At 40.6% G+C, this 58,153-nt stretch overlaps 1 protein-coding gene across 1 annotated transcript; it reads right to left on the minus strand.

Annotated features, from left to right (window-relative positions):
- Nucleotides 1-5,194: 5,194 nt before the first annotated feature.
- Cd48 (CD48 molecule) lies at nucleotides 5,195-39,883 on the minus strand. The gene is made up of 4 exons (XM_057770957.1): nucleotides 39,737-39,883; nucleotides 12,512-12,811; nucleotides 9,296-9,562; nucleotides 5,195-8,162 (listed from the first exon to the last, which is right to left on the minus strand). Exons 1-4 carry the CDS (start codon nucleotides 39,810-39,812, stop codon nucleotides 8,083-8,085), a joined length of 723 nt encoding a protein of 240 aa, XP_057626940.1. The 5' UTR covers nucleotides 39,813-39,883; the 3' UTR covers nucleotides 5,195-8,082.
- Between the last annotated feature and the right edge of the window lie 18,270 nt (nucleotides 39,884-58,153).

The raw sequence follows: 58,153 nt of genomic DNA on the forward strand, positions 1-58,153 counted from the left end.
CAATATCATCACCCAAGGATTTAATAACTTTTTGCTTCCACTATGGATGATATCCTGCAAGGCTTATCTGGTGTAACAAGATACTGCTACCTAGCAGAATGAGTGCAAAACAGGATTCATCCTTCTACTTACTGTATCCAAGAAATATACCTTAATATCAAGGGTAGACATAAGATTAGAGTAAAGGGTTGTAAAAAGATATTTCAAGCAAATGGACCTAAGAAGCAAGTTGGTATAGCTATTTTTATATCTAACAAAATAGATTTCAAACCAAAATTTATGAGAAGAGCTAGGGAAGAACGGTACATACTCATCAAAGAAAAAAATCCACCAAGAGGACATTGCAGTTTTTAACATCTATGCCCCAAACATAAGGGTACCCAAGTTCATAAAATAAACACTACTACATCACAGATTGACTCTCACAGACTTATAATTGGAGACTTCAATACCATACTCTCAACAATAGACAAATCATCTAGACAAAAACTAAACAGAGTAGTGTTGGTGCTAACTGATGTGTAAACCAAATGTATCTAACAGATATTTACAGAACATTTCAACAAAGCACAAAATATATCTTCTTCTTTGTACCTAATAGAACTTTCTTCAAAATTGGCTACATACTCAGTCACAAAGCAAGTCCCTAAAGACAGAAGAAATTTGAAATAACTCCTTGAATCCCCTTTACTATGGGATTAAAGCTAGATAGCAACAAAAACAGAAACAATAGGAAGCTTACAAACTCATGAAAACTGAACAATTCATAACTGAATGGAAAAACAGACCAAGACAAATGTTAAGAAAGACATTAAAGACTTTCTATAATTGGATGAAAAAGAATATACATCCAATATTACAGAATGCAATGAAAGTCATTCTCAGAGGCAAGTTCCTAGTATTAAGTGTCTACATGAAGAAATTGGAGTGATCGCACAGTAGTAACTTAACAGCACATTGCAAAGCTCTGGACTCAAAAGAAGAAATCATACCCAAAAGGAGTAGATGGCAAGAAATAATTAAACTCAGGACAAAATTCAATAAAATACAAACAAAGAGAATGGTACAAAAAAAATCAGTGAAAGAAAGAGTTGGTTCTTTGGGAAGATCAACAAGATTGACAAACCCTTATCCAAACTAACTAAAAGACAGGAGAGAATATCCAAAGTAGCAAAATCAGAAATGAAAAGGGGAGCCTGGTATTGGCATAAAAACAGTCAGGAGGACCAATGGAAACAAATTGAAGACCCAGATATTAATCCACACACCTTTGAACACCTGATTTTTGACAAAGAAGCAAAAAAATCAAATGGAAAAAAGAAAGCATATTTAACAAATGGTGCTGGTATAACTGGATATCAACATGTAGAAGAATGAAAATAAGCCCTTATCTATCACCATGCACAAAACTCAAGTCCAAATGGATCAAAGATCTCAACATAAAGACAGCCACACTGAACCACTTGTTTGTCCCAGCCGCCCAGCCCTGAAATAATCACACAGAAACTATATTCATTAATTCACTGCTTGGCCCATTAGCTCTAACTTCTTATTGGCTAACCCACACATCTTAATTTAACCAATTTCTATTAATCTGTATATCAACAAAAGGTGGTGGACTACCAGCAAAGTTCTAGTACATCTATCTCTAGCAGCAGATCCGTGGTGTCTCTCTGATTCCACCCTTCTTCATTCCAGCATACAGCCTTGCTTTCCCTGCTTAGTTCTGTTATTCCCTGCCTTAGGCTCAGAGCAGTTCTTCATTAACCAATGAAAGCAACACATAGACAGAAGGACCCCCTACACCACTTCCCCTTTTCTGTTTAAACAAAAAGGAAGGCTTTAACTTTAACATAGTAAAATTACATATAACAAAACAGTTATCAAGCAAGAATTGCAGTTACAATATTTTATTTACTTTATCTTTTTTTCATAACTTAGGAAAACTATAACTATAACTATCTATTCTTCAACTCCATCAAAGACTCAAGAAGGATATAATATTACCTAAGTCAACAGGAAGTGCACTGTAAACAACTTCCAAAACTCTAGAAATGACAGAGGCATCTCACTGCCTGGACAGTCACCCAAAGTTCTTCCGTACGATTGGTGCATCCATCTACAGCCTACAGGCCCATAGTATCTGGCAGACTTTTCCATGAAGCAGAAACTTTCAAAGACAGTTCAGTCACTTTCTTTTATATCCTGCAGAATGTCTCACAGACTCTGTCATGAAGCAGGAACCCCGAAGGATTATCTCACCTTTAGGCAAGTTCAACAGTCTTTTCTCTGTGGATACTGCGTGTCCAGTTCTTCTAATAAACTCCACAAGGGGCCTCTTTGATGCCCATCTTTTTCTTGAAGTAGATTGGTGCTGCCCAGAGCAGATGTGCTTCACTGTCATGAAAAGTTCTAAATTTTTAAAACATTTAAATGCCATATTCTGAAGTTCTCTGAAAGATTTGAAGAATACCTAACTAACTGAAATATATCTCTATATATCTAGAAAATTTAACTAACATGACTACAAGCTTGACTATTGTAGATGACTATCTATTAACCTATATTTCTTAATTATACATTATATTTTTAAATGAACTATACAAACAAAATACCTTATGAAGGGCAGAAATATACATATACAGTATAATAAAATTCACCTTAAATTTGTATCAATAAACCAAGATCCATACCAATGCAAATTATTCATATCTATATCATACACCCTCTTAAATGTAAAGAAACACTTATAAACAATATTTGGGAATATGGGAGTAGTTTTTCTCTCCAAACTGCTTCCTGCTGTTTTTTGAGCAAAGTATTTTCTTTGTGGGGGTGTTTACAACAACCTTTCAGGGGGTCTTGTTCCATGAAATCATATTGGTCTGGAAGCAATCCATAGGTCTCATCTTCTGTGGAAACAAGAGGAGAACTTTTTAAAGCAACATATCCTTAGACCTAAATATCAAAGTAGTGATACCTTTATAATATACATGCTGGTTTAGCTTAGCAGCCCATACAATGAAGTCTCTCTGTACTTAGCTCCTTCACAGTCAAAAAATTGAAAGATAAGACAATAATATACATAATCCAGACTCTCTGTGAATTTTCCATCTTTATGTGGCTTATTTTTAGTCTATTGCTTTTTAATATTTATTTTATTATGTTTACTCCTTTAATTTATGACTGTCTGTCTTTTCAATTCTCTATACTCTTTTTTTCTCTTTCCCAAGCCTACATACATTTATCCAACACTGTGGCCCATTTATAGGTTTTTTTTTTTTAAATCTGGATTTGTCCTTATTGCATGTCTGTAATTATTTTCTGACCAGAAGTGCTTCTTAAAATGCTAAATGCTTAAGAATATAAGCTGCAACATTCCTAGGTCAAATATGGTATTGCTTGCTAGTCCCGCCCAGTCCAGCATGGTGGAGCTGCTAGCCCTGTGAGAGTCAAGCATACTGCCCCCCTTCCAGGCACACAACCATCCGTGTTGCTATTAAGCAAGCTGCAGCAGTCTGCTCACAAACCCCAGTCAAATGCTCTATAGCTAGACCTCCTGCCTGAAGGAGTCAGAGTTTGTGCTGACAGGGCCCAGAAAGCCAGCATTTAAAAATAACCATAACATTTTTCCTGCTATGGCTGAATCAGGAAAATCCTTCTTAAAGGAGCCATGCCTCTGCTTGCTTTTAGCAAACAGAGCCCATCCAAGAAAATGCCGCTAGCAAACCATGCTTAACTCTGTTCTTTTGTGTCCAGAATTACTTTTAAAGCTTTCTCAGGTTTTTATGTGGATGTAGTTACCCATGTTTGGTGCCAGATGATGATAAAGGAAGTTTAAAAGAAATTCCACACTAGCTCAGAATTGAGAAAAATAGACATTTATTTAGGGGTAGACTCACAAGTCAGAATCCTCTGCTGGAATGGAGAACAGAAACTGAATCCTACAGCTGGAAAAGAGGCCAGATGCATGCTGTACATTGGCATAAATAGTATGAGGCCACGCCCCAATGGGTGGGTAATCACTGGCTGTAAGACTTCCTACAGAAGACATGTGTTCAACTATGTTCATAGCAGCATTGTTTGTCATAGCCAGAACCTGGAAACAACCTAAATTCCCCTCAACTGAAGAATGGACAAGGAAAATGTGGTACATTTACACAAAGGAGTACTACACAGCAGAAAAAAAGACATCTTGAATTTCGCAGGCAAATTGATGGAGCTAGAAAACATCATTTTGAGTGAGGTAACCCAGACCCAGAAAGATAATTATCACATGTACTCGCTATAAGTGGTTTTTAAACATAAAACAAAGAAAACCAGCCCACAAATCACAATCCCAGAGAATCTAGACACCAATGAGTACCCTAAGAAAGACATACATAGATGTCATCTACATGGGTAGTAGAAAAATACAAGATCTCCTGAGTAAATCACGAGGACCTTGGGAGAGGGTTGAAGGGGAGGAGAGAGGCAAGAAGGGGAACAGAGAAAAATGTAGAGCTCAACAAAAATCAATAAAAAAAAGAAATGAAAAGGGGACATAACAACAGATACTGAGGAAATCATAAGGATATATATGAAAAACCTATATTTTCCCAAATTGGAAAACCTAAAAGAAATGTATAGTTTTTCTTTTAATTTTTTTCCTTTTGTTGAAAATAGATTCTTTTCTTTTCTCATACAATATATCCTGATTATAGCTTTCTTTCCCTCTACTCCTTCAAGTTTTTCTCCATTTCTTCTCCTCTCCAGGTCTATCTGTCTTAATTCTAACCAAGCAAGTGAAAGACTTGTATAATAATAAAAAAAAAACCCCTTCAGGTCATTGAAGAAAGAAATTGGATTAGTAGGATTAATATAATAAAAATGACCATCTTGTCAGATACCATCTACAGAGTCAATGCAATCCTCATCGAAATTCCAACACAATTTTTTAAAAACCTTGAAATGTCAATTTTCAGCTTCATATGAGAATACACACAAAAATCAAGCAGGATTTCTAAAACAATCCTGAATAATAAAAGCACTATGGGAGCATTCACCAACCCCAATTTCAAGTTGTACCGTAAAGCTAAAAACCACATAATATTGGCACAAAAACAAACATGAATAAATGAAATCAAACTGAAGACCCAGACATTGACACACCTATGGACATTTGGTTTTGATTAAAGCAGTCAGAAACACACACTGGGAAAAAAAACACAACTTCTTTAATAAATGGTTCTGATCAAACTGGATGTTTGCATGCAGAAGAATACAAGAGACCCAGACTTATCATCCTGCACAAAACTCAACTCCAAAATGATCAAGGACCTCAACATAAAACTAGATATACTGAATGGTAGAAGATAAAGTGGGAAATAGAATTGAACTCATTGGCCAAGAAAAGAGTTTCAACTGAATGCTGATAGCACAGGCACTATGATCAACAATTAATAAATGGGATTTCATGAAACTGAAGACCTTCTGTAAGGCAAGGGACACTGTCTTTTGGAAAAAGTAGCAGCCTACAGAATGAGAAAAAAATTTCATCAATTCCAAATCTGATAACAGACTAATACTCAAAATATATAAAGAACTCAAGAAACTAGACACCAAAACCACAAATAGTTCAATTAAAAATAGGGTGCAGATCTAAACAGAAATTTTTTTAATATAGGTAACTCCAATGTCTGAGAATCACTTAAATAATTGTTCAACACCCTTAGTCATCAGGGAAATGCAAATCAAAACTACTTTGAGATTCCATCTCATAACTATCAGAATGGCTAAAATCAATAACACAAGTCAGCTCATGCTGGCAAGAATGTGGAGTAAGGGAAACACTTGTCCAATGCTGTTGGAAGTGCAAACTGTGTAGCCACTATGGAAATCATTGTGACAGTTCCTCATGAAGATAGGAACCGATCTGCCTCAAGATCCAGCTATACCATTCTTGGTCATATCCAAAGTTCACTTCTTCCTATCACAAGGACACTTGCTCAAAACCATGTTCATTGTTATTCTATTCACAATATCCAAAAATTGGAAGCAAACTAAATGTCCCTCAACTTAAGAATGGATAAAGAAAATGTGGTACATTTACATGATGGAATATTACTCATCTGTTAAAAATGACAAGTCTAATGATATCACTAAATTTGCAGGCAAATGGATGGAACTAGAAAAAAATCAGTCTGAGTAAGGTAACCCAGACCAAGAAAGATAAATATGGCATGTATTCACTTATATGTAGATATTAGTCCTTAAAAAAATGAGAACCAAACTACAGTCCAAAGACTTGGAGAAGTTAGGTATAGAGGAAGGACTTGAGGAGGACACACATAGATTTCCCTGGGAGGGAGAAATAGAATAAATTTTATGGGTAGACTGGGGGATGGAGGACAGGAACAGGAGGATCATGCAGGGAGGTGTAGCGGAAATAGGATTGAGAGAAAGAATGTAGGGAGAATCAGGTGGAATTAAGGTGTATTTGAGGAGCGGTATAAAAAGCTGGTGCACTGGAATCTTCTTAAGCTATATGGATATAATCCTAATGAAGTCTCCAAATTATGAGCAAGATAGAATCCCAGTTGGCCATCTCTTGTCTTCAAATGAAGCTTCCAGTACTTGAACTGGATTACATCCAATTGAGTTGTTGGCCAAAAAGGTCACATGGAAATAACCAAACAACCCAGGCTTTTACCAAGCAATTAGGTTGATCCCCACAAACCAACCAGTAAGGTTCTAGTGCTGAAGACAACACTCGCACAACACATTGAACATGGAGTTGTCAAACAGGTACCTATGTTGAAACTTCACCCCCATCATTTTAGAGTCTTTGGTAGAAGAAGGCACTCTGCAGGTTACCCAAAGAGAAATGTAAACCCCAACCCAGCTACAAAACCTTTGACCTACAATCTGCCCTGCCTGTAAAATATGCTATGGCAATGGTAGGCACAAAGATTGCAGGAATAGCCAACCAATGTCTGATTTGACTTAAAGCTCACTCCATGAGATGAACCTGACTCTGCTTGGGTGACCTATGGTAAAACCAAATACTACTGATCTAAACAAAAAGAAAAAAGTAACAATAAAATACTTATTGGTATTCTGCTACACTCATAGATCAGTGCCTTATTCAGCCATCAGAGAGACTTCCTGCTGCAGTAGATGGGAACAAATACATAATCCCACAGCCAGACATTATGGAGGGGGGGTGGAGGGAGGGAGGGATGGAGACAGAGAGAGAGAGAGAGAGAGTAATATATAGCTCTGAATGAGATGTCTCCATCAAATCCCTCCCCCAGGGCTAAGGGTACCCTGTGGAAGTGGAGGTGGAAAGACTAAAAGCCAGATAGGATGGAGGACACCAGGAGAACAAGTCTCTCTAAATTAACTGAGCAAGGTCATTATGAACTTAGAGAGACTGAAGCAGCAAGTACAGGGCCCACACAGCTCTGTATCAGGTCCTTTGCATATACATTATGGCTTTAGTTTAACATTTTTATGGGACTTCTGGGTGTGTGAATGAGTGGATCTCTGATTCTTATGTGTGATCTTGGGCACTTTTCATTTTTTTGAATTGCCTTGTCCAACTTTGATGTGATGGTTTTCGTTTTAGCTTATTATATTTTATTTTGTTATGTTTTGTTGTTACCTATTAGAAGTCGTGACAAACTGGGAGAATTAAAGGGAGAGGAAACTAATTAAGATATATTGTTTGAGAAAAGAATCAATTTTAAAAAAGAAAAACCATTAGCATAATGTAGTTACGTATTTTGGTGAAAATAACGCATTTATCTTTAATGAATGTTGGAAAACAAACAGGGTATATAAAATTAGATATTAACCACTACTTTTAAAAGGTTACTATAAAATATTTGTAAAGGGATTGGCACATAGGTCAGTGGCTCAGCATTTTTGGAGCATGTAGAAGGCCCTGTACTTAACTCTAGGATGGTAAGAAAATGCAAACCATCACAAATGTTCAACAACACAATTTCTTCTGTCCCACAGAGTCAAAGCTGTCTTCCAGATGATAAAGACAGGATCCAATGGCCTCGAAGTTTCATTCTCAAGTGAGAAGAGTTCATCTCAGGTCAACAGGAAGGTATGAATGATGGGTGCCACGACCACCAGCAAAGTTGCAATCCAACGTACTCCAGAGGATCTGGCTGAAAGAACAAAACCCCAAACACTTAGACCTTGATCACTGTGTTGAGAAGGAAGAGGAGAACTGGGCATAAAGATGACTGGCACTCTTAAAACAGGAGAACGGCTACCTCCCTAAACCTAATGCCAGCTGCCTAGGGAAATCCTCCTCTTACAAAAATTCATCCTCTTCAGATGTAAAGACCTTGGAAGTTCCTTAAATGTCATTAGCTTGGTTGAATCCTGTGATGGACGCTTACCTTGACTTATCTGTAGGACCAGAAAAGAACAAACCCCATACCCTGGAGAGTGTCTGTTAAGAGTGTTTCTAGAGATATTTATCTGTGGAGGGAAGATCTGCACTAAATGTGAGTAGCATCCTTCTACAAGCTGGGGAATGAAAGGTGGGAAGGGAGGAAGCCTACTGAGTACCAGTTTTCATCTCTCTGCTTCCTGATTGTGGACACGGCAGGAACTGCTATCTTACATTTCCATTGCCATGCCTTCCCTGTCGTGATGGGTTGAATTCTTACCCTTCCTCCTTTAAGTTGTTTTTGTAAGGCATTTATCATATCAACAGTAAAAATAACTGATACAGAGACTATATCAGGAGTAACCTGAGGTGTGACTAACTCTAAAATACAGGACTTCAGTGGTACCTCTGTAGGTCTGAATTAAGGGGGGGGGGTGACATTGTATGAAAGGATGCTTCTAGGCAATGCAGAGAAATCTGAAACATGAAGCCTAGAGTTTGCCTTCCTACCTTTACCAAGGAGAATAATACCTATGCAGTCTCTTCCTGAGAACGGGAACCTTGCTTCTATTCACTAACCTCTTAATAATAAGTTTTCTTAATAAGTTTTCCTTATTTCCTTGCCTGGACTACTCTCCCACTTTTCCTACTTTCCCCAGTTGTTCTGGTATCTCAGGCTGCCCTACAGTTACTCAGGACTCAGCTTTAAGGAAAGATAAGGTGAGCTAGCTGGTAGGTGGCTGTAGAGCCAGGTAGAAGCCAGGTCTCAAACTACAATGACACTTTTGAGTTTTCCCACCACATTCTCTGCCAGGGGGCTGAGCAGGAACCCCATATCTTCCTTCATTCAAAAGAAACCAGTCATCATGTGCCCACCTCAGCTCTCTGGAAGGTAATTCTTACCCAGAGTACAAGGCGGAGTGAAGTACACGGTGTCATTTTTCCTGCTTATAGGGTTGCTGACTTGGCAGGTGTAAAATGTAGACTTGTTCTGTGCAGTGATGATTCTTTCCAGCACATCTCTTTCCTTGTTTTGGGGAAGAAGCCCCGAGTCATCAAACCAAGTGTATGTAACATTCTGTTGCTCTCCCTTGCAGGATAGTATCAGGTGACAAGAGTCAGGCAAATTTTCAGTCTTCTCAATTTTTATGGTAGGCTGGGACACAGGATCTGAAAAAGGCTTGTTATGAGACAATGGGCTTATACATTTTTGTGGTGTTTATGAAGCAAGGATTTGACGGACAGACTACAAAGGGAACCAGGGAGGGGCCTTGATTGCTTTTCAAGGTGGGTATGGATAAGAGACTCCTATAGATGGAGCCAAGGAGCAACTTTGTTTTCAAGAGGCTACTTTTGGGTGATGATGCTAAGGTAGATCCAGGAGGGGGAGCCAGAGTTCATTACATGCCATTAGGAACAAAGTGGGGTGATGGTCATCTGTGAGCTAAGTGTTAGGGGGGAGACCAGCTGACTTCTGACTGTGTTTTCTAACTATCTGGGATACTCAGGGCCTGTCCTTTAACAAAAGCCCACAGCAAGCACCAGCGGGGGCCATTCTGTCCCTCAAGAATTCTGGCATAAAGATTCAGGGAGAATCCTAAAGGGCCTCAACCTGTACACAGCAAAACCCCTTCACACTGTCATTATAGGATGCTTAGGTCTATAAATCTTTGTCTCTGTTGTGCATCAGAAGCTCATAAAGAAAAATAGAGGGGCTGGAGAGATGGCTCAGAGGTTAAGAGCATTGCCTACTCTTCCAAAGGTCCTGAGTTTGGTTCCCAGCAACCACATGGTGGCTCACAACCATCTGTAATGGGGTCTGGTGCCCTCTTCCTGACTGTAGGCATCCACATACTGAATATTGTATACATAATAAATAAATATTAAAAAAAAGAAAAATAGATTAGTTTGCCCAGATGATGTAATGTCTTTATTTCTATATGACTCCCTGTCTAAGTACTTAATAAACTCAATAAGTTTGCTTCATTCTGGCTCACCATAAATTCTTTTCCATGGGGTAGTTAAGAATCCAAAAAGAAGGCGAACTCCTTAGGCCACTGGTGGCTGTTTAGTTATCTCCCACCCCCAAAACACCCTGTGCCTGTGGCCATCTTACAGATTAGAACAAGCTGTGAGACAGTGGCTAGAACACTTAAATTTAATTGCAAAACAGTCCTTTCCTGAGGAAAATGGAACCTGGATCTTGGGTTGTTTCTGAAACCATTTTTTACTTAATTCTGACCAAGGAAATGTTTTGAGCCCACCAATTTTGAAAGAGAAAAGATGTAGGGTTCTATACATTCTTGGCCTCATAGATTTCTTTGTTTGTAGCTCTGCTAGCATATCAGGGAGACACACCACAACATAGTCACCCATGGCCAAAGGAGTTTCCTGTTCCTTTGGGGATCCCCATTTGGATAAAGATGGATCTTGATGACCCACAAAAAAGAATTCAATAATCAAACAGAATGAAGCAAAGTTAGTGCATTTATTAAGTATTTAGACAGAAGATCACATAGCAAAAGACAAATAATCTAGGCAAACCATAAATAAATGCGTTTTTCTTTATGAGGTTCTGATTTGGCACAAAACTAAGCATTGAGAGTTAAGTCGTGTTAATATGCCTATGCCTGGATCTGTAGATTCCTGAGACTCAGGATTGAACTGGCCCTGTTCTCAGCCTTCCATCCCTCAGGCCTTCATATTGCTTCTATATTCCCTTGAATTGTTCTACTGAGCTCCACTGGAACATATCTCCTTTTTTGGTAAATGTACAAAGAGTTGGCTTTAGTCAATTCCCTCCAAAGAACCTTACTTAATATGGACAAAGAGATATTAATATCATACACCATGGTGCCATGGCTACTAGGGAACTGACCAGAGGGATTTTAAAGTGTTGATGGATACATAATAACTGTACATATTTATGGGGGTACTATGTGATAATTAAATGTACAGTATAAGAATTACTTCAGAAAATTGAGATTTGCCTCTTCAAATATTTATAATTTTTATGTGTTGGGATCTTTGGGATGTTCTTTTCCAGCTACTTTGAAATAGTGTGCTATGGAATCCCAGAGATGACCCCTTCTATTTAACTTTATGATGGTTTCCATTATCCAACTTCACTCTAGTGACTATGAAGTCATCTTTCTTGGCTTCCACAAATTAGTGAGAACATGGGGGTGTTTGTCTTTCCATACACAGTTATTTTATTAAATTGACACTTTGAACCTAAATCTGTCTGACTCCAAGGATAATGCCCTACTCTTATTTCCATAGGAACTGGTTAGGCTGAAGCTGCAAGTGGAAATTTTTGTCATATTAAATCTGATAGAACTCTCCCAGAGAACTATCTCAATTTATTTTTAATATCTCTTTTTCTATAAGTCTGATGAAATCTGAGTTCAGACAGAATTAAATATGTTCAAAACTAATTTGGGTTGCTCACACGACGGAATGAGGGTACTACAGAAGAAATAGTCTTTACTGTTTTCAGTCTTACCATGATTTGTTTCTTCCTCTATGCTGCTACTCAAAAGGGCCTCACATGGAAGGTTTGGTCACTAGTAGGCAATATTTGTGCAAGTGATTGGTTCAAAAGTCTCTGATACCATCAATTAATTGATTTTTTGATGGATTAATAATTGAATGGACTACTGGAAAATGTTAGAAACTGGAAGGAGGGACCCAACTGAGAAAGTGGTCAATAAGAACATATCTTTGCAAGGTATATCCTGTTCTTGGTCCTTCATTCTAGTACCTTCTTCCCAGCCTGGGGTGAGCATCTCTGCTTCATTTCCCCCCTCTGCCATGATGCTGTGCCTCCCACAGGTCCATTAGTGATAGAGCCAATTAACCAAGGACCATACAACCTCTGAAGCCATGAGCCCAAATAAACTTTACCCTGTCTGAATTCTTTATCTGAGGCGTTTGTCTTAGTAATGAAAAACTAACACAATTTGATATCCTGGGTCAGGCTCACTCACAAGTAGATGTGTCTCGGGAGAAATGTAGTAAGTGTGTCGTGATGTTCTTCTCTTCTCCTTTTCCAGTCAGCACCCCCAACTCCCAGTAAACTCCCTGAATAGGCATTTTTCCTTTGACTCTAAAACTTACCAAATACATTCAAGATTTTCTTGTATTCTTCCTCAGTTTCTTTCAACACTCTCATGTAGTAGTCACCTGTGTCTTCTTTCCGGATATTGTAGATTTGAAGTGCACCAGTTATATTGTCAAGGTTGACCCTGCCCCGATAACCAGAATAGGTTATCTTTGAACCCTTATATTCACATTCTAAAATCTTCTGTTTGGTAGTATAAAGCCAGGTGATGTGTGTGTAGGTTCCAAGTGGTTCCTTGAAGAATTGCAGGGTTATGTTGCTGCCGGTTTTAGCATTTATCTCTAGTTCTGAACGATCTGTCAATAAAATTCAGAGTGTGAGACTCATCCTGGAGAAAGCAGTGCTGTCCAATGGCCCAGCGTTAGCTTGAGCTGGTAGAGGAGGAAAAAGTTAGAGTCTGAGAAACAGGGGTGAGACAGGGTGGGACAGAACATATTGATTATAATCCCAAATTTCTGCTCTCATCCAAAAAGACAAAGGGCACTAAGCTGATACTGGCATTTTCTTGTTCATAGCCCCCATCCCTCATAGAGTTTCAAATAAATTGATTCCAAGTCATTTCCCTCTATGGATTTGTTTCCTGTTTGTTCAGCTTTATTCAACAAGCACACTAGTCATAGACATCATTATTACATAATTATACTCTACAGATTTAATACATAAGTGTGAACTGAACAGAATAGCAAATCAACCTGGGTGGGGGTATAGCTTACTTGGTAGAGTACTTTTATGTAATCCTAGCCATCAGGAGATAAAGGCAGGAGAATCACAAGGACAAGGTCCTCAATGTCTACACAGTAAGTTTGAGACCAGCTTGGGCTAAATGAGACTGTCTAAAAAAAAAAAACAGTATAATATCTTGTTAGTATAGTAAAGACAAGGACAAGGTAGTGTGGGGCTAAGCCACACAGGATGGTGGATAGAGGAAAGCTGGGAGGAGCTCTTTGGAGTGATAGCCACTAATATGAGTTAGAAGATGTTTAAAAAATAATACTTGTTGAGAACCATGTGTCATGTGCTATATGAGGAGGTGGGAATATGTTAGTGAGTTAAACATAAGAGGCCCTTGAGCTAACAGTAAGAAATAAATATTCCTGCCAGGGAAGCAGGTAGGCTGACTGAAGAGCTTCACCTCTCCTTCTGCTCCTCTGGATTTAAATCCCCAACCTCATCTCCAGATCTGCAGCAGAGCACCTATTGAAGGCTCCCTTTCCCCCCATCTCCAATGGATCACACAGATATCCCCATCCAAACATCCTTGCCTCCACCCATTGTTTTGTCCCAGTCTCCACCTCCAGCAGGCCTTCCCCGGGAGCCCACAGGCCACTCTGTCCAGAGAAGAAGTGGACTAGCTGCAGAGCTTTACCCTGTCTCCATTCCTCCAAGTTCAATCCCCCAGTCATATTCCAAGCTCTGTAGCCGACCTTCTGCTGTGTCCTCTCCTCATACACTGCACCCCTTTCCAGGGAACTAAGCATATCCCAATGAAATACCTTTTTCCCTCCATTCTGTGAACACCCCCAGCCCTGCCAGCTCATACCCTAATCTAGGTCTCAACTTTTGATACCCATAAAAACATTTTAACTGGAATCCCCAGTAGTCACACCTACCGGGGCACCAGAAAAATTTCCTATCAGACAACATACAGCCACTACACTCTCCTAAAATCCAGAGAGGAAAAGAAACAGGAAAAAAAAGAAACCCACCAACAAGACAAGATCAGATATCTGATGGCAGAAGTTACAAAATAATCCCATATGAGTTCAGAATTTTTTATAATAAAGGGTTATTTATTTAGGGGAAATTTATAGATCACAGTCCTCTTTACAAATGGTGAACAGGAACAGAGTTGAGCAGCTGGAAGCAAGAGCTGGGAGCAAGCGAGCAGAGCACAGGCTTTATATCTGCATTTATAGTATAAGAGATCACACCCAAGTGGGCTGTCATCTTAAAGGCTGTTGGCTGAAGGAGCAGAAGGAGCTCCCACAGCACCTTCCCCTTTTGTTTAAATAAGAGAGTTCTAAACCCAATACAAAACTATACATACTAGGAACAAATATCAAGATTAGAATTACAACCAGCATAAAAATATTAAGCAAGGAACATATGACAAATGTTTTAATAAACATCCCATCCTAAGGAATCTAAGTCTTATATTGAAAATGACTTGGCCAGATCATAAGTGGATGATAACTATGACTATCTAAGTCTTCAACCTCATTGAAGGCCTGAGAAGGGAGATAATATTACTTGAGTAGGCAGGAAGTGCAATCAAGCAGTTTCCAAAATGTACAAGAGATGACAGAGACAACTGGCTGCCTAAGCAATCACCCAAAGTCTCATTTGCAATGTTGAAACAATCAACTTTGGCTAATGCCTAGAGTAACTGACAGACCATTTTCAGAGGCAGGAATTTTTCAAAACTATTTTACCCTGTCTTGGCAAGTGTGGACAACTGTATCCACAGAAAGCCTGAGAGAGCTTGGGAAGTAATTCTAGACAGAAAAAAATAGAGTTAAGCACAGCTTATTGATAGCAGCATTTTCTCAGGTGGGCTCTGTTTGCTGGAGGCAAATGCATCTTATTTAAGAGAGGCTTGCTGACTCAGCTTTAGCTACAAAAACTTTGCAGCCTTTTTAAGAGGCTCTGCTACAGAACACTTAAATAGTGTTTATGAATAGTCTACAGCATGTTTTTTGGTGGCAGCACAGACCTTGAAATGCCATAGAGTTGTAGCAATAAACATGGCTCTGGCCAGTACCTCCACCATGAAGCTAGATTCTCAGAAAGCTAAGGAATGAACTGGATCCAGCAATCAAAGCCATGGCTTTAATCCTAGCCATATCACTTAGCAAATTAAAGATTCATGTAGTTAAAAATAAAGATATATATATATATATATATATATACAGTAAAGAAAGATTTAAAGATGAAGAAAACCTCTAAATGGTTTACTGTGTGTTTAAATATATATATATATATATGCTTGAAAAAAAGATAAACTCCTTTAAAAAAAGAAAAAAAGATCTATTTTCATTCTTCTACAGGTGGATATCCAGTTATGCCTTTAATCCCAAGACTTGGGAAGCAGAGGCAGATGGATCTCTGTAAATTCAGGGTGTAGTGGCACACATCTTTAATTCCAACAGTTGGTAGGCAGAGGCAGGCAGATCTCTGTGAGTTGAAGGACAGCCTGGTCTACAGACTGAGTTCCAGGACAAAGATATACAGAGAAACCCTGTCTCAAAAAGCCAAAAATTAAAAATAAAAGAAATAGAGGTTAAAATAAAGCACATAAAGATGAAAAATACACAGAGAGCCTGGGTACTGCATGTTATTGTGTTGTTTTTAAATTGTTTGATGGCTGAGTGATGTAGGTGGGTCATCTGTCTATGTGCTAATTTCATTGGTTAATAAAGAAACTGTCTTTGCTTTTTGATAGGTGGAGTAAACAGAACAGAATGCTGGGAAGAAGGCAATGAGGCAGATACCATGGGCTCCGGCCCAAGATGGATGTAGGTTAGAATCTTCCAGGTAAGCCACCACCTCATGGTGCTACACACATGAATAGAAATGGGTTAATCTGCCCGGTGGTGGTGGCGCATGCCTTTAATCCCAGCACTCGGGAGGCAGAGGCAGGCAGATCTCTGGGAGTTCGAGGCCAGCCTGGTCTATAAGAGCTAGTTCCAGGACAGGCACCAAAACTACAGAGAAACCCTGTCTCGAAAAACCAAAAAAAAAAAAAAAAAAAAAAAGAAATTGGTTAATCAAGATGTGAGAGTTAGCCAGTTAGAGGCTAGAGCTAATGGGCCAAGCAGTGTTTAAATGAATACAGTTTCCATGTAATTATTTTGGGTAAAGCTAGCCGGTGGCTGGGAGCTGGGCAATGGGAAGTGACCCGCAGCTCCTTCTACAGCTGAGGAAGGAACAAAAGCTGCTAAAAGACATTTTAATATAAATGCTGCTGAATTAATCCAAGATAGATATTTTGAAAATATCTTGACTTTAAAATTGAAGTCAAATGGTATGTTACTTTGGAGAAGAGGTTTTGCTTTTGTTTCCACAGAAAATGAGAGGCTATGGATTTGTTCCGGGCTAAGAAAAATCAGGTTTGATCAAGGAAGACCCCTGAGAAATCTCTAGTAGGACTGAATGGCCCAGATGTCTGAGTTCTACATCCAGAAAAGATTCAAGACTGCTACCTGAGGTGATCAAACCTCAAAGGATACTCCAGTCACAATCTGATCATAATTCTAAATTTTGTTTAGGTTTCCCATAATAATACCTCCAATCAGCAGGAAGTAGCATGGAAAACTATGCTCATATTCCCCAAAAAATGGACTATGAATATTTTCCTTTGTCTAGAATATTTGTTACAAGTTGTTATGGATAATGGTCAGGAGAAAAACTAAACAAAGGATATTAGATTCAGAGTTCTTGGTTTTTTTTTAAAAAGAGGGGAGTGCTGTGGGACAATGATCTTTCATTCTGTTACTTGTATTATTTTTAATAAAATGCTGATTGGCCAGTAACCAGACAGGAAGTATAGGCAGAGTGACGGTGACCAGGCTGGAAGTAGAGGTGTGGCAACAAGAATGCTGGGAAGAAGCCAGGTGGTGGTGGCGCACGCCTTTAATCCCAGCACTCGGGAGGCAGAGGCAGGCGGATCTCTGTGAGTTCGAGGCCAGCCTGGTCTACAAGAGCTAGTTCCAGGACAGGAACCAAAAGCTACGGAGAAACCCTGTCTCGAAAAATCCAAAAAAGAAAAAAAAAAAAGAATGCTGGGAAGAGGGAAGCGTAGTCCACAGTCATGACCTAGCTGTAGAGGAAGCAAGATGTGACTGCCTTGCCAAAAAAGGTACCAAGCCATGTGACTAACAAAGACAGGAATAATGGTCCAATTTAAGATGTAAGAATTAGTTAATAAGAAGCCTGAGCTAATGGGACAATCAGTTTATAACTAATTTAGACCTCTTTGGGGCTTAATGGCTATAGGACCAGTGGGATAGGAACCTTGGTCAACAAGGATATCAACACCCCGAGCTACAATCTTCCAAATAACAGATGCCTAGATACCATTGTAAAAATAATATCCAGGATAATATGGCTCCAGTAGTGCCCAGCAACCCTCTGACAGCAGACCCTGAATATTTCAACCTAGCTGAGGCAAAAGAAAACAACCTTAACAGTCTTTATGAATATGATAGAGTTCCTTAAAGAGGAAATGAATGAGTCCCTTAAAGAAACCTATGTAAACACAAATAAACAGTGGAGAAAAATGAATCAAACCCTTCAAGATCTGAAAGTAGAAATAGAATCAAGCCAAACTGTAGGAAATCAGGAAATAAAAAGTTAGGAACTCAAATAGGAACCACAGAGGCAAGCTTCACCACAGAATATAAGAGATGGAAGAAACAATCTCAGGCATCAAAGACTTAAGAGGATAATTTATATTAAAAAAAGTTAAATCTAAAATCTCCTTGTACAAAACATCTAGGAAACCTGGAACACCATGAAAAGACCATTTCTAAAAATAATAGGAATAGAGGTAGGAGAAAAAACATAGGTCAAAGGCACAGAAAATATTTTCAATGAAATCATAGAGGAAAATTGCACTAACCCAAAGAATAAGATGCCTATCAAAGTATATGAAGCACACAGAATGTCAAATAGACTGGACCAGAAAAGAAAGCTCCTATTGCACATAATAATCAAACCACTAAACATACACAAGAAAAAGTATTATTAAAATCTTCAAGGGGTCAAAGGCCAAGTAACTTATAAAGGATAGAATCATACCTGACTACTCAATGGAGACTCTAAAATATAGAAATTTCTAGACAGATATGCTGTAGACTTTAAGAGATCACAAATGCTATTTCTGACTAGTATACCCAGCAAAACTTTCAATTACTGTAGTAATACGAGCGGCAGGGCTGCATCCCAGGCACCCGGCCGCCCGCATGGCTAGCTTATGCCCCAAAATAATTACACGGAAACTGTATTCTTTTAATCACTGCCTGGCCCATTAGTTCCAGCCTCTTATTGGCTAGCTCTTACATATTGATCTAACCCATTTCTAATATTCTGCGTAGTACCACGAGCTGGCTTACCAGGAAAGATCTTAACCTGCGTCTGTCTGGAGTGGGAGAATCATGGCGACTCCCGACTCGGCTTCTTTCTCCCAGCATCCTGTCTGTTTACTCCACCCACCTAAGGGCTGGCCTATAAATGGGCCAAGGCAGTTTCTTTATTAAATGAAAGTAATTCCTCCATCATTTCCCCTTTTTTTGTTTAAACAAAAAAGAAAGGCTTTAACTTTAACATAGTAAAATTACATATAACAAAACAGTTAACAAGCAAGAATTACAGTTACAATATTTATATCTATTTTATCTTTTATCATAACTAAGGAAAACTATAACTATAACTAACCATTCTTCAACTCCATCAAAGACTCCAGAAAGATATAATATTACCTAAGCAAACAAGAAATCCAAAGTTCTAGAAATGACAGAGACATCTTGCTGCCTGGACAGTCACCCAAAGTTCCTCTGTACCATTGGGGCATCCATCTTCAGCCTACAGGCCCATAGTTTTAAGCAGACATTTCCATGAATCAGGAAAATTCCAAAGACAGTTCAGTCACTTTCTGCTGTGTCCTGCAGAATGTCTCGTAGACTCTTTCATGAACCAGGAACCCCAAAAGACCATCTCACCTTTAGGCAAGTTCAGCAGTCCTCTTTCTGCGGGTTCTCTGTGTCCAGTTTATGCAACAGTCCAGGCAAGAGCAGTTTCTTGCCCAAATGGCTATCAAACTCCTTAAGGAGCCTCTTCGGTGCCCATCTTCCTCTTGAAGTAGATTGGTGCTGCCAGGAGCAGACGTGTCTCATTATCATGAAAAGCCCTAAGTTATTAAAACATTAAATGCCATATTCTGCAGTCTTTGAAAGATATGAAGAATGCCTATCTAGTTGAAATATATCTCCCTAGCTGAAATATATTTATGCACATCTAGAAAACCTAACATGACTAAAAGCTTGACAATTATCGATGATTATCCATTAACAACCAATGATGGAGGAATTACTTTCATTTAATAAAGAAACTGCCTTGGCCCATTTATAGGCCAGCCCTTAGGTGGGTGGAGTAAACAGACAGGATGCTGGGAGAAAGAAGCCGAGTCGGGAGTCGCCATGATTCTCCCACTCCAGACAGACGCAGGTTAAGATCTTTCCTGGTAAGCCAGCTCGTGGTACTACGCAGAATATTAGAAATGGGTTAGATCAATATGTAAGAGCTAGCCAATAAGAGGCTGGAACTAATGGGCCAGGCAGTGATTAAAAGAATACAGTTTCCGTGTAATTATTTTAGGGCATAAGCTAGCCATGCGGGCGGCCGGGTGCCTGGGACGTAGCCCTGCCGCTCGTATTACTACAGAGTGGCGCCCAACGTGGGGTGCCAAATGTGGTGGCGCAAATGAATGTAGACAGATTATATAGATATATACAGCTTTAATAAGGAAATAAACTTACAGGACCACAGGTTCCTGCGGTGTACCGGAAAAGCGGAGCAAAAGAAAAAGGGCTGCTGGGCTCACGCCCGGCAGATTTATCCGTAAACATTAGCCCGAGGCGAACACGCCCCCAATGGGTGGGGCTATGTCCCTACAAATTACTATATATGAAAAAATAAGATAGTTGATGATAAACCAAATTTAATCAATATCTATAAATTCATCTCTACAGAAGATGCAAGAAGGAAAACCTCCAAACTAAACAGATTAATTACATCTAAGAAAACGCAGAGAATGAATAATCCCAGACAAGCAAAGTCAAAAGAAGGGAATCCCCCCAATTACTACTACCACCACCACCACCACCAACAACAACAACAAAATAATAGCAATCAAGAAACACTTCTCATTGACATCTCTCAATATCAGTGGTCTTAATTCCTCATTAAAAAAAACACAGACTAACAGAATAGGTGCGAAAACAGGACCCATCCTTCTGCTGCATCCAAGAAACACACCATAACATCAAGGATAGGCATCAAATCAGGGTGAAGATATGGAGAAAATATTCCAGGCAAATGGACCAAAGGAGCTGGTGTTGCCATTTTTATATTTAAAAAAAAATAGACTTCCAACCAAAACTTATCAGAAGAGATAGGGAAGGACACTACATACTCATCAAAGGAAAACTCCAAGAGGACATTGTAATTCTTAACACCCATGCCCCAAACATGAGGATATCCATATTTGTAAAAGAAGCATTACTAAATCCCACATTCACTTCTACACACTGATATTGGGAAACTTCAATATCTCACTCTCACCAATGGATAGGTCATCCAGACAAAAACTAAAGAGAAAAATGCTAGAACTAACTGATATATAAACAAATAAACTTAACACATATTTACAGATCATTTCAACCAAACACAAAAGAATATACCGTCTTCTTTGCACCTCATGGAACTTTCTCCAAAATTGATCACATAGACACCAAGCAAGTCTCAAAAGATAAAAGAAAATTGAAATATCTCCTTGTATCCTCTCTGACTACCATGGATTAAAGCTAGATATCAACAAAAATAGAAACAACAAGGAGTTTACAAACTCATGGAAATTGAACAACTCCCAGCTGAATGAAAAATAGACCAAGACAGATATTAAGAAAGACATTAAAGACTTTCTAGATTTGAATGAAATAGCATACCTAAACTTATGGAACACAATTAAAGCAGTTCCAAGAGGCAAGTCCATAGCACTAAGGGTCTACATACTAGTAATATGGAGCGATCTCATACTAGTAACTTAGCAAAAGAAGTACCCATACCAAATAGGAGCACAAGGCAAGAAATAATCAAGTCAGGGCTGGGATCAATAAAAAAGAAACAAAGAGAACAGTACAAAGAATCAATGAGATAAAAAGTTAGTACTTTGAGAAAATCAACAAACCCTTATCTAAATTAACTAGCAGGCAGAGAGTAAATGTCCAAATTAACCAAATCAGAAACAAAAATGGGGTGTTGTAGGGAGAGCGGAGCAAGTGGGATACTTGTTGTCCCAGCCGCTCCGCTAGCTTACACCTGAAATAACCACACAGAAATTGTATTAATTAAATCACTGCCTGACCCATTATCTCTAGCCTTTTAGAGGCTAACTCTCACATCTTGATTTAACCCATTTCTAATAATCTATATGTCACCATGAGGTCGTGGCTTACGGGAAAATTCAGCATCTCTGACCTGGCAGCTCCATGGCAGCTCTCTCCCTGCCCTTCTTCCCAGCATTCAGTTCTGTCTACTCTGCCTACCTAAGTGCTGCCCTATTAAAAGGCCAAGGCAGTTTCTTTATTCAACCAATGAAAGCAACACATAGACAGAATAACCTCCTACACCAATTGGGGACATAACAATAGACATTGAGAAAATACAGAGAATCATAAGAGTAAACTTTAAAAAAAAAAAACCTGTACTTTCACCAAATTGGAAAACCTAAAATAAATGGATATTTTTTTTCAAAACATTCTGCTTAACAAAGTTAATCAAGATAAGCAGATCTAGTGAAATAGAAGCAGTTGTTAAAAGTCTCCTAATCAAAGGGGTCATAGCCAGATGGTTTTAGCTCAGAATTCTATCAGACTTTCAAAGAAGAATTAATGCCAATGCTCTTCAAATTATTCCACAAAATAAAAACAGAAGGAATGTTGCCCAATTCATTTTAATGAGGTCACAGTTACCCTGATACTCAAACCACACAAAAACTCAACAAAGAAACAAATTTGCAGACCTTATGAACATATATGCAGAAATACTTGCAAACTGAATCCAAGAAACATCAAAAATATCATTGACCATGATCAAGTAGGTTTCAGCCCAGAGATGCAGGAATGGCCAATATACATATATAAATAAATATAGTATGTTCACCACATGAACAAATTGAAAGGAAAACCAAATAATCATCTTATTAGTTGCAGAAAGGCTTTTGACAAAATCAACACCCCTTTCTTCTATCCTTACAGCCAGAACCATGTAACTGAAGCTGCCAAATTCTGCTGCTTACTGGGACTGGAACATGGCCCACTCATTCAATTGCATTCACACCAACTTGTTATTCTCAATCATTTTCCTTCACTGCCTAAGCTTGGCTCTCCTAAAACTGGATGTGCAGACCTAGGCTGGCCTCAAACTCAAATATCCCTTCATGATAAAAGTTCTGGAGAGATTAGGGATACAAGGAACATACATAAACATAGTAAAGGCAGTTTACAAGAAGCCTACAGCCAACATCAAATTAAATCTAGAGAAACTCAATGCATTTCCACTAAAATCAAGAGTAAGACAAGGTTGTTTATTCTCTTGATACCTATTCAATACAGTACTTGACGTTTTAGCTAGAGCAATAAGACAACTAAAGAAGATCAAGGGTATTCAAATTAGAAAGGAAGAGGTCTCTGAGTTTGAGGCCAGCCTGGTCTACAGATTCAATTTCAGGACAGCCAAGCTTAGGCAGTGAAGGAAATTATTGAAAACAGCAAGTTGGTGAGGATGCAATTGAATGAGGGGGCCATGTTCCAGTCCCAGTAAGCAGAAGAACTTGGCAGGTGCTGCCACGTGGTTCTAGCTGTAATTATAGAAGAAAAGGGCTATGAAATATTCCTCCACAACTGAGGAAAGCCTCTGAGATCAGGCATGTGTCAGAGGTCTCCCTGAATGGAGGTCTACAGAGGCCACTGCATGGAGGTGTGAAGGTAAAGCTTGGATTGCCTTTGAGACTCCAAGATGTTGGAGATGCCAGAGTTGTGGGATACCTGCTGAGGAAAGCTGCTAACAGTGAGTGAAACCAGCCCAAGAAAAAAATGTATGTTGTAGCCAACAAAGCAGAAAGAAGTTGGAGATTTGAAGAGCATTTTGATATCAGATGTGGAGATGCAGAGTTTGTAGTTTGCCCAGCTGGTTTTTGGTCTTGCTTTGGTTTAGTATTTACTCACTCTGCTTTCTTCCCTATGTTGTGGAATGGTAACGTATATCCTGTGCCATTAAGTGTTGGAAGTATGTGATCTGATTTTTATTTTTATTTTACAAGGGATTACAGTTAAGGTTTAAGATTACATGAATCTCAGAAAAGACTTTGAACTTTAGACCTTTAAATAAGTTTGAGACTGTTATAGACTATGGGACTTTAGAAGTTGTACTGAATACATTTTTGCATTATCATATGGCTACAGGCCTTTGTGGGTCAGGGTGTGGAATGAGGTGGTTTGAAAGAAAATGTTCCCCAAAAGGAGAGGCAATCTTAGGATGCATAGCTTTATTAGAGAGGGTATGATGATGTAGGAGGCTGCTTGTTCGTTTCCCGGCTGCCCAGACTCTTGAAATAATCACATAGAAATTATATTATTTAAATCATTGCTTGACCCATTAGCTCTAGCTTCTTATTGGCTAACTCTTACATCTTAATTTAACCCATCTCCATTAATCTGTATATCACCACAAGGCTGTGGCTTACCAGGTAAAGTTCCAGCATCTGTCTCTGGTTAGGCTACATGGCTTCTCCCTTACTCTGCCTTTTTTGTTCCAGCATTCAGTTTAGTTTTCTCCACCTAGCTCTACTCCATCCTATCACAGGCCTAAGGTAGTTTCTTTATTAACCAATGGTATTCATAGCATACAGAGGACAATCAGTATGATCTTGTTGGAGGAAGTGTGTCACTTTGGAAGCAGGCTTTGAGGTCTCATATATGGTCAAACCACACCCAATGGACAGGAGACAGACCACTTCCTGTTGCCTTTTAATCAAGATGTAAGGACTCTCAGCTCCAGCACCATGTCTGCTTGCATGCTGCCTTGATTCCCACCACAATGATAATGGACTAAACCTCTGAACTGTAAGTGAGCCACCCCACAAAATGTTTGGTTCCATGGTCATGGTTTCTCTTTACAGTAATAAAAACCATAAGTAAGATACCTTCCTATATATAAATGACAGACTGAGAAACAACTCAGGAAAGCAACACCTTTCACAATAACATCAAAAATTTTAAAGTTTGTTAACTCTAACCAAACAAGTGAAAGACTTGTATGATAAAACCTCATCATTTAGGAAAGAAATTGAAGATATCAAAAGATGGAAAGTCTCCCATTCTAATGGATCTGTTGGATTATCAGAGTAAAAACAGCCATCACACCAGAAGCCATCTATAGATGCAATCAATCCTCATCAAAATTCCAACACAATTCTTCATAGATCTTAAAAAGACAATTCTCAACTTCATATGGAAAACACATACACACACAGACACACACACACACACACACACACACAGAAGGATAGCTAAAGCAATCTTGAGTCAATAAAAGCACTATGGGAGGTATCACTAATCCTGATTTCAAACTGTCCTAAAAAGCTAAAAACAGCATGGTATTTGCACAAAAACAGACATATAGATCAATGGAATTGAACTGAAGACCCAGACATAAATCCACACACCAATATACAACTGATTCTTTATAAAGAAGCCAGAAACACACATTGGGTAAAAAAAAAGACAAGTTCTTTTACAATTGATATTGGTCAAATTGTATGTAGACATGTAGAAGAACACAGTGAGATCCATACTAACCACTCTGCACAAAACTCAAGTCCAAAAGTATTGAAGACCTCATCATAAAACCAGATATAGTGAACTGATAGAAGTCAAAGTGGGGAATAGCTTTGAACTTATTGGCACAGTAAACAATATTAGCACAGAACACTATTAGCAAAGCACTAAGATCAACAATTGAGAAATAGGACTTCATGAAGCTGGGAAGCTTCTTCACTACAAAGGACATTGTTTTGGATGAAGAAGCAGCCTACAGAATGTGAAATGATTTTCACCAGCTCTGCATTCAATAGTGGACTAATATTCAAAATATATAATGAACTCAAGAAACTAGACATAAACAAACAAAATGCTACATTTAAAAAACAGGGTACCCTAACCCCAAAATGGCCCCCATCAAAACATCTCCTTTGTTACTCTCCCCTTCTCCTCTAACCTGCCTCCTGCACACAGCCCACCTAACCAACTCTCTCTTGTTCCCATCCTTCTATCTCCCAACCCCCTTCCTAGTTTACCCAGGAGATCTTTTCTACTTCCTCTTCCCAGGGAAATCCATGTATCACTCTTTGGAAACTCCTTGTTATCTAGCCTCTCTGGGGATGCAAATTTTAGGCTAGTTATCCTTTACTTTATTCCTAATAATCACCAATGAGTGAGTACATACCATGTTTGTCTGGATCTGGATTACCTTACTCAGAATAATTTTTTTCTAGTTCAATCCATGTGCCTAAAAATTTCATGAGGTCATCACTTTTTACAGATGATTAGTACTCCATTTTTCTTATTCATTTTTCAGTCGAGGGGGCATCTAGGTTGTTTCCAGGTTCTGGTTATTATGAATAATGCTGCTAAGAATGTAGTTGAACAAGTGTTCTTGTGGTATGACTGTTCATCCTTTAGATATATGCCAAAATTTATGTATCTGGGTCTTGAGGCAGATTGGTTTCCAATTTTCTATGAAACTGCCATACTGATTTCCAAAGTGGCTGTACAGGTTTTTACTCTCACCAGTAGTGGAAGAGTATTCCCCTTACTCCACATCCTCTCTAACATAAACTATCTGATGTGGGATTCCCCTCTGTATGCTATGAATATGTTTTATTACCATTGGTTAATAAAGAATCTGATTTGGCCTTTGGCAGGGCAGAATAAAGCTAGGCGGGAAAACTAAACTGAATGCAGGGAGAAAGAAGGCAGAGTTATGCAGACACCATGTAGCTGCTGAAGGAGACAAAGGCTGGAACCTTACTGGTATGCCACAGCATCATAGTAATACACAGATTAATAGAAATAGGGTGATTCAAGATGTAAGAGCTATCTAGAAATATGCCTGAGTCATTGACCTAACAGTGCTCTAATTAATATAGTTTCTGTGTGATTATTCAGGTCTTGGAGGTGGGAAGTGAACACATAGTCTCCATTTACAAATATCATTAGTTTTTGATCTTAGCCATTCTGACAAATGTAAGATGGTATCCCAGAGTTGTTTTGATTTGCTTTTCCCTGATGACTAAGGATATATAGCAATTCTTTGCCCTTTAGCCATTTGAGAGTCTTCTGTAGAAAATTCTCTGTTTAGATCTGTACCCCACCTTTTAATTGTATTATTTGGTATTTTAATGTTTAGCTTCTTGAGTTTTTTATACATTTTGGAGATCAACCCTTTGTCAGGTGTGGGGTTGGTGAGGATCTTTTCCCATCTGTAGGTGAACCTGGTGCCAGGAAACCCCCTCAGGAACTCACAAGGATGACCCCAACTAAGACTCCTAGAAATGATGAAGAGGGTGCCTGATCTGGCCATCTACTGTAAGCACATTGATGACTTCCGTAATTGTCATCAGAGATACTCTATTGAATTACTGTTGGAAGCAAAGGCAGAGATCCATAGACAAGCACTGTGCTCAGCTCCAAGAGTCTTGTGGAAGAAAGGGAAGGGGGATTATACCAGCCAGGGAGATCATGATGAGAAAACTCACAGATTCAGCAGACCTGAGCTCATAGGAGCTCATGGATACTAGATGAACAATCAGGGAGACTGAATGGTACCGACCTAGTCCCTCTGCATGTGTGTAACAATTGTCTAGTTTTGTCTCTTAGTAAGGCTTCTAATAGTGAGAGTAGGGCCTCTCCTTGGCACTTAGCTGACTTTTGGTAACCTGTTCCCCATGCTGGATTACCTGGCCCTACCTTGACATAAGGGAAGGAACTTGTCCTGCCTCAACTTGATGTGCCATGCTTTGTGCAAGCCTATAGGAGGCCTGCCCCTTTCTGAATGGAGATGGAGAAAAAGTGGATGGGGAGGGAGGTAGATAGAAAAGGGGAGGGGTAGGAGGAGAGGAGGGAGGATGCTGTAGGAAATCCTACAGCCAGTAGCCTTTAAGTTACCCTCCCACTTGGGCGTGGCCTCTTATACTATAAATGCTGATGTAAAGCTCATGTTCCCTCTCTCTTCCAGGTTCTGGATTCGATTCCTGTTCTCCATTCATGAAGAGGACTGTGATCTATGAGTCTACCCCTAAGTAAATAACTCTTTATTTTACTCATTTCTGAGCTAGTGTGGGATTTCTTTTTAGCATCCATCTTTTGGTTGGTATATAAAAATAAATGAAAATGTTATTTAAATAAAAAAAGCTGTTTATAAAAAAATCAGGGTGCCAATCTAAACAAAGAATTCTCAACATAGGGAACTCAAATAGCCAAGAAACACTTAAAGAAATGGCCAAGATCTTTAGTCATCCAGGAAATGCAAGTTGAAACTACCTTGAGATTTTATCTTATACCTGTCAGAATGGCTAAGAGCAATAACACAGGTGACAGTTCATGCTGTCCAGGATGTGGAGTAAAGGGAACATTCATCAATTACTGGTGGGAGTAAAAACTTGTACAGCCACTATGGAAATCAATATGGTGTTTCTTCAGGAAGATGGAAATGAATCTACCACTTGTGGTAGTTTGAATGTAATTGGCCCCCATTATCCCATAGGGAGTGTCACTATAAGGAGGTGAGGCTTTGTTGGAGTAGGTATGGCCTTGTTAGAGTAAGTGTGCTACTGTAGGTGTGCACTTTGAGGTGTTTTTTTATGCTCAGGATACAGCCCATTGACTCAGTCAATTCCTATTGCCTGCAAGATTTATGACTCTCAGTTACTCTTCCAGGACTATGTCTACCTCCCTGCCACCATGCTTCCCGCCTTGATGATGAATAGAACCTCTGAAACTATAAGCCAGCTATGACAACTAAATGTTTTCATTTATAAGAGTTGCTGTGGTCATGGTGTCTCTTCACAATAAAAACCCTATGTAAAACACCACTCTTGGGCATCTAAAGGATGCTTCATCCTACTACAGAGGCACTTGCTCAACTGTGTTCATTGCTGCTCTATTAATAATAACCAGAATTTGGAAATTCTGGACAACCAGAAATTGGAAACCCCCTAGATGTCCTTCATCAGAAGAATGGATTTTTTTTTAAAAGTAGAACATTTACACAATGGAGTGTTATTCATCTGCTTAAAAAAATGACATCATGAATTCTGCAGGTAAATGGATGGAACTAGAAAAAAAATCAACTTGAGGGAGATAACTCAGACCCAAAAAGACAAATATAGTATGTAATTCACTTATATTAGCTGTTAACTTAATGATAACCAAGCTACAATTCATAAAGCTACAGAGGTCAAGTATAGAGCAAGGAACTAGGGGTACAGATATGTCTCCTTAGGAAAGGTAAATAGAATAGATAGTAATGGGTAGATATGACCAGGATAGGAGGGCCAAGTAAGGAGGCTGAGGGGAAAAGGTCCTGAGGGAGGGAATATAGGGAGAAACACCTAAAATTAAGGGCAATTTGAGGGGTGTTTTGGAAACCTAATACAGTAGAATCTTCCTATTATATATACATGCATGAAATTGATATAAATTAAAAATCACCAAACAATGGGAGAGACATAGTCCCAACTGGTCATCTCTTGTCGCTAAATGAAACTTCCAGTACCAGGATTGGGTTATGCTGAATTGAGTTGTTGTCAAAGTAGAACATCTCATGGGAATCCCCCCCAAAACTCAGACCATTGCCAAGACTATAAGTTGCTTTCCACAAATGGATAGCAAGTCTCCATTGTTGAAAACAACACCTACAAAACTCATTGAACATGGAGAAGTTGAGCTTGTGTCTACAGAGAGAACCTTCCCCTCTGTATGCTAGCATCTTTGGTATAAGAATATATTCTCACCCTACCAGAAAAGAAAAGTAAACACCAATCCAGCTACAATCCCTTGATCTACAATGGTATCCTGCCTGCAAGATATGCTAGGGCAATGGTAGCACAAATCTTGTGGGAGTGACCAACCAATATCTGATCTGACTTAAGGCCCCCTCCATGAGATGGAACCCATACCTGACACTCTTTGACTCACCAGGAACCAGAGACTAGATGGCCCAGGGACTTTGGTTAAAACCAAATGCTACTGTTCTAGAAAAACAAAATGAAACAAAAACCCTTTATCAATAAAATGAATCCTAACGGTGTTCTGCTATATCAGTACCTTATTCAGCCATCATCAAAGAAGGTTCCTCCTGCAGCAGATGGGACCAGATGCAGAGACTCACAGCCACACATTATGCAGAGTGAAAACCTTAGAATACTCAGCCCTAGATGGGCTGTCTTTATCAAATCCTTCTGCTCAGAGCTCGGGGAACTCCATGGAAGAGCAGTCAGAAAGAGCATAAGAGCCAGAGGGGATGGAAGAGACCAAGAAAAGAAGGTCCTTTAAATCAACATGATCGAAGCTCATTTGAACTCAGATGGGATAAAGCTGCATTTAAAGGGCATACATGTGGCTGCATCAAGTCCTCTGTGTATACATTATGGTTTCCAGTTTAGTGCTTTTTTGAGATTCCTGAGTGTGTGAATAAGTGTGTCTCTAATTCTTGTATGTTCTCTTGAGTTCTTTTCATTCCTGAGTGTGTGAACTAGTGCGTCTCTAATTCTTGTATGTTCTCTTGAGTTCTTTTCATTCCTGAGTGTGTGAACTAGTGTGTCTCTGATTCTCGTATGTTCTCTTGAGTTCTTTTCATTCCCAAGTGTGTGATCAAGTGTGTCTCTGATTCTCGTATATTCTCTTGAGCTCTTTTCATTCCCAAGTGTGTGATCAAGTGTGTCTCTGGTTCTCGTATGTTCTCTTGAGCTCTTTTCATTCCTGAGTGTGTGATCAAGTGTGTCTCTAATTCTTTTTTTTTTTAATTTATTTATTTATTTATTATGTATACAATATTCTGTCTGTGTGTATGCCTGCAGGCCAGAAGAGGACACCAGACCTCATTAGAGATGGTTGTGAGCCACCATGTGGTTGCTGGGAATTGAACTCAGGACCTTTGGAAGAGCAGGCGATGCTCTTAATCGCTGAGCCATCTCTCCAGCCCCTTCTCTAATTCTTGTATGTTCTCTTGAGCTCTTTTTATTCTAATTGTTTTTGTCTTGTCCAATTCAGTGTGATCGTTTTTTATCTTACTATATTTTATTTTATTGTATTTTATTATTATTCTATAGAAGCCTGTCTGTTTCCTAATAAGAGACAGAAAGGGAGTGGATCCAGTTGGGAGAGGTAGTGGAGAGGAACTAGGAGGAGTAGAGGGAGGGGAAACCATAATCAGGATATATTATATGAAAAATATCTACTTTCAATATAAAGAAAAAGAGTAATGAAATACAATAACTGAATATATCATACAGCATATTAGGCAGTGATGATTGCTATGAGAAAAGAGAAAGCAGGGTTATGAATACAGGTGGAGAGTTAGATCAGGGAGATGTCATGTGTAAGGTAATGAGTTTGCTGCATCTGAGCAAAGGCTTCAAGAAGAAAGGAAACCTAACAGATATCTGCCATGCCTGAGCCAGGTAGAGGAAGATCTACAGCAAAGGCCCTGTGATGGGGAGTGTGCCTGCCACATTTAACCAACACTGAAAAGATCACAGTGGATGACATGGAGTGAAGGGGAATGGATGAAGAAAGGGGGTAGTGAAAGGGTTGAAGATAATCAGTTAAGGTATTTTTCTTTTAGTAATCTTTTACTTTTGCTCTAAAAAAAATTCAACCAGGTACAGTGACCTGTAATCCCAGAACTAGGGAGGCTGAGGCAGAAAGATCATGAGTTTGGGGTCAGACTGGCTATATAGTGAATTTCAGGCTATACTGGGCTACATAGCAAGATTCTCTCAAAAGAAAAACAGAAAATTAATGATATTATTAATAATAAAATAAAACAAATAAAAATTTTAAATTATTTTTTCAAAATTTCCTGTAAAATGGCTTGTGTTAACATAGGCACTTGCATTTTCTTAAATGCAAATCATTAGAAAGTACGAACTGATGATTTTCATAAAGAATTATCTGAGCTTCTCGGTTTCAGGAGGTTCCATTTATTCAATGTTGCCCTTAAAGTCTGTGCTGCTAGGGTTATATGTAGGAAGTAGTCTCCTGTGCCCATATGTTGTAGAGTACTTCCCACTTTCTCTTCTATCAGGTTCAGTGTGTTCAGACTGATATTGAGAAGCTTCTGTAAAGCAAAGGACACTGTCACTAAGACAAAAAGGCAACCCACTGACTGGGAGAAGATCTTCACCAACCCCGCAACAGACAAAGGTCTGATCTCCAAAATATATAAAGAACTCAAGAAACTAGACGTTAAAATGCTAATTAACCCAATTAAAAAATGGGACAATGAATTGAACAGAGAATTCTCAACAGAAGAAGCTCAAATGGCCAAAAGACACTTAAGGTCATGCTCAACCTCCTTAGCGATCAGGGAAATGCAAATCAAAACAACTTTGAGATACTATCTTACACCTGTCAGAATGACTAAAATCAAAAGCACCAATGACAGCCTTTGCTGGAGAGGATGTGGAGAAAGGGGTACCCTCATCCATTGCTGGTGGGACTGCAAACTTGTGCAACCACTTTGGAAATCAGTGTGGCGGTTTCTCAGAAAAATTGGGATCAACCCACCCCTGGACCCAGCAATACCACTCTTGGGAATATACCCAAGAGATGCCCTATCATACTACAAAAGTATTTGATCAACTATGTTCATAGCAGCATTATTTGTAATAGCCAGAACCTGGAAACAACCTAGATGCCCTTCAATGGAAGAATGGATGAAGAAAGTGTGGAATATATACATATTAGAGTACTACTCAGTGGTAAAAAAACAATGACTTCTTGAATTTTGCATGCAAGTGGATGGAAATAGAAAACACTATCCTGAGTGAGGTAACCCAGACCCAAAAAGATGAACATGGGATGTACTCACTCATAATTGGTTTTTAGCCATAAATATAGGACATTGAGCCTATAATTCACAATCCTAGAGAAGCTAAATAAGAAGGTGAACCCAAAGAAAAACATACAGTTATCCTCCTGGATATTGGAAGTAGACAAGATTGCTGGACAAAAATTGGGAACTTTGGGGTGAGGTGGGATGGGGGAAAGGGGAGATGGGGAGAGAAAAGTGAGAAGGGGAGGATGGGGAGAACTTGGGGGAATGGGGTGGTTGGGATAATGGAAGGATGGATATGGGAGCAGGGAAGTATATATCTTAATTAAGGGAGCCATTTTAGGGTTGGCAAGAGCCTTGACTCTAGAGGGGTTCCCAGGGGTCCAGAGAGATGTACCCAACTAAGTCCTTGGGCAGCTGAGGAGAGAGAGCCTGAAATGGCCCGATCCTATAACCATACTAATGAATATCTTGCATATCACCATAGAACCTTCATCTGGCGATGGATGGAGATAGAGACAGAGACCCACATTGGAGCAATGGACTGAGCTCCCAAGGTCCAAATGAGGAACAGAAGGAGGAAGAACATGAACAAGGAAGTCAAGACCGTGAGGGGGCACCCACTCACTGAGACGGTGGGGCTGATCTGTTGGGAGCTCACCAAAGCCAGCTGGACTGGGACTGAATAAGCATGGGATAAAACCGGACTCTCTGAATATGGTGGACAATGAGGGCTGCTGAGAAACCAAGGACAATGGCACTGAGTTTTGACTCTACTGCATGTACTGGCTTTGTGGGAGCCTAGCCAGTTTGGATGCTCACCTTCCTAGACCTCAATGGAGCGGGCAGGACCTTGGACTGCCCACAGAGCAGGGAACCCTGACTGCTCTTTGGACTGGAGAGGGAGGGGGAGGGGAGTGGGGCGTGGGGAGTGGGGGAGGGGGAGGGAAAAGGGAGGCAGGGAGGAGGTGGAAATTTTTAATAAAAAAATTTTTAATTAAAAAAAATCTAAAAAAAAAGAATTATCTGAGGAAGTTTGGTTTTGAGGCAGAATTACTGTAAAGGGATGTCGCTGAAGCTTCCAAGTTCCTGTGTTCTGTTGCTGTGACAAAGTCCTGTAACCAAAAGCAACTGGAGAGGGAGAGTTCAGCTTACAAGTATGACGTCACAACCCATCACTGAGGGAAGTCAGAACAGAAACTCAAGGCAGGAAGCTGGAGTCAGGAGCTGAAGCGGAAACCATGGAGGATTGCTACTGGGTGACTTGCTCAGCCTGCTTCCTTATACAACTCAGGATCACCTGCCCAGGGATGACACTCACCCCACTGGCTCAGCCCACTCATAATAATCATTAATTACAAAATGATCTACAGATGGAAACATTTTCTCAATTGAGGTTCCTCTTCCTGGACAAGTCTAGCTTATGCCACCTGATAAAAACCTGACCAGGACAATCCCTTATGTGCTTGTAGTGTCTTTATGTATCAACAAATTTTATTAAATAGCAGTTTAATAAATTCAATGGGGGCTATTGCTTGTTTTCAGTCCAACATCACAGCCTCTTCATCGTTTTCATGTTGGGTGATTTCAAATTTGTGGGTATTTTCGGATCCGTCTAAGAGGAACTAGAATTGGGGGATGTTTAGCTTAAGCTCAAAAGGATATAATTACGTGTTTCATACACTCTTCCATGTAAGGTATTGCCACCCATGTAGGCAAATACATGATGCCCTGGAACATCCCCTCTGCCTGTGCTGACATCCCCCTGCTGTGTCCCTGCCACATAGCATCAGGACAGTTCAAGAGCCTCCTCTTCAACTACCAAAAGATAGAAACAGCTAAGGCCCCAGAGCTTTCAAAATTCAGCCCTTCATTTCAGGATCCGTTCATTCTTTCGACCTACCTATCGCTTCAACAAGGGAACTTATCTGTTAGGTTACAAAGCAGGCCCCAAAATGGCAGCGCTACTGATGATGTCCTAAGATGATGGCCCAACCCAGATGAACAGAAGAATCCTACCACGTAAACTGAGACCTAAACTCAACACACCTCAGACACCTTGTGATTTGGGTCTCTGTTCTTCAGGAAGGCCACCATTTCCCTTCTCTGTCCCTAATGGCAGACCACTGCAAGCAAAGTTCACTCAAAAGCCTGTGGCCCCTAGAGACTCCCACCCTGCTGCCTGTCATATAGAAGCTCTTCTCCTGCCCGACCACTGCTCTCTACTCTCTGAGATGTCTGACCCACTCTAAACTTTTTCTAGCCACAGGGTGATCTAGTTTGGTGGTTTCCCTGCACTTGCTCATACCGATTGCCCTGTCCTTTGACCTATACCTTGACACTTGGTTCCAAGTTGCTTCTGATTGGTCCAGTCCATATTTTACCATATCCTTCATAGAATCACTTAAGTCTAAAAAAAAAAAAAAAAAAAAAAAACAGATACTGTACAGTCTCATGCCCTGGACTCTCTGGGCTTTGACAGCAGCAATGCATGCAGGTGCCTGGCCTAGTAGAGAGCATAGCATAAGAGAATATTCCCACGGGGCTTTTTGTTGTAGCTGTTTTTAGATAAAATGTCATGTAACCTAGGTTGAGCTCAACCTTACCATGTAGTCAAAGATGGTCTTAAATAACAGATTCTCCTGCCTTAGCTGCCTAAATGCTGGGGTAACAGCCATGTGCCATCATGTCCAGGATTTTAAGTCTTTGGATATACATTCCATATTTCCATGTGGTTTTAATATGTGGCCTCAGTTAGTGATTTACCATTGATACTTTGGTATTTAGGGCCAAATGATATACTTTTTTGTTTTTCAAAAGAGAAATCTGTTCTAAGTAACTCTGTCCTTGGCCCACCAGACATCTGTAGCACTTCCTTATTGGAGATAACCAAAAGTATCGCAGGCACTGGGACAAAAGTTCCCCACCCTCATCCATGAAGAGCTCACTTAAGTCATCCAGGACAGCCTCTCTGACAAGCGTTAGCTTGCTCTCAGGAGATGGAAAAACTCATGATAGAATAAAAGAGGAAACTGAGCCCCAGCCCCTTCCCACGTAGGGGAGCGGTGAGAAGCCGTGGCGAACAGGATGTTGCATCGCCTCCCTCAACCATCTGTGTGTAGCAACTCTTAAAAAAGGCTGACCTAATCACTGGAGATGGCTGCTTGCAAAATTAAGGAAGCAGTCCGTTGGTGGCTAAAGTCTTGCTGTACCTTCATAATGGTTGCGGTTATTCTTTAGAAGACAGGTGAGACAAGAGTAAAGGGGATGATGACTGTTGGCAAGACGACAAAGCAGTGGGTGATGTGTCTAGGCACTGAGGACAAAGTAACAGTGTTTCCCTGTAGCTCATAATAAGAATGGAGATAATCCTGCTTCTGTCCATCCACGTAACCTGTCTGTTAGAAAGGCGTAATTATATCTGTTGGGATAGCAAGTGAATGTATCCCAGCACTTGAAAATTTGACAGTAGAATCGTGATCCAAGGTTATCTGTGCTACATGGTGAGCCCCTTAAGTCATGTACACACACACACACACACACACACACACACACACACGGCGGGGGGGGCAGGTAATTTCAAGCCAAGGTATTACTCAGGAAAGAGAAAAATGTTCTAGAGAAGAAATTCTGATTACCAAAACCACAAATCTTGTAGTTTTAGTAAAATTCTTAAGGAAGAAACGGAGATGAGTCTTGAAGACAAGGGTGTGGTATCATCTGGAGTGCGCTGATGAGAGAAAACATTTTTTTTTGTTTGTTTTTTTTTGAGACAGGGTTTCTCTGGAGACCAAATATTTAAGAAGCCTATGTAAACCCATTTAGGAACTGTTAAGACCCTAGATTTAGGTCTTGGTGACAATATCCAGGGTGATCTTTTCTGAGACAGGGGATAGAATAAGTGCAGTAGGCTGGGTTGATATGGATTCCCAGTGTAGAGAAGGAGAAGCAGATATGAGCCATACTTTCAAGGTTCCACAGTGTGAATGGGAAGGAAGATGGAGCAGATAGAAGGGCGTAGAAAGTGAAAAGAGGTTTCCATTTTGTTTGCTTGGTTTAGGGACTGAAATGACTTAAATGTTGTGTAAGCCAAGGTTCTCTAGAATAACAAAACTGATAGAAAGGGGATTTATTAAAATGGCTCACAGACTATGGTCCAACAATGCCCGTCTCCTGACAGAAATTCCAAGAACCCAGTAGTTATCAGTTCATATGGGGTGAATGTCTAAGTTGGTCTTCAGTATACAAAAGAATTCTGAAAAGTAGGCACTAATACCAGTAAAGAAATGGACTTGCCAGCAAGAATGAGGACTAGCAGGCAAAGAGCAAAAGCTTCCTCTTTCCTTGCCCTTTATATAGGGTACCAAGTGAAGATGAGAACAAATTTAGGGTGGTTCTTCCTATCTCTAATGATCCAATTAACTAATCATAGCACCCAGCATTCAAAGACAAAGGCAAAATTCATTTAAAATGAGATGAGCACAGGCAAGGTGAGGGCAAGGGTGACTGCAAGGTGATGTATGAACTTTGTACTCAAAATTGGGCTCTCTCATTTGTCATATAAGTTATTGAGGGGTTTCACATTTAAAAAAAGGTGAAATAAACATAACTATTTTAGAAAATTTACATCAATAGCAGTGTTCAAATCAGGTACGTACAGAGAATGGACAAAAAAGAGCAATTAGGATTGGTCGTGCTACTGCTGGTCAACACAAGAAAGTGATCATTTGGTCCAGGATGAAAGGCAATGGAGACAGATAAACTAGCACATATCTGGTTGTGAGAGGCAAGGGTAAGAAAAGACTGACGATAGCTACTAGAATTCTAGCTTAAGAAACTGCAGAAATGGGCGTGCTATTAGTCAAGGCAGATAACTATGAAAGAACAGAAAAGTTGGGGAGGAGAGAAACTATGGAAGGGCTTTTGTTTGTAATTTTTATTTTTGTTTGTTTAACACATGACCTTTCTTATGTGACCCTGGCCATCCTGGAACTTGTTGTGTGGACCAAGATGGCCTCGAACTTGCGGAGATGCACCCAAGTGCTGAGATTAGCAGCACGCAGCACCACGCTTGGCTAAGGGACTTTTTATTTTAAGTTGGAGCTGAGGATGTTGCTCAGTGATAGAGTATTTGACATGTCAGAGGCCCTACTCTCCAACTTTGCCTTTTGAACACCCCTCCCATCAGTAGATGGGTTTCTGGTCCCTTCCCCTTGAGGTCAGGTATGGTGGTTCAAATCTGTAATCCCAGCAGTTGGGAAGGAGAGGCAGTAAGATTGCAAGTTCAAGGCTGTTTTCAGCTACATAGCAAATGTGAGGCCAGCCTGGGTTACAAGAGACCCTGTCTCAAAGAACAATAACGATGATGTCCCGTCCTCTTGCAGCTGGATCAGCCTTCATGATTGCCTTAGTGAACAGAGTGCTGAGGGGTGACTCGCAAAGCTAGGTGAGAAATGACAGACACCATTGACTGGTTTGTCTTAACTGACCGTAGGAGACACTACAGTTAGTTAGACATTTACCACATGAATAAAATGCCTTTCAAATGACTCTGGGCTCCACCACGGTCTCACTGGCAATTAGGAGAGATTCCTTAAATGAAAAGTAACCCAGTGAAACCCACCTCCAACTCATAAGTGAAATCAGTGGTAGCTACTATTTTCGGCACTTGTGCTTTGGGGGGCTCACTAAACAGCAAGAAAAAGTCAGAACAAAAATGGGGAGTCAAATTCTGAACACATTTCTGGAACGTCTAGAGAAGACGCTTGAAAAAAAGAACAGAAATTCAGATCTGAGGCACAGGCAAGAGTTGGGCGTCTGAGAGTTCATTTATGTGTATCCCCCACTCCCCTCTACCTCACGCTGCATGTGTGTCCTGGGTGTAGCTTCACATATTACAACTTCATTGAGTCTGACTAGAAATTCCTCAGAAACATAGGAAGTGTGACATCACGCCCATTTTAAGAGTGGAGGAGAATTCTAAAAGACCCTACAGGATGGAGCCCAGACAAAACAACAACAAACAAACAAACAAACAAACAAACAAAAACCAGTTCTTCCGGTTCCCAGTATAATGCCATTTCCAGTGCACCCTTATACCTGTAGGGATATAGCAAAATGCCACTCAGGAGCAGAGGACGCTCCTGAATCATCTCCTTGAAAATGGACAGCTTAGAACCCTAAAGACGACGAGGGAAGAGTTGTAAAGAGTGTTTCTCAGACTTTACCCTGAAGGCAAACATTACAAAAGAGAAGAAGCTTGTCAAATGCTCATGAAGTTATGGACATGTAGACCGAAAGGAAGATTTTGAAATTACTCATTCATTTGTTTAACGGTTATTTACTGAGTATTTGCTGTGCTCCAGGCAAATACTGGATGCTGACTCAAGAAGAAAATAAAAAGCAAGTCATAAACTATTGCTGAGCCCCAAGGTTTCCTGGAGGAAGACACATGAAAATGGCAGACTGTGGTGAGGCAGGATGAGTTAAGGGTACACAGAATTCTAGACAGAAAGGCCCAGAGTCAAGAGGGATGCTCCATTCTAGGCAAACAACAAAGCTCAGTTCAGCCAACTTGGTCTAAGCAGTTGACCAATGCTTCCTATCAGCTCCCATGTCAACGGCCTTAATACTGTACTATGAGCTGAAGCAGTCCAGGGTGGTCAGGAAAATTACAAAGGGCCCTGCAGACAGTGCATCCCTAGACTTGAAGCCAGTCTGTGCCAAGAACGCCAGGCAGAGAAGCCTGGTATCAGCGTCACTCAGATCTCCTCCACACAGGGCTAGCTCATCTCCCCGTGACTTGCACACCAGCACGGTTTTACAATGCTGTGTAACTTCTTGCTCATGACTTTTCAACCACAGTGCTGAAATCTGGTTCTGTCTCTGACATGGTTGTTTACCTTTTATTTTAGCTCAGGGCAGGACTCTTTACATAAATAAAATTCCCAACACCTAACGGGACACATTGCTTCTGAACAGAAAAAATGGCAACTGAACAACGGAGCACCCCTCCACGGAGAGCTTCTTTTACTTAAAAATAAGTTCCTGTAATTTTATAGGCCAACAGCCATGAGTTACAATGCAGGGGGCCCTACTTCCCCATCTCCCTGGGTCCTGTTTCTCATGTCCCCTCGTGAAAAGAAACGGGGCCTGATTTTCTCAAGCTAAAGAAGACTCCCCAGCCTCCCCATAGCCCTGCCGCCAGCATGGAAGCGCCCTGCCCAAGATCCCACCCATTTCTAGGGCTGAACTATGTCCCATCTCCCCTTTACCGGCTGGCCATGCCTTCAGTGCACAACCACAAGCAGACACTTGGTGGAAACTACCTTGAAGTCCCGATATCACAGGCAGGAGTAGCAGTTCCAGGACCAGACACCATTCTTGTTTTCTGAAGTAGCACATGCTACTTTGCAAAGCTTCTCAGGAACACCGGCAACAACTGTGAAAGCAGGCAGAGAACAAACCCCAGCAGAATCAGGAAGTTGTGTGTGAGGCCTTACGGTAGGGTGGGAGGATCTCTTTTCCCCCGACTGTTCTGTAGACCCAGCTGGCTTCGAACTCACAGAGTTCTGCCTCCTTATTCCTGAGGGCTAGGATGTGCCACCACACCTGGCTTGTGAATTAAAGGTACCTTTAGTCTGTCCTGAGGGTTTCCCACTCAGAAAACCCAACAAAAACTCTGAGCTTTCTCCTCGCACAAAAAGCACTGTATTTAATATGGTATGTATTATTGTTATAACCTTTGATTCTTAAAACCCAATTATAGAGATTCAGTCAGGAGCTAAGACATAGAGGTGCCCATCCATGCATGAGTGGGCAGAAAGTCCATGGGAAAATAACAAAGGGCCCTGCAGACAGTGCATCCCTAGACTTGAAGCCAGTCTGTGCCAAGAACGCCAGGCAGAGAAGCCTGGTATGAGCATCACTCAGGTCTCCTCCACAGAGGGCTAGCTCATCTCCCTGAGACCTGCCCACCAGCACGGTTTTACAATGCCTTAGTCTGGTTTCTCCTGTCTGGCAATCTTCCCTCATGGAAAATTCATGGTGTGAAATTTCAAATTCTTCTCCACTGGACATGATCAGGAACAACTTCTTAACTTGAAAGAATGGATTTCTTCTCACCCTTGTGGTCTCATTCTAATTTATTGAGTCTAAATGAACTTTTTTTTTTAAACCTACAACACTATGGGAGATTCAGAAAGTGAGTCATAGTCCCCGAGACAGAATATCTGTAATCATTTCATAAGTGAAGATATTTCTGATGTTCAGAATGGAGGTGATGGCTTCTCTTTATCCTGTGAACTCTTGTAGCCATCATCGCAAGCGGTCAGCAGGAGGAGAGACATCAGGCCAACTCAGTACCTGGCACTGGACATGATGGGACCTATGAAGTGGCCATGTCAGGCATCAGTACTTTCATTTTATTGAAACTCAGGGTCAGACTTTGCCTGAGTAATGTTTCAGCTATCGTGAATTCCTGATGTATTTTCCTCATGCAGAAATATGTCAAGGTTATGAGTCTGGCCCATGCCCTCCAGAGATCAGTCCTGGTCAGCCTGTGGCCTTTTCCCTATGTCTCTTTGCACTGTGCCTGCTCTTTTCTGCTATCCTCCAGCATGGGAGACAACAAAGCTTTGAACTAGACGAGAAGTTATGGCAGGAACAAATGAGAAAGGTTTTAAAGTGGACTTAGGTAGGGCAGGCTTTAGAGCAAACCTTAAAAAGGAACTGAAGACGAGGGGGTGGAGTGAAATGAGAGGGCGAGCAACGTACAGGAAATAAGCTGGGTGTGGTTTCTCAAAACCATCACCCCACCAATCTCAGGAGAGTCTTCCAAGAAAGACAGAGGAAAAAGGGCAGGGCTGCAAAAGTAGAAGAACCTATGTGGGGAACCATGAGAAGCAGTAAAGAGAGTACGAAACACTCTTCTCAGGCTGCAGATGATGGTTCAGTATCTAAGAACACTTGTTCCTGCAGATCACCCAGGTTTGATTTGCAGCACTAGCATGGTGGCTCAGAACCACTCCAGTTCCAGAGAATCCGACGTGGGCACTAGGCACACACATGGTGTACATGCATACATGCAGACAGAATATTTGTACATGTAAGAATAAGTAGAACATGCATACAGGCAGACAAAAGATTCATACACATAAGAATAAATAGATTATAAGCTAGGTAACAAGGAGAACTGTAAGAGAGACATACATGGATCCCCCTGGGAAAGGGAAACAGAAAAAAATATCTTGAGAAAATTGGGAGTGTGTGTGGGGGGGAGATGGGAGGGTAGAAGAGGAGAGGGAGGGAAGAAGGGGAAGAAGGAGAAGAACATGAAGAAACAGGATGCTCAAGAAGGGGAAAGGACAGAGAGGGAGAGAAAAAGAAAGAGATATCTTGATTGAAGGAGACATTAAGGAGCTAGTGAGAAAGCCGGCACTGGGGAAATTCCCAGGAATCCTCAAGGATGACCCCAGTTAAGACTCCAAGCAACAGTGGAGAGGACACCTTAACTAGCCTTCCACTGGTGACTACCTAACTATCATCATAGAACCTTCAGACAGCAACTGATGGAAGCAGACACAGAGATCCACAGTGAAGCACTGGGTCAAGCTCCCGGAAACCAGCCCAAGAGAGGGAGGAGTGATAATATGAGCACAGGGGTCAAGACCATGATGGTGACACCCACAGAAACAGCTGACCTAAGCTAGTGAGAGCTTGCTGACTCTGGACTGGAGAGCAAGGGAATCTGCATAGGATCAAACTAGGCCCACTGAATGTGCGGAACAGTTGTGAGGCTTGGGCAGTCATGGGAACACTGGCAGTGAGACCAGGATTTATCCCTAGTGCTTGATCTGGCATCTTGGAGCACAATCTCTATGGAGGGATCCCTTGCTCAGCCTAGATATAGGGGGAAGGGCCTTGGTCCTGCCTCAAAGTGATGTGTCAGACTTTGTTGACTCCTCATGGGAAGCCTTACCCTTTCTGAGGAGTGGGGGGTGGAGTGGGGGGAAGGGTGAAACAAGAGGAGGGAAGGAAGTGGGAATGGGGATAGCTATGTAAAATGAGAAATGATTGTATTAAAAAATAAATAAAATAAAAAGGAATAAATAGATTAATATTTTTTAAAAAATAGATTTTTTTAACCTCAAAGGGAATATAAAATAGTTTATTCTTGAGTCAAATATGAGAGACCAAAGCTCAGGAACACAGATTCATAAAACCCTCAATAGCATGTGCAATGTAGAAACTGTTTATAGAAGTTTTACAGTTACATATGAAAAGAAGCCATGAGTCAAGTCAGTTTTGAAATATTTTGATATAAATAGGGTAATCTCTGCAAGCTCTCTGCTGACATTCTTAGCTTTGGGGTTGTTAAAAGCTCTTGGTCTGAGTTTAACATATTCCAGAGGATTTTTGCATGGTAGTGACAAGAATATTTGTCCTCAAAGATAACAGATGAGTAACTCAGTGTGTAGGGCACTGGCCTAGCATGCAAAAACCATGAATATGATACCCAGAATTGTATAAATCAGGTGTAGTGGTATGTGCTTATGTGGTGGAAGTGGAAGGTTTCAGAAGTTCAAGGTTTTGTCCTTGACTACACACTATAGAGCGAGTTTCAAGTCAGTCTGGGCTACACGAGACCCTGTTTCAAAAGCAAACAAGAAACCCCTAAAGTTCAGAGAAAGTAAAAAGACACCTATTAGAGAGTCTCAGAGTCCATCTGGTGGGATGTGGTGTGTTTAGGAAGCTTCACACCTACAGTGAGTGACTCCACCATCAGATCACTGGAGTCAGAGAGGTTCAGAAGTTCTCCACAGTCATAGACATTTTAAGGACAAGAAAGGGCGGGGACACCCAGTGCAGCCAGGGCTCCTACAGAAGATACTGAAAAACCTCTCTCTTTCTAGGTACTTGGTGTTCAGGACTCAGCATTCAGCGCTTGGCACTTAATGGAGAAGTCACCATTTTAGAAAGGTCCCTGCTGTGTTGGTGACTTGACAGCCTGGGGTGCTCTGTAGACCACACATGTGGGAAACTCAGGGCCAGTGTTAAGGGACTGTTTGCGGAACACAGCTAGGCGGTGGGGATCAAAGTATGACTCAGAACTATGCAGCATTCTGAAACCTGGGGAACCAGGGGCTGTAAGGAGTGCTTAAACATTGGGAAAGATCACACTGACGGGGAGGGGGCACAGCATTCACAAATAGACTCTTGAAGAATTATTCAGAGGTATCATCAGTGTCTGTAAACCACACTCAGAGACCTGTCTTAGTTAAAGTTTCTAATGCTGTGAGGAGACACTGTGACCAGGGCAATTATTATACAGAAAACATTTAATTGGGGAGGCTCATTTACAGTTTCAGAGGTTCACTCCATCATCATCATGACAGCAAGCACGGTGGCGTGCAGGCAGATGTGGTGCTGGGGTAGTAGCTGAGAATTCTACATCTTGCAGGCAACAGAAAGTCAACTAAGACACTGGGCGGTATCCTGAGAATAGGAAACCTCAAAGCCTGCGTCCATAGTGACATTCTTCCTCCGACAATGACATACCCACTCCAACAAAGCCATACCTCCTAATAATGCCACAAGATTATGGGGGCCAATTGCATTTAAACTACCACAAGACCCAACCAGAATCTGCAACGCAGTTTCTCAAAGAAAGACTCAAAGATGAGAAAAACACTACCCACAAGTTTGCAAAATATGCTCAGGGATGAGATGAGCTTCTAAGAGCCTAGGAAAGTGAGCAGAGGCTAAAACCTGAACCCAGCCAACAAGTCAACTTTGTTCTGCTCTGTTCTTGTCCCCCTGTTCTTCCTTCCTCCTCCTTCTTCCTCTTTAATTTTCCTCTCCCAAAGTACATAGACTGGGTCTGGTTTGCGGGTTCCCTGTGACTCATCTCCTGGGGGTTAGAACTATTCTACATGAGCTGCTCATGTTTATTTCCCTCTCTGTTTTCAGTCCACCTCTGGCCTCTCCACCTCATCTGGCTACAGCACTACTGTGCATACAGTTTATATTCTGCTTGCTTTCTTCCCTGTATTTTCTCTATCCACCCAAACTGATCACTAGTCTTACTCTGCAATTTTTCATTTTATTCACTCCCACAGTAACCAATAAATGTATCAGTGTACATAGTACTGTCAGAGCCCCACCTTTATTCCCTAAAATTATTGATGGTTAAAGGGGTGATATATTTTTTCTTTTTTATATTACTGTATTTTCTTATTGTACCTACCCATTGACACTGATATTGCAGATAGTGATCACCATCAGGAGAGCACTGGGGACTGAGCATGGTCTAGCAGAGGAAAATGACACATCAGCTCTGCTGTAACTCAGGCTCTCTAGAACATTGCAAACACATCCACTGAAAGAAGAAAGATGACTCCAAATTTGATCAATAACCTAATCCCAGATGTACAAGTCCCAATGCAAAAAGAGAATAAACATAAAAAGCAAAGGCAGCAAGTTTCCTTAAAAAATCACCAACCCCACAGTAACACCTGCAATGAGAAGAAGTGAGGTGAAATTCCAGACACATTTTTTAAAAAAGGATTGTAAATCATTTCAAAAGGACACAAACTCCTGAATAAATGTCAAGAAAATATAGCAAACAGGTGAGAAAAGAGAGTCAATATAGGGAATAAAAAATGGAATTCAATAAAAGGAAAGACTAAAGAAAAAGCGTATTTGTTTGGGACCATGCGAGGGGATCCACAGGAAGCATTGGAACTGATGGAACACAGCTGGGCAGTCGGCAAAGCCATGCCTGCGTGAGTCTTGGAAAGGCAAAGCCCAAAGGACTATGTGTCCTGAGGAACTCATGCTGTTATTGAGCATAGCTCTGGCTGTTGCCTTTGTGATCACCACACCCTCATAATCTGCAGGTTCTATGAAAACTCTTAGCGATTTCTCTACCCTCCATGGGCAGTGTTCCTGACACAATAGTAGTGATCGACTTTTCCCAAGCATTGCTGTTGGAGCAGATTAGTAATTTAACCGACACCCTCAGAAAGAATCTAGATGTGTATAATTGTTAGTAAGGTTAGGTTAAGGGATTTTGTTAATGAATTTGAGGTACAAATCTTGGCGAACAATTTAAAGCTTAGAAAGGTACACTTTTAGTGTACCTTGACCAAGTACAAGGGACTTGTAGTGGCATTTCAATTATATTTTAATAAATAAAGACTGCCTAAAGATCTGAGAATAAAATAGTCCCACTGGTCAGCCTTACAGACCAGGTTATGGTAACACACACCTTCAATCCCAGTAACCATAAAGACACACACCTTTAATCCCAGTAGCTGTACTAGTGGCCATAGAAACCAGGTGGTGCATGCCTTTAATCATGGTGGTGCATGCCTTTAACCATGGTGGTGCATGCCTTTAATCCCAGCCCTAGAGAGGATTATAAAGTGGGAAGAAACAGTTCTCAACACACAGTCTCATTCTGAGATTCCGGGAAGCAGGATCACCATTTCAAACTGAGGTTGAGGTAAGAGCCAGTTGGCTGTTTTGCTTTTCAGATCTTCAGGTTGAGCCCCAATTTCTGACCCTGAGTTTGTATTAATTGTGCTTCAGGATCTCACTGAGATCAGGGAACAGGAACAATGGCAGCCTGGCTATTGCTGACTGGCGTACCTTTCTTGCTAGGATGGGCTGGTGATCAAAAGTGATGATGAATTCCTTGTGTCCATTTCTGCCCTCTGCTTGATATAAAAAAGTGTTGATGAATGGGTATCCACCCTGAGAATTTAAAGTAGAACCCACTGATTGCTTTTATATATAAAAATTTATATTTGCGATTCTTTTAAGAATTTACAGTTGCCTTTTCAGATAAATAATAAAATGATTGATCCTTTCTTTGTAACTGCAAAATGCAGCCTGTGAGTAAAAGAACTGACTGAGGAAAAACGCCATGCTTGCTTACACTTTGTTAACCTATAACACGTTTCTTGCATATGAATGTATATGGGCTCTTGGGAGTAATTTGGTTTTCACTTGTAATATGTAAAATATTTAATCATGTAATGAAAATGATAAACATGTGTTTTTAACCTGTGTTCATTATAATCATTCACTTGAAAAATAGAACATAACCACATTGATATTTTTATATTGCTTGAAAGACTTTGCTACGGTATATAAGCTGTAATGAAAAAATTAAAAATGCACGGAAAGTATTCACCTGGATAGAGATGAGAAAAGAAATAAAAAGATGAGAGCGAGACAATAGAAAGACCCAAAGGTAGGTGTGTGTGTGTGTGTGTGTGTGTGTGCTTCCCTTTTCTGCTGGCCAAGGAGAGTTAATTTTTGCCTCACTCGTTGGCCCCAGAGAATTAAATTTTACACCCCTAGAAGAAAATCAAATTAAGTGATTAGTTCACCAACTCTCTGGCTCCCCCTCAATTTCTGAGCTGCTGCTGGAAGTTGGTCCTCACAGCAACACATATTGAAACACTGGAGGCAAAAATTTCAATAAGTTAAGTTAAATAAGAAGATTTCAGGAAAAGCCTTGCTAGTGGAACTAATAACAAGAAGGACACAATATCATAGCTTGAAGACAAAGTAGAGAAATTTGAACATTTAGCTCCTGACAAAGGTTGACCAATAAAAATGTACAAATGGGCCACGTGAGAGCCACAGGACACCATGAAAGGACAAGATCTGAGTCTAGAAGGAAGAAGACTTTCATGCCAAGGCACAGAAAAAAATTCAATATAATCATAGCAGAAAATGTCCCAGATGTAGGGAGAAGGTGCCTATCTACATAAAAGAAACATCTAGAAGACCAAATAGATAAGATAATAAACTCCCCACATCATATTACAGTTAAAACACTAAGTATACAGGACTAGAACATATCCTTTGAAAGCCACAAGAAACAAATACCAAGTCTTGTGTAAAAGCAGGTAACTGGAGAAATGAAAATGTTCTAAAGAGACATTGTGTTCCTTGCTTTGGTGATCATACCATTGACGTAAGGTAAAGCAATGAACTGGATTTTCAACCCAGGAATCACAAGCTGGTAGTGGGAAAGGCTGAAGTCTAGTGCCAGCCAGAGTGGGAATCTTGTCTCCCAGAAAACTGATGGTTTGTCACCTTGCAGGAGAGATTAGAGATGAGATATAACAGGACCACAGTCAACCACTTGCCTGGAGCTGCTTAGCTGTGCATAGCTATAACACTCTGCCTAAACATAACCCCACTGTCAGGGTCCCAGAGATGGACCGGGACGGTAATGAGGGGAGAGTGTGTCACCAAATCTCTGTCTCTTTCCTCAAGGCATTGAATAAATTTTTAATTTTTAAAATTATTTTGCAATTATTTCACTATAGCAGATGCTCAAGAGACAGTATCACAACGCACAGAATCAGAATCTGTACTGAGCTAAGTACTGAGCTAAGTACTGGCGAAGTACTGAGCTCTGCCACCGCTGTCGTCCCAGTGGCGCCACTAGCTTCATTCTTCACAAAAATACAGTCCTGAGAACCTGGGCAGCTTCAGTTTAAGCAAGAAAACTGCATGTGAGAAACACAGAATTGCCTACTCCTGGGCTTCAGAATGACTGGAGAATAAAGCTCCCACAACTGCACAAAATAGGCCCACGGTTTCTCAAAACCCAAGGTAGGAGTGGCGAAGTAAAATATCCTGGAGATTTCTGATTCTGTTAAGTGTAACTGGAGGCTGTTAGTTCTGCCTGGTCCTGCAGCCACTTTTAAAATAACCACTCAGAGACTAAACATTAATTACAAACTGTTTGGCATATTAGCTAAGGCTTATTATTAACTAGCTCTTACAACTTAAATTAACCCATTTCTATTAGTCTATATTTTACCATGAGGCTCATGGCTTGTTACCTCATATTTTGCTTCTCCAGTGGCTACTGGCATCTCTCTGACTCCATCTTCTTTTTCTCTGTATCTTTGCTTGAATTTTCCACCTAGCTATATTCTACCCTGCCATAGGCCAAAGCAGCTTCTTTAATAACCAGTGGTCAGTAATAAAACATATTCACCGCAAAAAAAAAAATGTAATTACATTTTTTCCCTCTCCCCCTTTACCCCTCCAAATTCTCCCAAGTCTTCTCCCTCTAACTCCTTCCTAGTCTCCCCCATTCTCTTCCTTGATTACTATTATTACATATATGTGTATATGTATTTATATGTACATGTATTCACAGATACATAAATACAATGTGCTAAGCCCATTTTTGTTGTTTGTTTGGTTTCAAGACTGATCATTTAGTATGGGACAATTGAATGGGGCTCTTTCCAGGGAGAGATAACTCACCCTCTCTCAAGAGTCACCATTGCCTATAGATCCTTGTCCAGGGGTATGATCTCATGAGATGTACCCCTTTCAGTATTAGTGTGTGTCTTGCTATTTCCACTGTTAAAACCTTGTTTATGTAGTTATTTGTAGGAAAGACTGTTGCCTTTGGCTCTTACAATATTTTCTGCCCCTATTCTGGGTTGTTGCCTGACCTGCAAATGCAGGAGCTGTGGTATAAATGCACGGGGGCTAAGCTTCCTACAATCCAATGATCTCTGCATTGTGTCTACTTGCGCTTTTCTGTGGTCTCCGTTTGCTGGAAAAAGAAGCTTCTTTGATGGGGGATGATAGTTACACTTCTCTGTGGGTGTAAGGAAGAGATTCAGAATGGAGTTAGGAATTATGCTAGTCTAGCAAAGTGGTGGTAGTAGATTCTCTTCTAAGGTATATGACCTCATTAGCCCTGGGAAGCTCAGGTTCCAGTACCATACATGATTTCGCTCCTGTTGACTTTAGGTCTTAGAACCCGTGTAATTAGCTAATTATGTTCTATGTATATCTTTTTAACCCAGCACTATGGAAGGTGGAGACAGGAGAATCTTTGTAGCTTGTTAGTTTCCAGACTAGTTTAAAAAGTACAAGCTCCAGGTTCAGGTTCTAGCTTCAGAGAAAGAAGGCAGAGACTAATATGGAAGGACAGCTGACACCCTCCTTTGTTCTGTACACACACAAAAATAAAATAAATAAATGTCTAAAAGCTCTAAGATTCAACTAAGGGACATTTACACCAGCAAATAAGTGTTTATTATTGACTTAAAGACATAAGAAGACACATGCCACAATAATTGGAGAAGAGCTATGAAATCCATGATTGACATGACGTGATAGGTGAGAGAAAGCCAACTCATTCCAATGAAATTTCCCCAATTTGGTGAAAACAAAAATAGCAATAGAATCTATCTCCTTGCAAAGAGATAAGGAGAACAGGTTAGTGAGGTTGCAGAAGAAGCTCCATCCACTCTAGGATTCAGACCCCAAGGAATAAGAGTAATAAAGCAGGAGTTGAAGATAGGGAAAAAAGCATTATTTCTTTCTGAAGTTGTTGAAAAGACTGCCATCCAATGTCTGGTTGAAATATCGAAGGGTTCAATAAGCAGAACTATAACGCATTATTGTCATCTTCTCTGAGACAGGAACCATACCGACCTCTCACTACTTCAGTAGAGGGCAGTATAACACAACATTTTCTGAAGCACATGCAGATAGGGCATTACTACTGAAAAAATACAGTATTTTGGGATAACCCTAATTTTTAACTAGAGACCAGAACAAAGGGATCTTGAAGAGGATAATAAGAACCAGCTAGATAGACATAAAGGATTCTAAGAGAAATTCACAACTCAAAAATCCCAGGGATTCCAACACTAAGGAGGTAGAGGCAGGAGAATAAGAAGTTCAAGGTCATCCTCACCTACATAGAGAGTTCTAGGCCAGCTTGGACCATGAGAAACCTTGTCTCAAAAAACAGTCATGACTATATGTAGATTGGCATACTCTTGTCATAAGAAGACAGATGCCACAGTGATTGGAGAAGAACTATGAAGTCCATGATTGACATGACATGATAGGTAAGAGAAAGCCAACTCACTCCAGTGAAATTTTCCTAATTTGGTGAAAGCATTTAGCAATTGTATACACATGAATGACTTTGGCCAGACAAGAACCATTTTAGTAAAAGCAAAACCAGGGCTCTCCTTCCTTCTTTTTTTCTTGCTCTTCCTTCCCTCTCTAAACCTATCGAAAACTTCTTAACTACATAAGATAAAGATGAATGCGTATTGCAGTTTCACTGAAGAACACAGGGAAGTGTGTTACAGTGTGAATGTTAAGCTTCATTATCAACTTGGCTCAGTTTATAATTACCCAAGAGACATACTACTGGCAGTGTCTGTGAGGACATTTCCAGAGCATATCAACTAAGGAAGGGACATCTGCCAGCACCATCCCATGAGTGGGGGCCCTAGATTGAAAAGAGGGGAGGAAAAGCTAGATTGGCATTCCTTTCCCAACTTCCTGGTCAGCCACAATATGAACAAGTAACTGTCTCACACTTCCATCACTACAGAGCCACACACGTTCCTCACCATGATGGATTGTGTCTTAGTCAATGTTCCATTGCTGTGAATTGATGCTATGACCATGTCAACTCTTAATAAAGGGAAGCATTTAATTATGGCGCCTTAGTTAGGATTTCTATTGCTTGAAGAAATACACCATGACCATGGTGACTTTTATAAAGAAAACACTTAATTGGAGTGGCTAGCTTATAGTTTCAGAGGTTCAGCCATTATCATCATGACTGGGAGCATGGTGCCATGCAGGCAGATGTAGTGCTGGAGTAATACTTGAGAGTCCTACATCTTGCAGGAAGCAGTCAACCGGGAACTGGATGGTATCCTGAGAGTAGAAAACCTCAGAGTCCACCCCACAGTGACACACTTCCTCTGACAAGGTCATACCCACTCCAGAAAAGCCACACCTTCTAATAGTGCCACTTCCTATTAGATTATGGGTGCCAATTACATTCAAATTACTACATAGGGCTTGATTATACTTTCAGAGGTTTAGTCCATTATCAGTATGGCAGGAGGCATGGTGGCATGAAGGCAGACGTGGTTGTTGGGAGTTTTAAGTCTTGTTCCATGGGCAGTAAGAAGAGGGAGTCACTTGGTCTGGCAAGGGTTTTGAAAACCTCAAAGTCAACCCTAAGTGACATACTTTCTCCAGCAAGGCTATACCTCCCAACCCTTTCAAATAGTGCCATTTCCCTGGTTACCAAGCATTAAATATTGAGCCTATGGGAGTCATTATTATTCAAATCACCACATTTCCCTTCCTGGTCCTCCATAGACTTTGGCCCTCCATAGATTTGTAGCCATATCATAATGCAAAAATGTATTTAGCAGCTGGGCGGTGGTGGCGCACACCTTTAATCCCAGCACTCGGGAGGCAGAGGCAGGCAGATCTCTGTGAGTTCGAGGCCAGCTTGGTCTACAAGAGCTGGTTGCAGGACAGGAACCAAAAAGCTACGGAGAAACCCTGTCTCGAAAATCCAAAAAAAAAAAAAAATGCATTTAGCTCAACTTCAAAAGTCCCCATAGTCTATCACAGTTGCCAAGCTGTTGAAAAGTCTAAAGTTTTCTTGGAAACTCACACCAATCTCATAATTGTAACCCCCTATAAATAAAAATAAAAAAACAGATTATATTCTTCCAATACACAATGGCACAGAATATATATTACAATTCCAAAAGGGAGCAAAGGGAGTATAATGAGGAAACAATGGACCAAAGCAAGACCTAAAACCAGCCGGGCAAATTCCAGATTCTGCATCTCCATGTCTAATGTCAAAGTGCTCTTCAGATCTCCATTTCCTTCCAGCTTTGTGGACTGCAACACACTTTTCTCTCTCTTGGGCTCATTCCACACATGGTCTGCAGCTTTCCTTAGCAGGTATCTCACAACTCTGGCATTTCCAACATCTTGGGGTTTCCAACACAATCCATTCTTAAGCTTCACACCTTTACCCAATGGCCTCTAGACCTTCAAGCAGAGATACCCCGATACATACCTGACCTCATCAGCTTTCCTTAGCATGGGGGGTGGAGATTCTACAACCCCTTTCTTGTGTCCTTGACTCTAATGCCAGAACCACACGACCAAAGCTGGCAAGTTCTGCTGCTTGCTGGGGCTGGAACATGCCTCCCTCATTCAATTACATCCGCATTAACTTTCAATGGCTGATCCTTTCACCACTTAAGATTTTCTTTAATTCCTTGTCACAAGTTGGACACTTAGCTTGGTGAAGCCATACCCTGAGGTCACCACTCCCTTTATTCCAGTTAGCACCGGACTTTTCTTTAAACTTTTTATCTCTTTGAACATTGGACTTAACTCTATTACACTTCCTAGTGTTCCCTTTCTTCTTAAAATGTACATTTTTAAATTTCCTCTTCTCCATCTTGTTCCTTTTCACTACAGATCTGCATGAGAGTGACCACAATAGCCACTTGACAGAGCCGATATAAGACTATCTTGAAATCTCTCCTGCCAATGCCATTAAGATAAAGCTCTTCAATTTAGCTTCAGGCAGATTTTTTGAGAAGGGCAGAAAGCAGCAATATTCTTTACAAAAATATCAGAATGACCAGTCTCTAGGCCATTTACTAATATTTTTCCCCTCTAAAACCTCTTGAGCCAGGCCATCATAATCTACATTGCTCTTGGCACCACTGTCTTCTATATACCTACTATTATGGTTCATTAAGCCACACTTAAAGCACTCAACTGTTTTTCTAGTCCAAAGTCCCAACGTCCACATTGTACCAGAGAAACAGCAAGGTTAGGCCTGTCGCAATACTTTGCTTCCTGGTACTAACTTTTGTCTTAGCATTATACTGCTGTGAAGAGACACCATGACCATGTCAACTCTTACAAAGGAGAACATTTACTTATGGCTTACTTACAGTTTCATAGTATTAGTTAATTATTCTCATGGTAGGGAGCATGGCGGCACATAGGCAAACATGATTGCTGGGAGCTCTGGATATGGATCTGCAGGCAGCAGGAAGAGAAAGGCCCTGTGCTTGCTTGGCTTGGGACTGTTGAAAACATCAAAGCCCATCTCCAGGGATACACTTCCTCCAATAAGACCACACCTACTAATCCTTTCAAATAGCACCACTCCTTGGTGACCAAGCATTCAAATCTGTGAGCTTATGAGGCCTAATCTCATTCAAACCACCAGAGATCACATCACTTCACACTACAGCAAGCTAACCTTCTTGATGGCACTTCTTCCTAGGTAACTGGTCACATCAAGAAGGAAAAATAAAGACTGTGAAGTAAGATCTTTTCAACAGTTGGAAAAACGAAGGTATTTGGTCCTGAAGGTTGTGAGAGAAGATCATTGGGTGATTTTAAGAAGCTGAATGATTTGCTCTGTGTCACAGGTTAGAAGGAATATGTCGATGAAGAGAGAGATGAGAATACCAGCACTGTAGGAAGGGTCCAGCCTTCATAATGAAGACCTTAACAAAATCAGGGCAATGTCAGGAAGAGAAGGGTCACAATGGGCCCAGCACGATACTTGGTTGTGTATGGAGATAAAAACAGGGAAAGAAGTATAGTTTCTGCCTTTTAAATCTCGAAAACCCATAGGCCTCCCCTTCTGAACTGATTGAGTGACTACCTCAAAGATCAGTATGGACCTGAGAAACTGGTTGTGCCTGGGATTCAGATCCAATGATACCAAGTGCTAGTTGTATTGCACTGAGGAAGCCAAGGACAAAGATACGAGGGGAGCTGCAGTCCAAACTCTGGTGAAAAGAGAGTGAGCATGGTACCTTTGACCCTAGCACTTGGAGGCCAGCCTGGTCTACGCAGGAAGTTCCACCTTGTCTATAGGTAGATGGATAGAAGGATAGATAGATGATAGAAAGATGAGAGATAGATACAGGGAAAGAGAGGAGAGAGAGAGAGAGAGAGAGAGAGAGAGAGAGAGAGAGAGAGAGAGAGGAGACCTATTACACATGAAGAACTGAGATGTTGATGTTGCCAAATGTAGCATAAATGGATGAGATGTGATGAGGTCAGGGAGCTGTGTGCATTGGAACATATTTAAATGGTCAATTTATAGAGTGGTGTAGTGAGGCTAGTGTCCTGCACCCTAGCCAGACTAACCCCACTTTGCACTTTGTTTTGGATCTCTATGGGCCAGACTTCAACCAATAATTTATCCTTCTCAGAGTTGGACAATGTTTTCTGAAACCAACAAGATCCCTGAGAAGGGAAGGATGGAGAACATTTATACGTACATTTTAACCAGAGCCTGGTTTCATCTGTACAATATGTTATCTGCTCTTGGAGTCACCTCTGCTGCTTTAAAACTGGGTAGCACTGTTAGCAGAAGTATCCATCAATTCTGTCTCAACTTACTATCATATAAAATAAGAGTTTGGCAGCTAGAGGAGTTGGTAACTTAGGAAAGTGCAGCTGTCCGGTTGTCTGCTGTCCTCTAATTTACCCCATGATAACGCCTTCCACTGGGTGATAATCTTGTATGAGTCACTCTTTGGACAGATGTTAATTTCACATGCCCCAGGGAAAGTCACACAAGTCAGAATAAGAAAATAGCCAGGAAGTAGAGAAAAAGCACTATACTGGAAATTCGAGAAATGCAAATTAAACAAAAATGTTATCCCCTTCAAGTTAAAAAAAAAATAACTGAATTAATAGATTCCAATAAGGGTAAAGGGAGTAGGAACCACATACACACAACTGATAGAATTACAAATTGTGCTGTCATTTTGGAAGAAAGTTTCATGTTATCTGAAATTTCAACTATACATTGCCTTTAGTAATGCATTCTACTTGCAACACACCAAAGAAAAATACAATAATAGACCTGGAGACATAGATCAAATGGTAATGTGCCTGCCATATAAGCATGGAGACCTGAGTTTGGACCCTCAGAGCCCACATAAACACTGCGTGGCAATGCAGGTCTAAAAACCCAGCCTTTGTGAGGGCAGCCAAAACACTGGGATGAGCCAGCCAACTAGCCCACTAGACTGGCTGAATTGCTAAGTTTCGGGTTCAGTGAAAGGCCCCTTCTCAAGAACTAAAAGGAGCGATCAAAGACGATACGCAACATCAATATCTAGCCTGCCTATGCATATCCACTTACATACAACACAATACTGTACATATATACAACACACACACACACATATGCACACAGAAAATTTGCACAAGTACAATCTCACATACAACATTTGCGTGTGTGTGTTTTGAGACAGCGTATGTCTATATAACTCTGGCAGTTCTGGAACTCACTATTCATTATGTAGACTAGGCTGGCCTTGAACTCACAGCAATCCACCTGCCTCACTTGGCGTAGTTTATAATGAAGTTGAAAATGACCTATGAATACCAATCAAAAAGAGGTTAGTAAATAAATTCTTATATAAACAAGAACTTTTAGGGTTCTTCCAGGAGAATATCTCTGATAGATTATTAGGGAAAGTTTACAGAAAAATCAATTTTACTCCTATTTTTGTTAAAATCCATGTGTGTAGGGAAGGTTGTGTTTAATATGGTTATGTATGCATTGAAGCAGCACTAATGGATTTGTATAAAACTAGTTTCTAGTTCAGTATTATACTAGAAAGCCTGAATTAAGTTTTAGCTTTATTGTTACTTGATTTTTTTTACAATAAACATGTTTTCTTAAAAATATTTATTTTATGTGTATGGGCATTTTCCCTTTATGTATGTATGTATGTATACAATGTGCATGACTGGTGCCAATGGAAGTCAGAAAATGGCATAATATCCCCTGTAACTGGTTTTACAGATGATTCTGAGCCATCATGTGGGTGCTGGGAATTGAACTTTGGTCCTCTGCAAGAACAGCAAATGCTCTTAACCACTGAGCAATCTCTCTGGCACCAAAGTATGTGCCCTTAGTCTCATCTGTTATTACACTTCCAAAAGGAGTTTTCATTGGATTTGATAAATCATTAATTTCAAATAAATCATGAGAAAGAACATTATTATGCACTGAATTCAGAAGTAAATGGGTAGAGTATAAGTCTGAATTTGTGGGATTTTTTTCTCTTTTCTTTTGGTTTTGCGAGACAGGGTTTTTCTGTAGCTTTGGAGTCTGTCCTGGAACTAGCTCTTGTAGACAAGCCTGGCTTTGAACTCACAAAGATCTGCCTGCCTCTGCCTCCGAGTGCTGGGATTAAAGGCGTATGCCACCACTTCCAGGCTTGTGTTTGCTTTTTGCTTGTTTGTTTGCTTGCTTTCCACGGTATGAAGAGGAAGAAAAAACAACTTTTGAACCTATCCCCTCATCCTGCATTTCTGTCTTGCCATGCTCCCGACCTCCATGCAAGGAGCAAGGTTCATGGACAACCCAAGGATGCAAAACCAAGGTAGATAGATCATATTTTATCTGCTAAAGTTTCTCTCCTACAATGCCCGAAACCATGCTTAAGAGCATCTATGAAGAAAAGAGAGAAAATATTTCCCCAGCAAAAAGGGAAAAAAGGGGGAAGTTATGAGAAAAAGTATTTTAAAGAGAGAGATACCAAACAGAGTGACGAGGAACACAAGCCTGAGGAGCTAGAGACATCACATGACATGTGGGCACTTTGGGTTCCTGGCAACTTGTATAATTGTATAAGATGAAATTTTGTGTTTTCACCAACATGTTAGAGTCATCCCCTGCTTCTGCTACCCATCACATGCCGCTGACACGCTCTGGGTCCCAGCTGCAATAACCCAAACTGTCTCCAGAAATCACCAAACTTCCCTTGTAGGGCAAAATCACTCTCAGTAGAGGACTGTGGCATACACTTCTGTGTTAGAATAAAGATGTTTCTGGAATTTCAGGTGTGGTGACAGAGACCTGTAATCTTAGTACTAGAAATGGCGAGGCTGGGATAAGAAGTTCAAGACCAGTCTGGCCTTGAAACCACTGTTTTATTTTTAATCACTGGGGGGTTTTGTGGGGGCTTTTTGTTGTTATTGTCAGTACTTTTTAGAACTATTTTTGCTGTTCCATAAAGAAAAATGTTTTTCAGTCATTCCGTCTCGCTATTGATGATCTGCTCCTGTCTTGCTTAAGACAGCATGACTGTTTAAACAACGTGCACTTAATAAACTTGGATAGGCTTTAAAATATTGGTGAAAGCTTCAGGCCACAGCAGAGTTGCTAGCATAACCCTGAAGTGAGGAGAGGAATGGAAGAGTTGGTAGAGCACATTTCTAAACCCAGGTTTTCTGACTTTCAAAGGCTGGCATCCTCATCTCCTCAGCCCTATCCTGAACTTTTTGGAAGCAGCAAATAAAAATCCAAGGTGATCCTTTACTGGTGGTACTGCCCTGGTTCTCTGAGTTGAGTGTGGAGGCCACCTTTTCACCCCCTTCACATCACCTGATCTATACTGCTGTGTGTCTACGAGCTGTGCTGGCTGGATTTATATCAACTTGACATAAGCTAGACTCATCTGAAAGGAGGGAACCTCAATTGAGAAAATGTCTCCATAAGATCTGGTTGTAGGGAATTTTCTAAATTAGTGATTGATGGGAAACGGGAAAGGCCCTTGTGGGTGGTGCCATTCCAGGGCTGATGATCCTGGGTTCTATAAGAAAACAGGCTGAGTAAGGTATGAGGAGCAAGCCAGTAAGCAGCACCCCTTCACAGCCTCTGCATCAGCTCCTGCCTCCAGGTTATTACCCCTTTTGATGTCCTGTCCTGAAATCCTTCAGTGATGGACTAATGATGTGGAAATATAAGCCAAACAAACCCTTTCCTCCACAAGTGGCTTTGGTCATGGTTTTTCATTATAGCAATAGCAACTCTAACTAAAACACAAGCAATCTGACCC

Source organism: Chionomys nivalis, chromosome 5 (genome assembly GCF_950005125.1).
Source record: "Chionomys nivalis chromosome 5, mChiNiv1.1, whole genome shotgun sequence".
NCBI classification, from domain to species: domain Eukaryota; kingdom Metazoa; phylum Chordata; class Mammalia; order Rodentia; family Cricetidae; genus Chionomys; species Chionomys nivalis.

Bases quoted from the DNA above. Each gene is read 5' to 3' on its own strand.
- Cd48 (XM_057770957.1), bottom strand. From the start codon at position 39,812: ATGTGCTACTTCAGAAAACAAGAATGGTGTCTGGTCCTGGAACTGCTA. The intron at 12,812-39,736 runs GTAGTTTCCACC...TTTTATTGACAG, and splicing joins TGTGATATCGGGACTTCAAG to ATCGTTCAGAACTAGAGATA. The intron at 8,163-9,295 runs GTAAGAATTACC...TTGTTCTTTCAG, and splicing joins CACTCCGCCTTGTACTCTGG to CCAGATCCTCTGGAGTACGT.